This window comes from Somniosus microcephalus, chromosome 11, assembly GCF_052327205.1.
Source record: "Somniosus microcephalus isolate GS21.2 chromosome 11, FLI_Smic_1.0, whole genome shotgun sequence".
NCBI classification, from domain to species: Eukaryota; Metazoa; Chordata; class Chondrichthyes; order Squaliformes; family Somniosidae; genus Somniosus; species Somniosus microcephalus.
This window is the reverse complement of record NC_140997.1, coordinates 112,591,296-112,662,479: the sequence shown is the minus strand read 5'-3', so window position 1 is coordinate 112,662,479 and position 71,184 is coordinate 112,591,296.

Below are 71,184 nucleotides of genomic sequence, written 5' to 3'. Positions count from 1 at the left end.
GTTTAAATACTCACTGAGTCTCCGCTCTCACCGCTCCCGACACTGGCCTGTGAAAAAAAGCCTGCGAAAGTGAGTTTAAATACTCACTGAACCTCCGCTCTCACCCCTCACGACACTGGCCTGTGAAAGAAAGCCTGCGAAAGTGAGTTTAAATACTCACTGAGTCTCCGCTCTCACCGCTCCCGACACTGGCCTGTGAAAAAAAGCCTGCGAAAGTGAGTTTAAATACTCACTGAGTCTCCGCTCTCACTGCTCCCGACAATGGCCTGTGAAAGAAAGCCCGCAATAGTGAGTTTAAATACTCACTGAGTCTCCGCTCTCACCGCTCCCGACACTGGCCTGTGAAAGAAAGCCCGCGAAAGTGAGTTTAAATACTCACTGAGTCTCCGCTCTCACCGCTCCCTACAATGGCCTGTGAAAGAAAGCCTGCGAAAGTGAGTTTAAATACTCACTGAACCTCCGCTCTCACCGCTCCCGACACCAACCTGTGAAAGAAAGCCTGCGAAAGTGAGTTTAAATACTCAATGAGTCTCCGCTCTCACCGGTCCCGACACTGGCCTGTGAAAGAAAGCCTGCAAAAGTGAGTTTAAATACTCACTGAGTCACCGCTCTCACCGCTCCCGACACTGGCCTGTGAAAGAAAGCCTGCGAAAGTGAGTTTAAATACTCACTGAGTCTCCGCTCTCACCGGTCCCGACACTGGCCTGTGAAAGAAAGCCTGCGAAAGTGAGTTTAAATACTCACTGAGTCTCCTCTCTCACCGCTCCCGACACTGGCCTGTGAAAGAAAGCCCGCGAAAGTGAGTTTAAATACTTACTGAATCTCCGAGCTCACCGCTCCCGACACTGGCCTGTGAAAGAAAGCCTGCGAAAGTCTGTTTAAAAACTCACTGAACCTCCGCTCTTACCGCTACCGACACTGGCCTGTGAAAGAAAGCCTGCGAAAGTGAGTTTAAATGCTCACTGAACCTCCGCTCTCACCGCTCCTGACACTGGTCTGCGAAAGAAAGCCTGCGAAAGTGAGTTTAAATACTCACTGAGTCTCCGCTCTCACCGCTCCCGACACTGGCCTGTGAAAGAAAGATCGCGAAAGTGAGTTTAAATACTTACTGAATCTCCGAGCTCACCGCTCCCGACACTGGCCTGTCAAAGAAAGCCCGCGAAAGTGAGTTTAAATACTCACTGAACCTCCGCTCTCACCGCTCCCGACACTAGCCTCTGAAAGAAAGCCTGCGAACGTGAGTTTAAATACTCACTGAACCTCCGCTCTCACCGCTCCCTACAATGGCCTGTGAAAGAAAGCCTGCGAAAGTGAGTTTAAATACTCACTGAACCTCCGCTCTCGCTGCTCCCGACACTGGCCTGTGAAAGAAAGCTCGCGAAAGTGAGATAAATACTCACTGAGTCTCCGCTCTCACCGCTCCCGACACTGGCTTGTGAAAGTAAGCCCGCGAAAGTGAGTTTAAATACTCACTGAACCTCCGCTCTCACCGCTCCCGACACTGGCCTGTGAAAGAAAGCCAGCGAAAGTGAGTTTAAATACTCACTGAGTCTCCGCTCTCACCGCTCCCGACACTGGCCTGTGAAAGAAAGCCTGCGAAAGTGAGTTTAAATACTCACTGAACCTTCGCTCTCACCGCTCCCGACACTGGCCTGTGAAAGAAAGCCTGCGAAAGTGAGTTTAAATACACACTGAACCTCCGCTCCCACCGCTCCCGACAATGGCCTGTGAAAGAAAGCCTGCGAAAGTGAGTTTAAATACTCACTAAACCTCGGCTCTCACCGCTCCCGACACCAGCCTGTGAAAGAAAGCCCGCGAAAGTGAGTTTAAATACTCACTGAACCTCCGCTCTCACTGCTCCCGACACTGGCCTGTGAAAAAAAGCCTGCGAATGTGAGTTTAAATACTCACTGAACCTCCGCTCTCACCGCTCCCGACAATGGCCTGTGAAAGAAAGCCTGCGAAAGTGAGTTTAAATACTCACTGAACCTCCGCTCTCACCGCTCCCGACACTGGTCTGTGAAAGAAAGCCCACGAAAGTGAGTTTAAATACTCACTGAGTCTCCGCTCTCACCGCTCCCGACACTGGCCTGTGAAAAAAAGCCTGCGAAAGTGAGTTTAAATACTCACTGAACCTCCGCTCTCACCCCTCACGACACTGGCCTGTGAAAGAAAGCCCGCGAAAGTGAGTTTAAATACTCAGTGAACCTCCGCTCTCACTGCTCCCGACAATGGCCTGTGAAAGAAAGCCCGCAATAGTGAGTTTAAATACTCACTGAGTCTCCGCTCTCACCGCTCCCGACACTGGCCTGTGAAAGAAAGCCCGCGAAAGAGAGTTTAAATACTCACTGAGTCTCCGCTCTCACCGCACCCTACAATGGCCTGTGAAAGAAAGCCTGCGAAAGTGAGTTTAAATACTCACTGAACCTCCGCTCTCAACGCTCCCGACACCAACCTGTGAAAGAAAGCCTGCGAAAGTGAGTTTAAATGCTCACTGAACCTCCACTCTCACCGCTCCCGACACTGGTCTGTGAAAGAAAGCCTGCGAAAGTGAGTTTAAATACTCACTGAGTCTCCGCTCTCACCGCTCCCGACACTGGCCTGTGAAAAAAAGCCTGCGAAAGTGAGTTTAAATACTCACTGAACCTTCGCTCTCACCCCTCACGACACTGGCCTGTGAAAGAAAGACCGCGAAAGTGAGTTTAAATACTCACTGAACCTCCGCTCTCACTGCTCCCGACAATGGCCTGTGAAAGAAAGCCCGCAATAGTGAGTTTAAATACTCACTGAGTCTCCGCTCTCACCGCTCCCGACACTGGCCTGTGAAAGAAAGCCCGCGAAAGTGAGTTTAAATACTCACTGAGTCTCCGCTCTCACCGCTCCCTACAATGGCCTGTGAAAGAAAGCCTGCGAAAGTGAGTTTAAATACTCACTGAACCTCCGCTCTCACCGCTCCCGACACCAACCTGTGAAAGAAAGCCTGCGAAAGTGAGTTTAAATACTCACTGAGTCTCCGCTCTCACCGCTCCCGACACTGGCCTGTGAAAGAAAGCCTGCGAAAGTGAGTTTAAATACTCACTGAGTCACCGCTCTCACCGCTCCCGACACTGGCCTGTGAAAGAAAGCCTGCGAAAGTGAGTTTAAATACTCACTGAGTCTCCGCTCTCACCGGTCCCGACACTGGCCTGTGAAAGAAAGCCTGCGAAAGTGAGTTTAAATACTCACTGAGTCTCCTCTCTCACCGCTCCCGACACTGGCCTGTGAAAGAAAGCCCGCGAAAGTGAGTTTAAATACTTACTGAATCTCCGAGCTCACCGCTCCCGACACTGGCCTGTGAAAGAAAGCCTGCGAAAGTCTGTTTAAAAACTCACTGAACCTCCGCTCTTACCGCTACCGACACTGGCCTGTGAAAGAAAGCCTGCGAAAGTGAGTTTAAATGCTCACTGAACCTCCGCTCTCACCGCTCCTGACACTGGTCTGCGAAAGAAAGCCTGCGAAAGTGAGTTTAAATACTCACTGAGTCTCCGCTCTCACCGCTCCCGACACTGGCCTGTGAAAGAAAGATCGCGAAAGTGAGTTTAAATACTTACTGAATCTCCGAGCTCACCGCTCCCGACACTGGCCTGTCAAAGAAAGCCCGCGAAAGTGAGTTTAAATACTCACTGAACCTCCGCTCTCACCGCTCCCGACACTAGCCTCTGAAAGAAAGCCTGCGAACGTGAGTTTAAATACTCACTGAACCTCCGCTCTCACCGCTCCCTACAATGGCCTGTGAAAGAAAGCCTGCGAAAGTGAGTTTAAATACTCACTGAACCTCCGCTCTCGGTGCTCCCGACACTGGCCTGTGAAAGAAAGCTCGCGAAAGTGAGTTTAAATACTCAGTGAGTCTCCGCTCTCACCGCTCCCGACACTGGCTTGTGAAAGTAAGCCCGCAAAAGTGAGTTTAAATACTCACTGAACCTCAGCTCTCACCGCTCCCGACACTGGCCTGTGAAAGAAAGCCAGCGAAAGTGAGTTTAAATACTCACTGAGTCTCCGCTCTCACCGCTCCCGACACTGGCTTGTGAAAGTAAGCCCGCGAAAGTGAGTTTAAATACTCACTGAACCTCCGCTCTCACCGCTCCCGACACTGGCCTGTGAAAGAAAGCCAGCGAAAGTGAGTTTAAATAGTCACTGAGTCTCCGCTCTCACCGCTCCCGACACTGGCCTTTGAAAGAAAGCCTGCGAAAGTGAGTGTAAATACTCACTGAACCTTCGCTCTCACCGCTCCCGACAATGGCCTGTGAAAGAAAGCCTGCGAAAGTGAGTTTAAATACTCACTGAACCTCCGCTCTCACCGCTCCCGACACTGGTCTGTGAAAGAAAGCCCACGAAAGTGAGTTTAAATACTCACTGAGTCTCCGCTCTCAGCGCTCCCGACACTGGCCTGTGAAAAAAAGCCTGCGAAAGTGAGTTTAAATACTCACTGAACCTCCGCTCTCACCCCTCACGACACTGGCCTGTGAAAGAAAGCCCGCGAAAGTGAGTTTAAATACTCAGTGAACCTCCGCTCTCACTGCTCCCGACAATGGCCTGTGAAAGAAAGCCCGCAATAGTGAGTTTAAATACTCACTGAGTCTCCGCTCTCACCGCTCCCGACACTGGCCTGTGAAAGAAAGACCGCGAAAGAGAGTTTAAATACTCACTGAGTCTCCGCTCTCACCGCACCCTACAATGGCCTGTGAAAGAAAGCCTGCGAAAGTGAGTTTAAATACTCACTGAACCTCCGCTCTCACCGCTCCCGACACCAACCTGTGAAAGAAAGCCTGCGAAAGTGAGTTTAAATACTCACTGAACCTCCGCTCTCACCGCTCCCGACACCATCCTGTGAAAGAAAGCCTGCGAAAGTGAGTTTAAATACTCACTGACACTCCTCTCTCACTGCTCCCGACACTGGCCTGTGAAAGATAGCCCGCGAAAGTTAGTTTAAATACTCACTGAGTCTCCGCTCTCACCGGTCCCGACACTGGCCTGTGAAAGAAAGCCTGCGAAAGTGAGTTTAAATACTCACTGAGTCTCCGCTCTCACCGCTCCTGACACTGGCCTGTGAAAGAAAGCCCGCGAAAGTGAGTTTAAATACTCACTGAACCTCCGCTCTCACCGCTCCTGACACTGGCCTCTGAAAGAAAGCCTGCGAAAGTGTGTTTAAATACTCACTGAACCTCCGCTCTCGCCGCTCCCGACACTGGCCTGTAAAAGAAAGCCCGCGAAAGTGAGTTTAAATACTCACTGAACCTCCGCTCTCGCCGCTGCCGACACTGGCCAGTGAAAGAAAGCCTGAGAAAGTGAGTTTAAATACTCACCAAACCTCGGCTCTCACCGCTCCCGACACTGGCTTGTGAAAGAAAGCCTGCGAAAGTCTGTTTAAAAACTCACTGAACCTCCGCTCTCACCGCTCCCGACACTGGTCTGTGAAAGAAAGCCCACGAAAGTGAGTTTAAATACTCACTGAGTCTCCGCTCTCACCGCTCCCGACACTGGCCTGTGAAAAAAAGCCTGCGAAAGTGAGTTTAAATACTCACTGAACCTCCGCTCTCACCCCTCACGACACTGGCCTGTGAAAGAAAGCCCGCGAAAGTGAGTTTAAATACTCAGTGAACCTCCGCTCTCACTGCTCCCGACAATGGCCTGTGAAAGAAAGCCCGCAATAGTGAGTTTAAATACTCACTGAGTCTCCGCTCTCACCGCTCCCGACACTGGCCTGTGAAAGAAAGCCCGCGAAAGAGAGTTTAAATACTCACTGAGTCTCCGCTCTCACCGCACCCTACAATGGCCTGTGAAAGAAAGCCTGCGAAAGTGAGTTTAAATACTCACTGAACCTCCGCTCTCACCGCTCCCGACACCAACCTGTGAAAGAAAGCCTGCGAAAGTGAGTTTAAATGCTCACTGAACCTCCGCTCTCACCGCTCCCGACACTGGTCTGTGAAAGAAAGCCTGCGAAAGTGAGTTTAAATACTCACTGAGTCTCCGCTCTCACCGCTCCCGACACTGGCCTGTGAAAAAAAGCCTGCGAAAGTGAGTTTAAATACTCACTGAACCTTCGCTCTCACCCCTCACGACACTGGCCTGTGAAAGAAAGCCCGCGAAAGTGAGTTTAAATACTCACTGAACCTCCGCTCTCACTGCTCCCGACAATGGCCTGTGAAAGAAAGCCCGCAATAGTGAGTTTAAATACTCACTGAGTCTCCGCTCTCACCGCTCCCGACACTGGCCTGTGAAAGAAAGCCCGCGAAAGTGAGTTTAAATACTCACTGAGTCTCCGCTCTCACCGCTCCCTACAATGGCCTGTGAAAGAAAGCCTGCGAAAGTGAGTTTAAATACTCACTGAACCTCCGCTCTCACCGCTCCCGACACCAACCTGTGAAAGAAAGCCTGCGAAAGTGAGTTTAAATACTCACTGAGTCTCCGCTCTCACCGGTCCCGACACTGGCCTGTGAAAGAAAGCCTGCGAAAGTGAGTTTAAATACTCACTGAGTCACCGCTCTCACCGCTCCCGACACTGGCCTGTGAAAGAAAGCCTGCGAAAGTGAGTTTAAATACTCACTGAGTCTCCGCTCTCACCGGTCCCGACACTGGCCTGTGAAAGAAAGCCTGCGAAAGTGAGTTTAAATACTCACTGAGTCTCCTCTCTCACCGCTCCCGACACTGGCCTGTGAAAGAAAGCCCGCGAAAGTGAGTTTAAATACTTACTGAATCTCCGAGCTCACCGCTCCCGACACTGGCCTGTGAAAGAAAGCCTGCGAAAGTCTGTTTAAAAACTCACTGAACCTCCGCTCTTACCGCTACCGACACTGGCCTGTGAAAGAAAGCCTGCGAAAGTGAGTTTAAATGCTCACTGAACCTCCGCTCTCACCGCTCCTGACACTGGTCTGCGAAAGAAAGCCCGAGAAAGTGAGTTTAAATACTCACTGAGTCTCCGCTCTCACCGCTCCCGACACTGGCCTGTGAAAGAAAGATCGCGAAAGTGAGTTTAAATACTTACTGAATCTCCGAGCTCACCGCTCCCGACACTGGCCTGTCAAAGAAAGCCCGCGAAAGTGAGTTTAAATACTCACTGAACCTCCGCTCTCACCGCTCCCGACACTAGCCTCTGAAAGAAAGCCTGCGAACGTGAGTTTAAATACTCACTGAACCTCCGCTCTCACCGCTCCCGACACTGGCCTGTGAAAGAAAGCCAGCGAAAGTGAGTTTAAATACTCACTGAGTCTCCGCTCTCACCGCTCCCGACACTGGCTTGTGAAAGTAAGCCCGCGAAAGTGAGTTTAAATACTCACTGAACCTCCGCTCTCACCGCTCCCGACACTGGCCTGTGAAAGAAAGCCAGCGAAAGTGAGTTTAAATACTCACTGAGTCTCCGCTCTCACCGCTCCCGACACTGGCCTTTGAAAGAAAGCCTGCGAAAGTGAGTGTAAATACTCACTGAACCTTCGCTCTCACCGCTCCCGACAATGGCCTGTGAAAGAAAGCCTGCGAAAGTGAGTTTAAATACTCACTGAACCTCCGCTCTCACCGCTCCCGACACTGGTCTGTGAAAGAAAGCCCACGAAAGTGAGTTTAAATACTCACTGAGTCTCCGCTCTCAGCGCTCCCGACACTGGCCTGTGAAAAAAAGCCTGCGAAAGTGAGTTTAAATACTCACTGAACCTCCGCTCTCACCCCTCACGACACTGGCCTGTGAAAGAAAGCCCGCGAAAGTGAGTTTAAATACTCAGTGAACCTCCGCTCTCACTGCTCCCGACAATGGCCTGTGAAAGAAAGCCCGCAATAGTGAGTTTAAATACTCACTGAGTCTCCGCTCTCACCGCTCCCGACACTGGCCTGTGAAAGAAAGCCCGCGAAAGAGAGTTTAAATACTCACTGAGTCTCCGCTCTCACCGCACCCTACAATGGCCTGTGAAAGAAAGCCTGCGAAAGTGAGTTTAAATACTCACTGAACCTCCGCTCTCACCGCTCCCGACACCAACCTGTGAAAGAAAGCCTGCGAAAGTGAGTTTAAATACTCACTGAACCTCCGCTCTCACCGCTCCCGACACCATCCTGTGAAAGAAAGCCTGCGAAAGTGAGTTTAAATACTCACTGACACTCCTCTCTCACTGCTCCCGACACTGGCCTGTGAAAGATAGCCCGCGAAAGTTAGTTTAAATACTCACTGAGTCTCCGCTCTCACCGGTCCCGACACTGGCCTGTGAAAGAAAGCCTGCGAAAGTGAGTTTAAATACTCACTGAGTCTCCGCTCTCACCGCTCCTGACACTGGCCTGTGAAAGAAAGCCCGCGAAAGTGAGTTTAAATACTCACTGAACCTCCGCTCTCACCGCTCCTGACACTGGCCTCTGAAAGAAAGCCTGCGAAAGTGTGTTTAAATACTCACTGAACCTCCGCTCTCGCCGCTCCCGACACTGGCCTGTAAAAGAAAGCCCGCGAAAGTGTGTTTAAATACTCACTGAACCTCCGCTCTCGCCGCTGCCGACACTGGCCAGTGAAAGAAAGCCTGAGAAAGTGAGTTTAAATACTCACCAAACCTCGGCTCTCACCGCTCCCGACACTGGCTTGTGAAAGAAAGCCTGCGAAAGTCTGTTTAAAAATTCACTGAACCTCCGCTCTTACCGCTCCTGACACTGGCCAGTGAAAGAAAGCCTGCGAAAGTGAGTTTAAATACTCACTAAACCTCGGTTCTCACCGCTCCCGACACCAGCCTGTGAAAGAAAGCCCGCGAAAGTGAGTTTAAATGCTCACTGAACCTCCGCTCTCACTGCTCCCGACAATGGCCTGTGAAAGAAAGCCTGCGAAAGTGAGTTTAAATGCTCACTGAACCTCCGCTCTCACTGCTCCCGACACTGGTCTGTGAAAGAAAGCCTGCGAAAGTGAGTTCAAATACTCACTGAGTCTCCGCTCTCACCGCTCCCGACACTGGCCTGTGAAAAAAAGCCTGCGAAAGTGAGTTTAAATACTCACTGAACCTCCGTTCTCACCCCTCACGACACTGGCCTGTGAAAGAAAGCCCGCGAAAGTGAGTTTAAATACTCACTGAACCTCCGCTCTCACTGCTCCCGACAATGGCCTGTGAAAGAAAGCCCGCAATAGTGAGTTTAAATACTCACTGAGTCTCCGCTCTCACCGCTCCCGACACTGGCCTGTGAAAGAAAGCCCGCGAAAGTGAGTTTAAATACTCACTGAGTCTCCGCTCTCACCGCTCCCGACACTGGCCTGTGAAAGAAAGCCTGCGAAAGTGAGTTTAAATAGTCACTGAACCACCGCTCTCAATGCTCCCGACACTGGCCTGTGAAAAAAAGCCTGCGAAAGTGAGTTTAAATACTCACTGAACCTCCGCTCTCACCGCTCCCGATAATGGCCTGTGAAAGAAAGCCTGCGAAAGTGAGTTTAAATGCTCACTGAACCTCCGCTCTCACCGCTCCCGACACTGGTCTGTGAAAGAAAGCCTGCGAAAGTGAGTTTAAATACTCACTGAGTCTCCGCTCTCACCGCTCCCGACACTGGCCTGTGAAAAAAAGCCTGCGAAAGTGAGTTTAAATACTCACTGAACCTCCGCTCTCACCCCTCACGACACTGGCCTGTGAAAGAAAGCCCGCGAAAGTGTGTTTAAATACTCACTGAACCTCCGCTCTCACTGCTCCCGACAATGGCCTGTGAAAGAAAGCCCGCGAAAGTGAGTTTAAATACTCACTGAGTCTCCGCTCTCACCGCTCCCTACAATGGCCTGTGAAAGAAAGCCTGCGAAAGTGAGTTTAAATACTCACTGAGCCTTCGCTCTCACCGCTCCCGACACCAACCTGTGAAAGAAAGCCTGCGAAAGTGAGTTTAAATACTCACTGAACCTCCACTCTCACTGCTCCCGACAATGGCCTGTGAAAGAAAGCCTGCGAAAGTGAGTTTAAATACTCACTGAGTCTCCGCTCTCACGCTCACGACACTGGCCTGTGAAAGATAGCCCGCGAAAGTGAGTTTAAATACTCACTGAGTCTCCGCTCTCACCGGTCCCGACACTGGCCTGTGAAAGAAAGCCTGCGAAAGTGAGTTTAAATACTCACTGAGTCTCCGCTCTCACCGCTCCCGACACTGGCCTGTGAAAGAAAGCCTGCGAAAGTGAGTTTAAATACTCACTGAGTCTCCGCTCTCACCGGTCCCGACACTGGCCTGTGAAAGAAAGCCTGCGAAAGTGAGTTTAAATACTCACTGAGTCTCCGCTCTCACCGCTCCCGACACTGGCCTGTGAAAGAAAGCCCGCGAAAGTGAGTTTAAATACTTACTGAATCTCCGAGCTCACCGCTCCCGAAACTGGCCTGTCAAAGAAAGCCCGCGAAAGTGAGTTTAAATACTCACTGAACCTCCGCTCTCACCGCTCCCGACACTGGCCTCTGAAAGAAAGCCTGCGAAAGTGAGTTTAAATACTCACTGAACCTCCGCTCTCGCCGCTCCCGACACTGGCCTGTAAAAGAAAGCCCGCGATAGTGAGTTTAAATACTCACTGAACCTCCGCTCTCGCCGCTGCCGACACTGGCCAGTGAAAGAAAGCCTGCGAAAGTGAGTTTAAATACTCACTAAACCTCGGCTCTCACCGCTCCCGACACTGGCCTGTGAAAGAAAGCCTGCGAAAGTCTGTTTAAAAACTCACTGAACCTCCGCTCTTACCGCTACCGACACTGGCCTGTGAAAGAAAGCCTGCGAAAGTGAGTTTAAATGCTCACTGAACCTCCGCTCTCACCGCTCCTGACACTGGTCTGCGAAAGAAAGCCTGCGAAAGTGAGTTTAAATACTCACTGAGTCTACGCTCTCACCGCTCACGACACTGGCCTGTGAAAAAAAGTCTGCGAAAGTGAGTTTAAATATTCACTGAACCTTCACTCTCACCTCTCCCGACACTGGCCTGTGAAAGAAAGCCTGCGAAAGTGAGTTTAAATACTCACTGAACCTCCGCTCTCACTGCTCCCGACAATGGCCTGTGAAAGAAAGCCCGCAATAGTGAGTTTAAATACTCACTGAGTCTCCGCTCTCACCGCTCCCGACACTGGCCTGTGAAAGAAAGCCCGCGAAAGTGAGTTTAAATACTCACTGAGTCTCCGCTCTCACCGCTCCCGACACTGGCTTGTGAAAGTAAGCCCGCGAAAGTGCGTTTAAATACTCACTGAACCTCCGCTCTCACCGCTCCCGACACTGGCCTGTGAAAGAAAGCCTGCGAAAGTGAGTTTAAATACTCACTGAGTCTCCGCTCCCACCGCTCCCAACAATGGACTGTGAAAAAAAGCCTGCGAAAGTGCGTTTAAATACTCACTGAACCTTCACTCTCACCGCTCCCGACACTGGCCTGTGAAAGAAAGCCTGCGAAAGTGAGTTTAAATACTCACTGAACCACTGCTCTCACCGCTCCCGACACTGGCCTGTGAAAGAAAAACTGTGAAAGTGAGTTCAAATACTCACTGAACCTCCGCTCTCACCGCTCCCGACACCAGCCTGTGAAAGAAAGCCTGCGAAAGCGAGTTTAAATACTCACTGAGACTCCGCTCTCACCGCTCCTGACACCAGCCTGTGAAAGAAAGCCTGCGAAAGTGAGTTTAAATACTTACTGAACCTCCGCTCTCACCGCTCCCGACACTGGCCTGTGAAAGAAAGCCCGCAAAAGTGAGTTTAAATATTCACTGAGTCCCCGCTCTCACCGCTCCCGACACTGGCCTGAGAAAGAAAGCACGCGAAAGTGAGTTTAAATGCTCACTGAGTCTCCGCTCTCACCACTCCCGACACCAGCCTGTGAAAGAAAGCCCGCGAAAGAGAGTTTAAATACTCACTGAGTCTCCGCTCTCACCGCTCCCGACACTGGCCTGTGAAAAAAAGCCTGCGAAAGTGAGTTTAAATACTCACTGAACCTCCGCTCTCACCCCTCACGACACTGGCCTGTGAAAGAAAGCCCGCGATAGTGAGTTTAAATTCTCACTGAACCTCCGCTCTCACTGCTCCCGACAATGGCCTGTGAAAGAAAGCCCGCAATAGTGAGTTTAAATACTCACTGAGTCTCCGCTCTCACCGCTCCCGACACTGGCCTGTGTAAGAAAGCCTGCGAAAGTGAGTTTAAATACTCACTGAGTCTCCGCTCTCACCGCTCCCGACACTGGCTTGTGAAAGTAACCCCGCGAAAGTGAGTTTAAATACTCACTGAACCTCCGCTCTCACCGCTCCCGACACTGGCCTGTGAAAGAAAGCCAGCGAAAGTGAGTTTAAATACTCACTGAGTCTCCGCTCTCACCGCTCCCGACACTGGCCTGTGAAAGAAAGCCTGCGAAAGTGAGTTTAAATACTCAGAGTCTCCGCTCACACCGCTCCCGACACTGGCCTGTGAAAGAAAGCCTGCGAAAGTGAGTTTAAATACTCACTGAACCTCTGCTCTCACCGCTCCAGACACTAGCCTGTGAAAGAAAGACTGCGAAAGTGAGTTTAAATACTCACTGAACCTCCGCTCTCACTGCTCCCGACACTGGCCTGTGAAAAAAAGCCTGCGAAAGTGAGTTTAAATACTCACTGAACCTCCGCTCTCACCGCTCCCGATAATGGCCTGTGAAAGAAAGCCTGCGAAAGTGAGTTTAAATGCTCACTGAACCTCCGCTCTCACCGCAACCGACACTGGTCTGTGAAAGAAAGCCTGCGAATGTGAGTTTAAATACTCACTGAGTCTCCGCTCTCACCGCTCCCGACACTGGCCTGTGAAAAAAAGCCTGCGAAAGTGAGTTTAAATACTCACTGAATCTGCGCTCTCACCCCTCACGACACTGGCCTGTGAAAGAAAGCCTGCGAAAGTGAGTTTAAATACTCACTGAACCTCCGCTCTCACCGCTCCCGATAATGGCCTGTGAAAGAAAGCCTGCGAAAGTGAGTTTAAATACTCACTGAACCTCCGCTCTCACTGCTCCCGACAATGGCCTGTGAAAGAAAGCCCGCAATAGTGAGTTTAAATAGTCACTGAGTCTCCGCTCTCACCGCTCCCGACACTGGCCTGTGAAAGAAAGCCTGCGAAAGTGAGTTTAAATACTCACTGAACCTCCGCTCTCACCGCTCCCGACACCAACCTGTGAAAGAAAGCCTGCGAAAGTGAGTTTAAATACTCACTGAACCTCCACTCTCACTGCTCCCGACAATGGCCTGTGAAAGAAAGCCTGCGAAAGTGAGTTTAAATACTCACTGAGTCTCCGCTCTCACGCTCACGACACTGGCCTGTGAAAGATAGCCCGCGAAAGTGAGTTTAAATACTCACTGAGTCTCCGCTCTCACCGGTCCCGACACTGGCCTGTGAAAGAAAGCCTGCGAAAGTGAGTTTAAATACTCACTGAGTCTCCGCTCTCACCGCGCCCGACACTGGCCTGTGAAAGAAAGCCTGCGAAAGTGAGTTTAAATACTCACTGAGTCTCCGCTCTCACCGCTCCCGACACTGGCCTGTGAAAGAAAGCCCGCGAAAGTGAGTTTAAATACTGACTGAATCTCCGAGCTCACCGCTCCCGACACTGGCCTGTCAAAGAAAGCCCGCGAAAGTGAGTTTAAATACTCACTGAACCTCCGCTCTCACCGCTCCCGACTCTGGCCTCTGAAAGAAAGCCTGCGAAAGTGAGTTTAAATACTCACTGAACCTCCGCTCTCGCCGCTCCCGACACTGGCTTGTAAAAGAAAGCCCGCGAAAGTGAGTTTAAATACTCACTGAACCTCCGCTCTCGCCGCTGCCGACACTGGCCAGTGAAAGAAAGCCTGCGAAAGTGAGTTTAAATACTCACTAAACCTCGGCTCTCACCGCTCCCGACACTGGCCTGTGAAAGAAAGCCTGCGAAAGTCTGTTTAAAAACTCACTGAACCTTCGCTCTTACCGCTCCCGACACTGGCCTGTGAAAGAAAGCCTGCGAAAGTGAGTTTAAATGCTCACTGAACCTCCGCTCTCACCGCTCCCGACACTGGTCTGCGATAGAAAGGCTGCGAAAGTGAGTTTAAATACTCACTGAGTCTCCGCTCTCACTGCTCCCGACACTGGTCTGTGAAAAAAAGTCTGCGAAAGTGAGTTTAAATACTCACTGAACCTTCACTCTCACCGCTCCCGACACTGGCCTGTGAAAGAAAGCCCGCAATAGTGAGTTTAAATACTCACTGAGTCTCCGCTCTCACCGCTCCCGACACTGGCCTGTGAAAGAAAGCCCGCGAAAGTGAGTTTAAATACTCACTGAGTCTCCGCTCTCACCGCTCCCGACACTGGCTTGTGAAAGTAAGCCCGCGAAAGTGAGTTTAAATACTCACTGAGTCTCCGCTCCCACCGCTCCCAACAATGGACTGTGAAAAAAAGCCTGCGAAAGTGAGTTTAAATACTCACTGAACCTTCACTCTCACCGCTCCCGACACTGGCCTATGAAAGAAAGCCTGCGAAAGTGAGTTTAAATACTCACTGAGTCTCCGCTCACACCGCTCCCGACACTGGCCTGTGAAAGAAAGCCTGCGAAAGTGAGTTTAAATACTCACTGAACCACTGCTCTCACCGCTCCCGACACTAGCCTGTGAAAGAAAGCCTGCGAAAGTGAGTTTAAATACTCACTGAACCACTGCTCTCACCGCTCCCGACACTGGCCTGTGAAAGAAAGACTGTGAAAGTGAGTTTAAATACTCACTGAACCTGCGCTCTCACCGCTCCCGACACCAGCCTGTGAAAAAAATCCCGCGAAAGTGAGTTTAAATGCTCTCTGGGTCTCCGCTCTCACCGCTCCCGACATTGGCCTGAGAAAGAAAGCCCGCGAAAGTGAGTTTAAATACTCACTGAGTCTCCGCTCTCACCGCTCCCGACACTGGCCTGTGAAAGAAAGCCCGCGAAAGTGAATTTAAATGCTCACTGAGTCTCCGCTCTCACCGCTCCCGACACTGGCCTGTGAAAGAAAGCCTGCGAAAGTGAGTTTAAATACTCACTGAGTCTCCGCTCTCACCGCTCCCGACACCGGCCTGTGAAAGAAAGCCCGCGAAAGTGAGTTTAAATACTCACTGAACCTCCGCTCTCACCGCTCCCGACAATGGCCTGTGAAAGAAAGCCTGCGAAAGTGAGTTTAAATACTCACTGAGTCTCAGCTCAAACCGCTCCCGACACTGGCCTGTGAAAGAAAGCCTGCGAAAGTGAGTTTAAATACTCACTGAACCTCCGCTCCCACCGCTCCCGACAATGGCCTGTGAAAGAAAGCCTGCGAAAGTGAGTTTAAATACTCACTAAACCTCGGCTCTCACCGCTCCCGACACCAGCCTGTGAAAGAAAGCCCGCGAAAGTGAGTTTAAATACTCACTGAACCTCCGTTCTCACTGCTCCCGACACTGGCCTGTGAAAAAAAGCCTGCGAAAGTGAGTTTAAATACTCACTGAACCTCCGCTCTCACCGCTCCCGACAATGGCCTGTGAAAGAAAGCCTGCGAAAGTGAGTTTAAATACTCACTGAACCTCCGCTCTCACCGCTCCCGACAATGGCCTGTGAAAGAAAGCCTGCGAAAGTGAGTTTAAATGCTCACTGAACCTTCGTTCTCACCGCTCCCGACACTGGTCTGTGAAAGAAAGCCTGCGAAAGTGAGTTTAAATACTCACTGAGTCTCCGCTCTCACCGCTCCCGACACTGGCCTGCGAAAGAAAGCCCGCGAAAGAGAGTTTAAATACTCACTGAGTCTCCGCTCTCACCGCTCCCAACAATGTCCTGTGAAAAAAAGCCTGCAAAAGTGAGTTTAAATACTCACTGAACCTTCACTCTCACCGCTCCCGACACTGGCCTGTGAAAGAAAGCCTGCGAAAGTGAGTTTAAATACTCACTGAGTCTCCGCTCACACCGCTCCCAACACTGGCCTGTGAAAGAAAGCCTGCGAAAGTGAGTTTAAATGCTCACTGAACCTTCGTTCTCACCGCTCCCGACACTGGTCTGTGAAAGAAAGCCTGCGAAAGTGAGTTTAAATACTCACTGAGTCTCCGCTCTCACCGCTCCCGACACTGGCCTGCGAAAGAAAGCCCGCGAAAGAGAGTTTAAATACTCACTGAGTCTCCGCTCTCACCGCTCCCAACAATGTCCTGTGAAAAAAAGCCTGCAAAAGTGAGTTTAAATACTCACTGAACCTTCACTCTCACCGCTCCCGACACTGGCCTGTGAAAGAAAGCCTGCGAAAGTGAGTTTAAATACTCACTGAGTCTCCGCTCACACCGCTCCCAACACTGGCCTGTGAAAGAAAGCCTGCGAAAGTGAGTTTAAATACTTCCTGAACCTTCGCTCTCACCGCTCCCGACACCAGCCTGTGAAAGAAAGCCTGCGAAAGCGAGTTTAAATACTCACTGAGACTCCGCTCTCACCGCTCCTGACAACAGCCTGTGAAAGAAAGCCCGCGAAAGTGAGTTTAAATACTCACTGAGTCTCCGCTCTTACCACTCCCGACACCAGCCTGTGAAAGAAAGCCCGCGAAAGTGAGTTTAAATACTCACTGAGTCTCCGCTCTCACCGCTCCCGACACTGGCCTGTGAAAAAAAGCCTGCGAAAGTGAGTTTAAATACTCACTGAACCTCCAATCTCACCCCTCACGACACTGGCCTGTGAAAGAAAGCCCGCGAAAGTGAGTTTAAATTCTCACTGAACCTCCGCTCTCACTGCTCCCGACAATGGCCTGTGAAAGAAAGCCCGCAATAGTGAGTTTAAATACTCACTGAACCTCCGATCTCACCGCTCCCGACACTGGCCTGTGAAAGAAAGCCAGCGAAAGTGAGTTTAAATACTCACTGAGTCTCCGCTCTCACCGCTCCCGACACTGGCCTGTGAAAGAAAGCCCGCGAAAGTGAGTTTAAATACTCACTGAGTCTCCGCTCTCACCGCTCCCGACACTGGCCTGTGAAAGAAAGCCTGCGAAATTGAGTTTAAATACTCAGAGTCTCCGCTCACACCGCTCCCGACACTGGCCTGTGAAAGAAAGCCTGCGAAAGTGAGTTTAAATACTCACTGAACCTCTGCTCTCACCGCTCCAGACACTAGCCTGTGAAAGAAAGCCTGCGAAAGTGAGTTTAAATACTCACTGAACCTTCGCTCTCACCGCTCCCGACACTGGCCTGTGAAAGAAAGCCTGCGAAAGTGAGTTTAAATACTCACTGAACCTCCGCTCTCACTGCTCCCGACACTGGCCTGTGAAAAAAAGCCTGCGAAAGTGAGTTTAAATACTCACAGAACCTCCGCTCTCACCGCTCCCGACAATGGCCTGTGAAAGAAAGCCTGCGAAAGTGAGTTTAAATACTCACTGAACCTCCGCTCTCACCGCTCCCGACAATGGCCTGTGAAAGAAAGCCTGCGAAAGTGAGTTTAAATGCTCACTGAACCTTCGTTCTCACCGCTCCCGACACTGGTCTGTGAAAGAAAGCCTGCGAAAGTGAGTTTAAATACTCACTGAGTCTCCGCTCTCACCGCTCCCGACACTGGCCTGCGAAAGAAAGCCCGCGAAAGAGAGTTTAAATACTCACTGAGTCTCCGCTCTCACCGCTCCCAACAATGTCCTGTGAAAAAAAGCCTGCAAAAGTGAGTTTAAATACTCACTGAACCTTCACTCTCACCGCTCCCGACACTGGCCTGTGAAAGAAAGCCTGCGAAAGTGAGTTTAAATACTCACTGAGTCTCCGCTCACACCGCTCCCAACACTGGCCTGTGAAAGAAAGCCTGCGAAAGTGAGTTTAAATGCTCACTGAACCTTCGTTCTCACCGCTCCCGACACTGGTCTGTGAAAGAAAGCCTGCGAAAGTGAGTTTAAATACTCACTGAGTCTCCGCTCTCACCGCTCCCGACACTGGCCTGCGAAAGAAAGCCCGCGAAAGAGAGTTTAAATACTCACTGAGTCTCCGCTCTCACCGCTCCCAACAATGTCCTGTGAAAAAAAGCCTGCAAAAGTGAGTTTAAATACTCACTGAACCTTCACTCTCACCGCTCCCGACACTGGCCTGTGAAAGAAAGCCTGCGAAAGTGAGTTTAAATACTCACTGAGTCTCCGCTCACACCGCTCCCAACACTGGCCTGTGAAAGAAAGCCTGCGAAAGTGAGTTTAAATACTTCCTGAACCTTCGCTCTCACCGCTCCCGACACCAGCCTGTGAAAGAAAGCCTGCGAAAGCGAGTTTAAATACTCACTGAGACTCCGCTCTCACCGCTCCTGACAACAGCCTGTGAAAGAAAGCCCGCGAAAGTGAGTTTAAATACTCACTGAGTCTCCGCTCTTACCACTCCCGACACCAGCCTGTGAAAGAAAGCCCGCGAAAGTGAGTTTAAATACTCACTGAGTCTCCGCTCTCACCGCTCCCGACACTGGCCTGTGAAAAAAAGCCTGCGAAAGTGAGTTTAAATACTCACTGAACCTCCAATCTCACCCCTCACGACACTGGCCTGTGAAAGAAAGCCCGCGAAAGTGAGTTTAAATTCTCACTGAACCTCCGCTCTCACTGCTCCCGACAATGGCCTGTGAAAGAAAGCCCGCAATAGTGAGTTTAAATACTCACTGAACCTCCGATCTCACCGCTCCCGACACTGGCCTGTGAAAGAAAGCCAGCGAAAGTGAGTTTAAATACTCACTGAGTCTCCGCTCTCACCGCTCCCGACACTGGCCTGTGAAAGAAAGCCTGCGAAATTGAGTTTAAATACTCAGAGTCTCCGCTCACACCGCTCCCGACACTGGCCTGTGAAAGAAAGCCTGCGAAAGTGAGTTTAAATACTCACTGAACCTCTGCTCTCACCGCTCCAGACACTAGCCTGTGAAAGAAAGCCTGCGAAAGTGAGTTTAAATACTCACTGAACCTTCGCTCTCACCGCTCCCGACACTGGCCTGTGAAAGAAAGCCTGCGAAAGTGAGTTTAAATACTCACTGAACCTCCGCTCTCATTGCTCCCGACACTGGCCTGTGAAAAAAAGCCTGCGAAAGTGAGTTTAAATACTCACTGAACCTCCGCTCTCACCGCTCCCGATAATGGCCTGCGAAAGAAAGCCTGCGAAAGTGAGTTTAAATGCTCACTGAACCTCCGCTCTCACCGCAACCGACACTGGTCTGTGAAAGAAAGCCTGCGAAAGTGAGTTTAAATACTCACTGAGTCTCCGCTCTCACCGCTCCCGACACTGGCCTGTGAAAAAAAGCCTGCGAAAGTGAGTTTAAATACTCACTGAATCTGCGCTCTCACCGCTCCCGACAATGGCCTGTGAAAGAAAGCCCGCAATAGTGAGTTTAAATACTCACTGAATCTGCGCTCTCACCGCTCACGACACTGGCCTGTGAAAGAAAGCCCGCGAAAGTGAGTTTAAATACTCACTGAACCTCCGCTCTCACTGCTCCCGACAATGGCCTGTGAAAGAAAGCCCGCAATAGTGAGTTTAAATACTCACTGAGTCTCCGCTCTCACCGCTCCCGACACTGGCCTGTGAAAAAAAGCCTGCGAAAGTGAGTTTAAATACTTACTGAATCTGCGCTCTCACCCCTCACGACACTGGCCTGTGAAAGAAAGCCCGCGAAAGTGAGTTTAAATACTCACTGAACCTCCGCTCTCACTGCTCCCGACAATGGCCTGTGAAAGAAAGCCCGCAATAGCGAGTTTAAATACTCACTGAGTCTCCGCTCTCACCGCTCCCGACACTGGCCTGTGAAAGAAAGCCCGCGAAAGTGAGTTTAAATACTCACTGAGTCTCCGCTCTCACCGCTCCCTACAATGGCCTGTGAAAGAAAGCCTGCGAAAGTGAGTTTAAATACTCACTGAACCTCCGCTCTCACCGCTCCCGACACCAACCTGTGAAAGAAAGCCTGCGAAAGTGAGTTTAAATACTCACTGAACCTCCACTCTCACTGCTCCCGACAATGGCCTGTGAAAGAAAGCCTGCGAAAGTGAGTTTAAATACTCACTGAGTCTCCGCTCTCACCGGTCCCGACACTGGCCTGTGAAAGAAAGCCTGCGAAAGTGAGTTTAACTACTCACTGAGTCTCCGCTCTCACCGCTCCCGACACTGGCCTGTGAAAGAAAGCCTGCGAAAGTGAGTTTAAATACTGACTGAGTCTCCGCTCTCACCGGTCCCGACACTGGCCTGTGAAAGAAAGCCTGCGAAAGTGAGTTTAAATACTCACTGAGTCTCCGCTCTCACCGCTCCCGACACTGGCCTGTGAAAGAAAGCCCGCGAAAGTGAGTTTAAATACTCACTGAACCTCCGCTCTCACCGCTCCCGACTCTGGCCTCTGAAAGAAAGCCTGCGAAAGTGAGTTTAAATACTCACTGAACCTCCGCTCTCGCCGCTCCCGACACTGGCTTGTAAAAGAAAGCCCGCGAAAGTGTGTTTAAATACTCACTGAACCTCCGCTCTCGCCGCTGCCGACACTGGCCAGTGAAAGAAAGCCTGCGAATGTGATTTTAAATACTCACTAACCCTCGGCTCTCACCGCTCCCGACACTGGCCTGTGAAAGAAAGCTTGCGAAAGTCTGTTTAAAAACTCACTGAACCTTCGCTCTCACCGCTCCCGACACTGGCCTGTGAAAAAAATTCTGCGAAAGTGAGTTTAAATACTCACTGAACCTTCACTCTCACCGCTCCCGACACTGGCCTGTGAAAGAAAGCCCGCGAAAGTGAGTTTAAATACTCACTGAGTCTCCGCTCTCACCGCTCCCGACACTGGCCTGTGAAAGAAAGCCCGCGAAAGTGAGTTTAAATACTCACTGAGTCTCCGCTCTCACCGCTCCCGACACTGGCTTGTGAAAGAAAGCCCGCGAAAGTGAGTTTAAATACTCACTGAACCTCCGCTCTCACCGCTCCCGACACTGGCCTGTGAAAGAAAGCCTGCGAAATTGAATTTAAATACTCACTGAGTCTCCGCTCACACCGCTCCCGACACTGGCCTGTGAAAGAAAGCCTGCGAAAGTGAGTTTAAATACTCACTGAACATCTGCTCTCACCGCTCCCGACACTGGCCTGTGAAAGAAAGCCTGCGAAAGCGAGTTTAAATACTCACTGAGACTCCGCTCTCACCGCTCCTGACACCAGCCTGTGAAAGAAAGCCTGCGAAAGTGAGTTTAAATACTTACTGAACCTCCGCTCTCACCGCTCCCGACACTGGCCTGTGAAAAAAATCCCGCGAAAGTGAGTTTAAATACTCACTGAGTCTCCGCTCTCACCGCTCCCGACACTGGCCTGAGAAAGAAAGCCCGCGAAAGTGAGTTTAAATACTCACTGAACCTCCGCTCTCACCGCTCCCGACACTGGCCTGTGAAAGAAAGCCTGCGAAAGTGAGTTTAAATGCTCACTGAGTCTCCGCTCTCACCGCTCCCGACACTGGCCTGTGAAAGAAAGCCCGCGAAAGTGAGTTTAAATGCTCACTGAGTCTCCGCTCTCACCGCTCCCGACACTGGCCTGTGAAAGAAAGCCTGCGAAAGTGAGTTTAAATACTCACTGAGTCTCAGCTCACACCGCTCCCGACACTGGCCTGTGAAAGAAAGCCTGCGAAAGTGAGTTTAAATACTCACTGAACCTTCGCTCTCACCGCTCCCGACACTGGCCTGTGAAAGAAAGCCTGCGAAAGTGAGTTTAAATACTCACTGAACCTCCGCTCCCACCGCTCCCGACAATGGCCTGTGAAAGAAAGCCTGCGAAAGTGAGTTTAAATACTCACTAAACCTCGGCTCTCACCGCTCCCGACACCAGCCTGTGAAAGAAAGCCCGCAAAAGTGAGTTTAAATACTCACTGAGCCTCCGCTCTCACCGCTCCCGACAATGGCCTGTGAAAGAAAGCCTGCGAAAGTGAGTTTAAATACTCACTGAGTCTCAGCTCACACCGCTCCCGACACTGGCCTGTGAAAGAAAGCCTGCGAAAGTGAGTTTAAATACTCACTGAACCTTCGCTCTCACCGCTCCCGACACTGGCCTGTGAAAGAAAGCCTGCGAAAGTGAGTTTAAATACTCACTGAACCTCCGCTCCCACCGCTCCCGACAATGGCCTGTGAAAGAAAGCCTGCGAAAGTGAGTTTAAATACTCACTAAACCTCGGCTCTCACCGCTCCCGACACCAGCCTGTGAAAGAAAGCCCGCAAAAGTGAGTTTAAATACTCACTGAGCCTCCGCTCTCACTGCTCCCGACACTGGCCTGTGAAAAAAAGCCTGCGAAAGTGAGTTTAAATACTCACTGAACCTCCGCTCTCACCGCTCCCGACAATGGCCTGTGAAAGAAAGCCTGCGAAAGTGAGTTTAAATACTCACTGAACCTCCGCTCTCACCGCTCCCGACACTGGTCTGTGAAAGAACGCCTGCGAAAGTGAGTTTAAATACTCTCTGAGTCTCCGCTCTCACCGCTCCCGACAGTGGCCTGTGAAAAAAAGCCTGCGAAAGTGAGTTTAAATACTCACTGAACCTCCGCTCTCACTGCTCCCGACAATGGCCTGTGAAAGAAAGCCCGCAATAGTGAGTTTAAATACTCACTGAGTCTCCGCTCTCACCGCTCCCGACACTGGCCTGTGAAAGAAAGCCTGCGAAAGTGAGTTTAAATACTCACTGAGTCTCCGCTCACACCGCTCCCGACAATGGCCTGTGAAAGAAAGCCTGCGAAAGTGAGTTTAAATGCTCACTGAACCTCCGTTCTCACCGCTCCCGACACTGGTCTGTGAAAGAAAGCCTGCGAAAGTGAGTTTAAATACTCACTGAGTCTCCGCTCTCACCGCTCCCGACACTGGCCTGTGAAAAAAAGCCTGCGAAAGTGAGTTTAAATACTCACTGAACCTTCGCTCTCACTGCTCCCAACAATGTCCTGTGAAAAAAAGCCTGCAAAAGTGAGTTTAAATACTCACTGAACCTTCACTCTCACCGCTCCCGACACTGGCCTGTGAAAGAAAGCCTGCGAAAGTGAGTTTAAATACTCACTGAGTCTCCGCTCACACCGCTCCCAACACTGGCCTGTGAAAGAAAGCCTGCGAAAGTGAGTTTAAATACTCCCTGAACCTTCGCTCTCACCGCTCCCGACACCAGCCTGTGAAAGAAAGCCTGCGAAAGTGAGTTTAAATACTCACTGAACCTCTGCTCTCACCGCTCCCGACACCAGCCTGTGAAAGAAAGCCTGCGAAAGCGAGTTTAAATACTCACTGAGACTCCGCTCTCACCGCTCCTGACAACAGCCTGTGAAAGAAAGCCCGCGAAAGTGAGTTTAAATGCTCACTGAGTCTCCGCTCTCACCACTCCCGACACCAGCCTGTGAAAGAAAGCCCGCGAAAGTGAGTTTAAATACTCACTGAGTCTCCGCTCTCACCGCTCCCGACACTGGCCTGTGAAAAAAAGCCTGCGAAAGTGAGTTTAAATACTCACTGAACCTCCGATCTCACCCCTCACGACACTGGCCTGTGAAAGAAAGCCCGCGAAAGTGAGTTTAAATTCTCACTGAACCTCCGCTCTCACTGCTCCCGACAATGGCCTGTGAAAGAAAGCCCGCAATAGTGAGTTTAAATACTCACTGAGTCTCCGCTCTCACCGCTCCCGACACTGGCCTGCGAAAGAAAGCTCGCGAAAGTGAGTTTAAATGCACACTGAGTCTCCGCTCTCACCGCTCCCGACACTGGCTTGTGAAAGTAAGCCCGCGAAAGTGAGTTTAAATACTCACTGAACCTCCGATCTCACCGCTCCCGACACTGGCCTGTGAAAGAAAGCCAGCGAAAGTGAGTTTAAATACTCACTGAGTCTCCGCTCTCACCGCTCCCGACACTGGCCTGTGAAAGAAAGCCCGCGAAAGTGAGTTTAAATACTCACTGAGTCTCCGCTCTCACCGCTCCCGACACTGGCCTGTGAAAGAAAGCCTGCGAAATTGAGTTTAAATACTCAGAGTCTCCGCTCACACCGCTCCCGACACTGGCCTGTGAAAGAAAGCCTGCGAAAGTGAGTTTAAATACTCACTGAACCTCTGCTCTCACCGCTCCAGACACTAGCCTGTGAAAGAAAGCCCGCGAAAGTGAGTTTAAATACTCACTGAACCTTCGCTCTCACCGCTCCCGACACTGGCCTGTGAAAGAAAGCCTGCGAAAGTGAGTTTAAATACTCACTGAACCTCCGCTCTCACTGCTCCCGACACTGGCCTGTGAAAAAAAGCCTGCGAATGTGAGTTTAAATACTCACTGAACCTCCGCTCTCACCGCTCCCGATAATGGCCTGTGAAAGAAAGCCTGCGAAAGTGAGTTTAAATGCTCACTGAACCTCCGCTCTCACCGCAACCGACACTGGTCTGTGAAAGAAAGCCTGCGAAAGTGAGTTTAAATACTCACTGAACCTCCGCTCTCACCGCTCCCGACACTGGCCTGTGAAAGAAAGCCTGCGAAAGTGAGTTTAAATACTCACTGAATCTGCGCTCTCACCCCTCACGACACTGGCCTGTGAAAGAAAGCCCGCGAAAGTGAGTTTAAATACTCACTGAACCTCCGCTCTCACTGCTCCCGACAATGGCCTGTGAAAGAAAGCCCGCAATAGTGAGTTTAAATACTCACTGAGTCTCCGCTCTCACCGCTCCCGACACTGGCCTGTGAAAAAAAGCCTGCGAAAGTGAGTTTAAATACTTACTGAATCTGCGCTCTCACCCCTCACGACACTGGCCTGTGAAAGAAAGCCCGCGAAAGTGAGTTTAAATACTCACTGAACCTCCGCTCTCACTGCTCCCGACAATGGCCTGTGAAAGAAAGCCCGCAATAGCGAGTTTAAATACTCACTGAGTCTCCGCTCTCACCGCTCCCGACACTGGCCTGTGAAAGAAAGCCCGCGAAAGTGAGTTTAAATACTCACTGAGTCTCCGCTCTCACCGCTCCCTACAATGGCCTGTGAAAGAAAGCCTGCGAAAGTGAGTTTAAATACTCACTGAACCTCCGCTCTCACCGCTCCCGACACCAACCTGTGAAAGAAAGCCTGCGAAAGTGAGTTTAAATACTCACTGAACCTCCACTCTCACTGCTCCCGACAATGGCCTGTGAAAGAAAGCCTGCGAAAGTGAGTTTAAATACTCACTGAGTCTCCGCTCTCACGCTCACGACACTGGCCTGTGAAAGATAGCCCGCGAAAGTGAGTTTAAATACTCACTGAGTCTCCGCTCTCACCGGTCCCGACACTGGCCTGTGAAAGAAAGCCTGCGAAAGTGAGTTTAACTACTCACTGAGTCTCCGCTCTCACCGCTCCCGACACTGGCCTGTGAAAGAAAGCCCGCGAAAGTGAGTTTAAATACTTACTGATTCTCCGAGCTCACCGCTCCCGACACTGGCCTGTCAAAGAAAGCCCGCGAAAGTGAGTTTAAATACTCACTGAACCTCCGCTCTCACCGCTCCCGACTCTGGCCTCTGAAAGAAAGCCTGCGAAAGTGAGTTTAAATACTCACTGAACCTCCGCTCTCGCCGCTGCCGACACTGGCCAGTGAAAGAAAGCCTGCGAAAGTGAGTTTAAATACGCACTAACCCTCGGCTCTCACCGCTCCCGACACTGGCCTGTGAAAGAAAGCTTGCGAAAGTCTGTTTAAAAACTCACTGAACCTTCGCTCTCACCGCTCCCGACACTGGCCTGTGAAAAAAATTCTGCGAAAGTGAGTTTAAATACTCACTGAACCTTCACTCTCACCGCTCCCGACACTGGCCTGTGAAAGAAAGCCCGCAATAGTGAGTTTAAATACTCACTGAGTCTCCGCTCTCACCGCTCCCGACACTGGACTGTGAAAGAAAGCCCGCGAAAGTGAGTTTAAATACTCACTGAGTCTCCGCTCTCACCGCTCCCGACACTGGCTTGTGAAAGTAAGCCCGCGAAAGTGAGTTTAAATACTCACTGAACCTCCGCTCTCACCGCTCCCGACACTGGCCTGTGAAAGAAAGCCTGCGAAATTGAATTTAAATACTCACTGAGTCTCCGCTCACACCGCTCCCGACACTGGCCTGTGAAAGAAAGCCTGCGAAAGTGAGCTTAAATACTCACTGAACATCTGCTCTCACCGCTCCCGACACTAGCCTGTGAAAGAAAGCCTGCGAAAGTGAGTTTAAATACTCACTGAACCACTGCTCTCACCGCTCCCGACACTGGCATGTGAAAGAAAGACTGTGAAAGTGAGTTTAAATACTCACTGAACCTCCGCTCTCACCGCTCCCGACACCAGCCTGTGAAAGAAAGCCTGCGAAAGCGAGTTTAAATACTCACTGAGACTCCGCTCTCACCGCTCCTGACACCAGCCTGTGAAAGAAAGCCTGCGAAAGTGAGTTTAAATACTTACTGAACCTCCGCTCTCACCGCTCCCGACACTGGCCTGTGAAAAAAATCCCGCGAAAGTGAGTTTAAATACTCTCTGAGTCTCCGCTCTCACCGCTCCCGACACTGGCCTGAGAAAGAAAGCCCGCGAAAGTGAGTTTAAATACTCACTGAGTCTCCGCTCTCACCGCTCCCGACACTGGCCTGTGAAAGAAAGCCCGCGAAAGTGAGTTTAAATGCTCACTGAGTCTCCGCTCTCACCGCTCCCGACACTGGCCTGTGAAAGAAAGCCCGCGAAAGTGAGTTTAAATACTCACTGAACCTCCGCTCTCACCGCTCCCGACAATGGCCTGTGAAAGAAAGCCTGCGAAAGTGAGTTTAAATACTCACTGAGTCTCAGCTCTCACCGCTCCCGACACTGGCCTGTGAAAGAAAGCCTGCGAAAGTGAGTTTAAATACTCACTGAACCTTCGCTCTCACCGCTCCCGACACTGGCCTGTGAAAGAAAGCCTGCGAAAGTGAGTTTAAATACTCACTGAACCTCCACTCCCACCGCTCCCGACAATGGCCTGTGAAAGAAAGCCTGCGAAATTGAGTTTAAATACTCACTAAACCTCGGCTCTCACCGCTCCCGACACCAGCCTGTGAAAGAAAGCCCGCGAAAGTGAGTTTAAATACTCACTGAGCCTCCGCTCTCACTGCTCCCGACACTGGCCTGTTAAAAAAAGCCTGCGAAAGTGAGTTTAAATACTCACTGAACCTCCGCTCTCACCGCTCCCGACAATGGCCTGTGAAAGAAAGCCTGCGAAAGTGAGTTTAAATACTCACTGAACCTCCGCTCTCACCGCTCCCGACACTGGTCTGTGAAAGAACGCCTGCGAAAGTGAGTTTAAATACTCACTGAGTCTCCGCTCTCACCGCTCCCGACACTGGCCTGTGAAAAAAAGCCTGCGAAAGTGAGTTTAAATACTCACTGAACCTCAGCTCTCACTGCTCCCGACAATGGCCTGTGAAAGAAAGCCCGCAATAGTGAGTTTAAATACTCACTGAGTCTCCGCTCTCACCGCTCCCGACACTGGCCTGTGAAAGAAAGCCTGCGAAAGTGAGTTTAAATACTCACTGAGTCTCCGCTCACACCGCTCCCGACACTGGCCTGTGAAAGAAAGCCTGCGAAAGTGAGTTTAAATACTACCCTGAACCTTCGCTCTCACCGCTCCCGACACCAGCCTGTGAAAGAAAGCCTGCGAAAGTGAGTTTAAATACACACTGAACCTCTGCTCTCACCGCTCCCGACACTGGCCTGTGAAAGAAAGACTGCGAAAGTGAGTTTAAATACTCACTGAACCTCCGCTCTCACCGCTCCCGACACCAGCCTGTGAAAGAAAGCCTGCGAAAGCGAGTTTAAATACTCACTGAGACTCCGCTCTCACCGCTCCTGAGACCAGCCTGTGAAAGAAAGCCCGCGAAAGTGAGTTTAAATACTCACTGAGTCTCCGCTCTCACCGCTCCCGACACTGGCCTGTGAAAGAAAGCCTGCGAAAGTGAGTTTAAATACTCACTGAGCCTCCGCTCTCACCGCTCCCTACAATGTCCTGTGAAAAAAAGCCTGCAAAAGTGAGTTTAAATACTCACTGAACCTTCACTCTCACCGCTCCCGACACTGGCCTGTGAAAGAAAGCCTGCGAAAGTGAGTTTAAATACTCACTGAGTCTCCGCTCACACCGCTCCCAACACTGGCCTGTGAAAGAAAGCCTGCGAAAGTGAGTTTAAATACTCCCTGAACCTTCGCTCTCACCGCTCCCGACACCAGCCTGTGAAAGAAAGCCTGCGAAAGTGAGTTTAAATACTCACTGAACCTCTGCTCTCACCGCTCCCGACACCAGCCTGTGAAAGAAAGCCTGCGAAAGCGAGTTTAAATACTCACTGAGACTCCGCTCTCACCGCTCCTGACAACAGCCTGTGAAAGAAAGCCCGCGAAAGTGAGTTTAAATGCTCACTGAGTCTCCGCTCTCACCACTCCCGACACCAGCCTGTGAAAGAAAGCCCGCGAAAGTGAGTTTAAATACTCACTGAGTCTCCGCTCTCACCGCTCCCGACACTGGCCTGTGAAAAAAAGCCTGCGAAAGTGAGTTTAAATACTCACTGAACCTACGATCTCACCCCTCACGACACTGGCCTGTGAAAGAAAGCCCGCGAAAGTGAGTTTAAATTCTCACTGAACCTCCGCTCTCACCGCTCCCGACACTGGCCTGTGAAAGAAAGATTGCGAAAGTCTGTTTAAAAACTCACTGAACCTTCGCTCTCACCGCTCCCGACACTGGCCTGTGAAAAAAATTCTGCGAAAGTGAGTTTAAATACTCACTGAACCTTCACTCTCACCGCTCCCGACACTGGCCTGTGAAAGAAAGCCTGCGAAAGTGAGTTTAAATACTCACTGAGTCTCCGCTCTCACCGCTCCCGACACTGGCTTGTGAAAGTAAGCCCGCGAAATTGAGTTTAAATACTCACTGAACCTCCGCTCTCACCGCTCCCGACACTGGCCTGTGAAAGAAAGCCTGCGAAATTGAATTTAAATACTCACTGAGTCTCCGCTCACACCGCTCCCGACACTGGCCTGTGAAAGAAAGCCTGCGAAAGTGAGCTTAAATACTCACTGAACATCTGCTCTCACCGCTCCCGACACTAGCCTGTGAAAGAAAGCCTGCGAAAGTGAGTTTAAATACTCACTGAACCACTGCTCTCACCGCTCCCGACACTGGCATGTGAAAGAAAGACTGTGAAAGTGAGTTTAAATACTCACTGAACCTCCGCTCTCACCGCTCCCGACACCAGCCTGTGAAAGAAAGCCTGCGAAAGCGAGTTTAAATACTCACTGAGACTCCGCTCTCACCGCTCCTGACACTAGCCTGTGAAAGAAAGCCTGCGAAAGTGAGTTTAAATACTTACTGAACCTCCGCTCTCACCGCTCCCGACACTGGCCTGTGAAAAAAATCCCGCGAAAGTGAGTTTAAATACTCTCTGAGTCTCCGCTCTCACCGCTCCCGACACTGGCCTGAGAAAGAAAGCCCGCGAAAGTGAGTTTAAATACTCACTGAGTCTCCGCTCTCACCGCTCCCGACACTGGCCTGTGAAAGAAAGCCCGCGAAAGTGAGTTTAAATGCTCACTGAGTCTCCGCTCTCACCGCTCCCGACACTGGCCTGTGAAAGAAAGCCCGCGAAAGTGAGTTTAAATACTCACTGAACCTCCGCTCTCACCGCTCCCGACAATGGCCTGTGAAAGAAAGCCTGCGAAAGTGAGTTTAAATACTCACTGAGTCTCAGCTCACACCGCTCCCGACACTGGCCTGTGAAAGAAAGCCTGCGAAAGTGAGTTTAAATACTCACTGAACCTTCGCTCTCACCGCTCCCGACACTGGCCTGTGAAAGAAAGCCTGCGAAAGTGAGTTTAAATACTCACTGAACCTCCACTCCCACCGCTCCCGACAATGGCCTGTGAAAGAAAGCCTGCGAAAGTGAGTTTAAATACTCACTAAACCTCGGCTCTCACCGCTCCCGACACCAGCCTGTGAAAGAAAGCCCGCGAAAGTGAGTTTAAATACTCACTGAGCCTCCGCTCTCACTACTCCCGACACTGGCCTGTGAAAAAAAGCCTGCGAAAGTGAGTTTAAATACTCACTGAACCTCCGCTCTCACCGCTCCCGACAATGGCCTGTGAAAGAAAGCCTGCGAAAGTGAGTTTAAATACTCACTGAACCTCCGCTCTCACCGCTCCCGACACTGGTCTGTGAAAGAACGCCTGCGAAAGTGAGTTTAAATACTCACTGAGTCTCCGCTCTCACCGCTCCCGACACTGGCCTGTGAAAAAAAGCCTGCGAAAGTGAGTTGAAATACTCACTGAACCTCAGCTCTCACTGCTCCCGACAATGGCCTGTGAAAGAAAGCCCGCAATAGTGAGTTTAAATACTCACTGAGTCTCCGCTCTCACCGCTCCCGACACTGGCCTGTGAAAGAAAGCCTGCGAAAGTGAGTTTAAATACTCACTGAGTCTCCGCTCACACCGCTCCCGACACTGGCCTGTGAAAGAAAGCCTGCGAAAGTGAGTTTAAATACTACCCTGAACCTTCGCTCTCACCGCTCCCGACACCAGCCTGTGAAAGAAAGCCTGCGAAAGTGAGTTTAAATACTCACTGAACCTCTGCTCTCACCGCTCCCGACACTGGCCTGTGAAAGAAAGACTGCGAAAGTGAGTTTAAATACTCACTGAACCTCCGCTCTCACCGCTCCCGACACCAGCCTGTGAAAGAAAGCCTGCGAAAGCGAGTTTAAATACTCACTGAGACTCCGCTCTCACCGCTCCTGAGACCAGCCTGTGAAAGAAAGCCCGCGAAAGTGAGTTTAAATACTCACTGAGTCTCCGTTCTCACCGCTCCCGACACTGGCCTGTGAAAGAAAGCCCGCGAAAGTGAGTTTAAATACTCACTGAGTCTCCGCTCTCACCGCTCCCGACACTGGCCTGTGAAAGAAAGCCTGCGAAAGTGAGTTTAAATACTCACTGAACCTTCGCTCTCACCGCTCCCGACACTGGCCTGTGAAAGAAAGCCTGCGAAAGTGAGTTTAAATACTCACTGAGTCTCCGCTCTCACCGCTCCCAACACTGGCCTGTGAAAGAAAGCCTGCGAAAGTGAGTTTAAATACTCCCTGAACCTTCGCTCTCACCGCTCCCGACACCAGCCTGTGAAAGAAAGCCTGCGAAAGTGAGTTTAAATACTCACTGAACCTCTGCTGTCACCGCTCCCGACACCAGCCTGTGAAAGAAAGCCTGCGAAAGCGAGTTTAAATACTCACTGAGACTCCGCTCTCACCGCTCCTGACAACAGCCTGTGAAAGAAAGCCCGCGAAAGTGAGTTTAAATGCTCACTGAGTCTCCGCTCTCACCACTTCCGACACCAGCCTGTGAAAGAAAGCCCGCGAAAGTGAGTTTAAATACTCACTGAGTCTCCGCTCTCACCGCTCCCGACACTGGCCTGTGAAAAAAAGCCTGCGAAAGTGAGTTTAAATACTCACTGAACCTCCGATCTCACCCCTCACGACACTGGCCTGTGAAAGAAAGCCCGCGAAAGTGAGTTTAAATTCTCACTGAACCTCCGCTCTCACTGCTCCCGACAATGGCCTGTGAAAGAAAGCCCGCAATAGTGATTTTAAATACTCACTGAGTCTCCGCTCTCACCGCTCCCGACACTGGCCTGCGAAAGAAAGCTCGCGAAAGTGAGTTTAAATGCTCACTGAGTCTCCGCTCACACCGCTCCCAACACTGGCCTGTGAAAGAAAGCCTGCGAAAGTGAGTTTAAATACTCCCTGAACCTTCGCTCTCACCGCTCCCGACACCAGCCTGTGAAAGAAAGCCTGCGAAAGTGAGTTTAAATACTCACTGAACCTCTGCTCTCACCGCTCCCGACACCAGCCTGTGAAAGAAAGCCTGCGAAAGCGAGTTTAAATACTCACTGAGACTCCGCTCTCACCGCTCCTGACAACAGCCTGTGAAAGAAAGCCCGCGAAAGTGAGTTTAAATGCTCACTGAGTCTCCGCTCTCACCACTCCCGACACCAGCCTGTGAAAGAAAGCCCGCGAAAGTGAGTTTAAATACTCACTGAGTCTCCGCTCTCACCGCTCCCGACACTGGCCTGTGAAAAAAAGCCTGCGAAAGTGAGTTTAAATACTCATTGAACCTCCGATCTCACCCCTCACGACACTGGCCTGTGAAAGAAAGCCCGCGAAAGTGAGTTTAAATTCTCACTGAACCTCCGCTCTCACTGCTCCCGACAATGGCCTGTGAAAGAAAGCCCGCAATAGTGAGTTTAAATACTCACTGAGTCTCCGCTCTCACCGCTCCCGACACTGGCCTGCGAAAGAAAGCTCGCGAAAGTGAGTTTAAATGCTCACTGAGTCTCTGCTCTCACCGCTCCCGACACTGGCTTGTGAAAGTAAGCCCGCGAAAGTGAGTTTAAATACTCACTGAACCTCCGATCTCACCGCTCCCGACACTGGCCTGTGAAAGAAAGCCAGCAAAAGTGAGTTTAAATACTCACTGAGTCTCCGCTCTCACCGCTCCCGACACTGGCCTGTGAAAGAAAGCCCGCGAAAGTGAGTTTAAATACTCACTGAGTCTCCGCTCTCACCGCTCCCGACACTGGCCTGTGAAAGAAAGCCTGCGAAATTGAGTTTAAATACTCAGAGTCTCCGATCACACGGCTCCCGACACTGGCCTGTGAAAGAAAGCCTGCGAAAGTGAGTTTAAATACTCACTGAACCTTCGCTCTCACCGCTCCCGACACTGGCCTGTGAAAGAAAGCCTGCGAAAGTGAGTTTAAATACTCACTGAACCTCCGCTCTCACTGCTCCCGACACTGGCCTGTGAAAAAAAGCCTGCGAATGTGAGTTTAAATACTCACTGAACCTCCGCTCTCACCGCTCCCGATAATGGCCTGTGAAAGAAAGCCTGCGAAAGTGAGTTTAAATGCTCACTGAACCTCCGCTCTCACCGCAACCGACACTGGTCTGTGAAAGAAAGCCTGCGAAAGTGAGTTTAAATACTCACTGAGTCTCCGCTCTCACCGCTCCCGACACTGGCCTGTGAAAGAAAGCCCGCGAAAGTGAGTTTAAATACTCACTGAACCTACGCTCTCACTGCTCCCGACAATGGCCTGTGAAAGAAAGCCCGCAATAGTGAGTTTAAATACTCACTGAGTCTCCGCTCTCACCGCTCCCGACACTGGCCTGTGAAAAAAAGCCTGCGAAAGTGAGTTTAAATACTTACTGAATCTGCGCTCTCACCCCTCACGACACTGGCCTGTGAAAGAAAGCCCGCGAAAGTGAGTTTAAATACTCACTGAACCTCCGCTCTCACTGCTCCCGACAATGGCCTGTGAAAGAAAGCCCGCAATAGCGAGTTTAAATACTCACTGAGTCTCCGCTCTCACCGCTCCCGACACTGGCCTGTGAAAGAAAGCCCGCGAAAGTGAGTTTCAATACTCACTGAGTCTCCGCTCTCACCGCTCCCTACAATGGCCTGTGAAAGAAAGCCTGCGAAAGTGAGTTTAAATACTCACTGAACCTCCGCTCTCACCGCTCCCGACACCAACCTGTGAAAGAAAGCCTGCGAAAGTGAGTTTAAATACTCACTGAACCTCCACTCTCACTGCTCCCGACAATGGCCTGTGAAAGAAAGCCTGCGAAAGTGAGTTTAAATACTCACTGAGTCTCCGCTCTCACGCTTACGACACTGGCCTGTGAAAGATAGCCCGCGAAAGTGAGTTTAAATACTCACTGAGTCTCCGCTCTCACCGGTCCCGACACTGGCCTGTGAAAGAAAGCCTGCGAAAGTGAGTTTAACTACTCACTGAGTCTCCGCTCTCACCGGTCCCGACACTGGCCTGTGAAAGAAAGCCTGCGAAAGTGAGTTTAAATACTCACTGAGTCTCCGCTCTCACCGCACCCGACACTGGCCTGTGAAAGAAAGCCTGCGAAAGTGAGTTTAAATACTCACTGAGTCTCCGCTCTCACCGCTCCCGACACTGGCCTGTGAAAGAAAGCCCGCGAAAGTGAGTTTAAATACTTACTGATTCTCCGAGCTCACCGCTCCCGACACTGGCCTGTGAAAGAAAGCCTGCGAAAGTGAGTTTAAATACTCACTGAACCTCCGCTCTCACCGCTCCCGACTCTGGCCTCTGAAAGAAAGCCTGCGAAAGTGAGTTTAAATACTCACTGAACCTCCGCTCTCGCCGCTGCCGACACTGGCCAGTGAAAGAAAGCCTGCGAAAGTGAGTTTAAATACTCACTAACCCTCGGCTCTCACCGCTCCCGACACTGGCCTGTGAAAGAAAGCTTGCGAAAGTCTGTTTAAAAACTCACTGAACCTTCGCTCTCACCGCTCCCGACACTGGCCTGTGAAAGAAAGCCTGCGAAAGTGAGTTTAAATACTCACTGAGTCTCCGCTCTCACCGCTCCCGACACTGGCCTGTGAAAGAAAGCCCGCGAAAGTGAGTTTAAATACTCACTGAGTCTCCGCTCTCACCGCTCCCGACACTGGCCTGTGAAAGAAAGCCTGCGAAAGTGAGTTTAAATACTCACTGAGTCTCCGCTCTCACCGCTCCCGACACTGGCTTGTGAAAGTAAGCCTGCGAAAGTGAGCTTAAATACTCACTGAACATCTGCTCTCACCGCTCCCGACACTAGCCTGTGAAAGAAAGCCTGCGAAAGTGAGTTTAAATACTCACTGAACCACTGCTCTCACCGCTCCCGACACTGGCCTGTGAAAGAAAGCCTGCGAAAGCGAGTTTAAATACTCACTGAGACTCCGCTCTCACCGCTCCTGACACCAGCCTGTGAAAGAAAGCCTGCGAAAGTGAGTTTAAATACTTACTGAACCTCCGCTCTCACCGCTCCCGACACCAGCCTGTGAAAGAAAGCCTGCGAAAGTGAGTTTAAATACTCACTGAGTCTCCGCTCTCACCGCTCCCGACACTGGCCTGTGAGAGAAAGCCCGCGAAAGTGAGTTTAAATACTCACTGAACCTCGGCTCTCACCGCTCCCGACAATGGCCTGTGAAAGAAAGCCTGCGAAAGTGAGTTTAAATACTCACTGAACCTCCACTCCCACCGCTCCCGACAATGGCCTGTGAAAGAAAGCCTGCGAAAGTGAGTTTAAATACTCACTAAACCTCGGCTCTCACCGCTCCCGACACCAGCCTGTGAAAGAAAGCCCGCGAAAGTGAGTTTAAATACTCACTGAGCCTCCGCTCTCACTGCTCCCGACACTGGCCTGTGAAAAAAAGCCTGCGAAAGTGAGTTTAAATACTCACTGAACCTCCGCTCTCACCGCTCCCGACAATGGCCTGTGAAAGAAAGCCTGCGAAAGTGAGTTTAAATACTCACTGAACCTCCGCTCTCACCGCTCCCGACACTGGTCTGTGAAAGAACGCCTGCGAAAGTGAGTTTAAATACTCACTGAGTCTCCGCTCTCACTGCTCCCGACACTGGCCTGTGAAAAAAAGCCTGCGAAAGTGAGTTTAAATACTCACTGAACCTCAGCTCTCACTGCTCCCGACAATGGCCTGTGAAAGAAAGCCCGCAATAGTGAGTTTAAATACTCACTGAGTCTCCGCTCTCACCGCTCCCGACACTGGCCTGTGAAAGAAAGCCTGCGAAAGTGAGTTTAAATACTCACTGAGTCTCCGCTCACACCGCTCCCGACACTGGCCTGTGAAAGAAAGCCTGCGAAAGTGAGTTTAAATACTACCCTGAACCTTCGCTCTCACCACTCCCGACACCAGCCTGTGAAAGAAAGCCTGCGAAAGTGAGTTTAAATACTCATTGAACCTCTGCTCTCACCGCTCCCGACACTGGCCTGTGAAAGAAAGACTGCGAAAGTGAGTTTAAATACTCACTGAACCTCCGCTCTCACCGCTCCCGACACCAGCCTGTGAAAGAAAGCCTGCGAAAGCGAGTTTAAATACTCACTGAGACTCCGCTCTCACCGCTCCTGAGACCAGCCTGTGAAAGAAAGCCCGCGAAAGTGAGTTTAAATATTCACTGAGTCTCCGTTCTCACCGCTCCCGACACTGGCCTGTGAAAGAAAGCCTGCGAAAGTGAGTTTAAATACTCACTGAGTCTCCGCTCTCACCGCTCCCGACACTGGCCTGTGAAAGAAAGCCCGCGAAAGTGAGTTTAAATACTCACTGAGTCTCCGCTCTCACCGCTCCCGACACTGGCCTGCGAAAGAAAGCTCGCGAAAGTGAGTTTAAATACTCACTGTGTCTCCGCTCTCACCGCTCCCGACACTGGCCTGCGAAAGAAAGCTCGCGAAAGTGAGTTTAAATACTCACTGAGTCTCCGCTCTCACCGCTCCCGACACTGGCCTGTGAAAGAAAGCCTGCGAAAGTGAGTTTAAATACTCACTGAGCCTCCGCTCTCACCGCTCCCTACAATGGCCTGTGAAAGAAAGCCTGCGAAAGTGAGTTTAAATACTCACTGAACCTTCGCTCTTACCGCTCCCGACACTGGCCTGTGAAAGAAAGCTTGCGAAAGTCTGTTTAAAAACTCACTGAACCTTCGCTCTTACCGCTCCCGACACTGGCCTGTGAAAGAAAGCCTGCGAAAGTGAGTTTAAATGCTCACTGAACCTCCGCTCTCACCGCTCCCGACACTGGTCTGCGAAAGAAAGCCTGCGAAAGTGAGTTTAAATACTCACTGAGTCTCCGCTCTCACCGCTCCCGACACTGGCCTGTGAAAGAAAACCTGCGAAAGTGAGTTTAAATACTCACTGAACCTTCACTCTCACCGCTCCCAACACTGGCCTGTGAAAGAAAGCCCGCAATAGTGAGTTTAAATACTCACTGAGTCTCCGCTCTCACCGCTCCCGACACTGGCCTGTGAAAGAAAGCCCGCGAAAGTGAGTTTAAATACTCACTGAGTCTCCGCTCTCACCGCTCCCGACACTGGCTTGTGAAAGTAAGCCCGCGAAAGTGAGTTTAAATACTCACTGAACCTCCGCTCTCACCGCTCCCGACACTGGCCTGTGAAAGAAAGCCTGCGAAAGTGAATTTAAATACTCACTGAGTCTCCGCTCCCACCGCTCCCAACAATGGACTGTGAAAAAAAGCCTGCGAAAGTGAGTTTAAATACTCACTGAACCTTCACTCTCACCGCTCCCGACACTGGCCTGTGAAAGAAAGCCTGCGAAAGTGAGTTTAAATACTCACTGAACATCTGCTCTCACCGATCCCGACACTAGCCTGTGAAAGAAAGCCTGCGAATGTGAGTTTAAATATTCACTGAACCACTGCTCTCACCGCTCCCGACACTGGCCTGTGAAAGAAAGACTGTGAAAGTGAGTTTAAATACTCACTGAACATCTGCTCTCACCGCTCCCGACACCAGCCTGTGAAAGAAAGCCTGCGAAAGCGAGTTTAAATACTCACTGAGACTCCGCTCTCACCGCTCCTGACACCAGCCTGTGAAAGAAAGCCTGCGAAAGTGAGTTTAAATACTTACTGAACCTCCGCTCTCACCGCTCCCGACACTGGCCTGTGAAAAAAATCCCGCGAAAGTGAGTTTAAATACTCACTGAGTCTCCGCTCTCACCGCTCCCGACACTGGCCTGTGAAAGAAAGCCCGCGAAAGTGAGTTTAAATACTCACTGAACCTCCGCTCTCACCGCTCCCGACAATGGCCTGTGAAAGAAAGCCTGCGAAAGTGAGTTTAAATACTCACTGAGTCTCAGCTCACACCGCTCCCGACACTGGCCTGTGAAAGAAAGCCTGCGAAAGTGAGTTTAAATACTCACTGAACCTTCGCTCTCACCGCTCCCGACACTGGCCTGTGAAAGAAAGTCTGCGAAAGTGAGTTTAAATATTCACTGAACCTCCGCTCCCACCGCTTCCGACAATGGCCTGTGAAAGAAAGCCTGCGAAAGTGAGTTTAAATACTCACTAAACCTCGGCTCTCACCGCTCCCGACACCAGCCTGTGAAAGAAAGCCCGCGAAAGTGAGTTTAAATACTCACTGAACCTCCGCTCTCACTGCTCCCGACACTGGCCTGTGAAAAAAAGCCTGCGAAAGTGAGTTTAAATACTCACTGAACCTCCGCTCTCACCGCTCCCGACAATGGCCTGTGAAAGAAAGCCTGCGAAAGTGAGTTTAAATACTCACTGAACCTCCGCTCTCACCGCTCCCGACACTGGTCTGTGAAAGAAAGCCTGCGAAAGTGAGTTTAAATACTCACTGAGTCTCCGCTCTCACCGCTCCCGACACTGGCCTGTGAAAAAAAGCCTGCGAAAGTGAGTTTAAATACTCACTGAACCTCCGCTCTCACTGCTCCCGACAATGGCCTGTGAAAGAAAGGCCGCAATAGTGAGTTTAAATACTCACTGAGTCTCTGCTCTCACCGCTCCCGACACTGGCCTGTGAAAGAAAGCCTGCGAAAGCGAGTTTAAATACTCACTGAGACTCCGCTCTCACCGCTCCTGAGACCAGCCTGTGAAAGAAAGCCTGCGAAAGTGAGTTTAAATACTCACTGAACCTCTGCTCTCACCGCTCCCGACACTGGCCTGTGAAAGAAAGCCCGCGGAAGTGAGTTTAAATACTCACTGAGTCTCCGCTCTCACCGCTCCCGACACTGGCCTGTGAAAGAAAGCCCGTGAAAGTGAGTTTAAATACTCACTGAGTCTCCGCTCTCACCGCTCCCGACACTGGCTTGTGAAAGTAAGCCCGCGAAAGTGAGTTTAAATACTCACTGAACCTCCGCTCTCACCGCTCCCGACACTGGCCTGTGAAAGAAAGCCTGCGAAAGTGAATTTAAATACTCACTGAGTCTCCGCTCCCACCGCTCCCAACAATGGACTGTGAAAAAAAGCCTGCGAAAGTGAGTTTAAATACTCACTGAACCTTCACTCTCACCGCTCCCGACACTGGCCTGTGAAAGAAAGCCTGCGAAAGTGAGTTTAAATACTCACTGAACCTCCGCTCACACCGCTCCCGACACTGGCCTGTGAAAGAAAGCCTGCGAAAGTGAGTTTAAATACTCACTGAACATCTGCTCTCACCGCTCCCGACACTAGCCTTTGAAAGAAAGCCTGCGAAAGTGAGTTTAAATACTCACTGAACCACTGCTCTCACCGCTCCCGACACTGGCCTGTGAAAGAAAGACTGTGAAAGTGAGTTTCAATACTCACTGAACCTCCGCTCTCACCGCTCCCGACACCAGCCTGTGAAAGAAAGCCTGCGAAAGCGAGTTTAAATACTCACTGAGACTCCGCTCTCACCGCTCCTGACACCAGCCTGTGAAAGAAAGCCTGCGAAAGTGAGTTTAAATACTTACTGAACCTCCGCTCTCACCGCTCCCGACACTGGCCTGTGAAAAAAATCCCGCGAAAGTGAGTTTAAATACTCTCTGAGTCTCCGCTCTCACCGCTCCCGACACTGGCCTGAGAAAGAAAGACCGCGAAAGTGAGTTTAAATACTCACTGAGTCTCCGCTCTCACCGCTCCCGACACTGGCCTGTGAAAGAAAGCCCGCGAAAGTGAGTTTAAATGCTCACTGAGTCTCCGCTCTCACCGCTCCCGACACTGGCCTGTGAAAGAAAGCCCGCGAAAGTGAGTTTAAATACTCACTGAACCTCCACTCTCACCGCTCCCGACAATGGCCTGTGAAAGAAAGCCTGCGAAAGTGAGTTTAAATACTCACTGAGTCTCAGCTCACACCGCTCCCGACACTGGCCTGTGAAAGAAAGCCTGCGAAAGTGAGTTTAAATACTCACTGAACCTTCGCTCTCACCGCTCCCGACACTGGCCTGTGAAAGAAAGCCTGCGAAAGTGAGTTTAAATACTCACTGAACCTCCGCTCCCACCGCTCCCGACAATGGCCTGTGAAAGAAAGCCTGCGAAAGTGAGTTTAAATACTCACTAAACCTCGGCTCTCACCGCTCCCGACACCAGCCTGTGAAAGAAAAAGAAAGCCCGCGAAAGTGAGTTTAAATACTCACTGAACCTCCGCTCTCACTGCTCCCGACGCTGGCCTGTGAAAAAAAGCCTGCGAAAGTGAGTTTAAATACTCACTGAACCTCCGCTCTCACCGCTCCCGACAATGGCCTGTGAAAGAAAGCCTGCGAAAGTGAGTTTAAATACTCACTGAACCTCCGCTCTCACCGCTCCCGACACTGGTCTGTGAAAGAAAGCCTGCGAAAGTGAGTTTAAATACTCACTGAGTCTCCGCTCTCACCGCTCCCGACACTGGCCTGTGAAAGAAAGCCTGCGAAAGTGAGTTTAAATACTCACTGAGTCTCCGCTCACACCGCTCCCGACACTGGCCTGTGAAAGAAAGCCTGCGAAAGTGAGTTTAAATACTCCCTGAACCTTCGCTCTCACCGCTCCCGACACCAGCCTGTGAAAGAAAGCCTGCGAAAGTGAATTTAAATACTCACTGAACCTCTGCTCTCACCGCTCCCGACACTGGCCTGTGAAAGAAAGACTGCGAAAGTGAGTTTAAATACTCACTGAACCTCCGCTCTCACCGCTCCCGACACCAGCCTGTGAAAGAAAGCCTGCGAAAGCGAGTTTAAATACTAACTGAGACTCCGCTCTCACCGCTCCTGAGACCAGCCTGTGAAAGAAAGCCCGCGAAAGTGAGTTTAAATACTCACTGAGTCTCCGTTCTCACCGCTCCCGACACTGGCCTGTGAAAAAAAGTCTGCGAAAGTGAGTTTAAATACTCACTGAACCTTCACTCTCACCGCTCCCGACACTGGCCTGTGAAAGAAAGCCCGCAATAGTGAGTTTAAATACTCACTGAGTCTCCGCTCTCACCGCTCCCGACACTGGCCTGTGAAAGAAAGCCCGCGAAAGTGAGTTTAAATACTCACTGAGTCTCCGCTCTCACCGCTCCCGACACTGGCTTGTGAAAGTAAGCCCGCGAAAGTGAGTTTAAATACTCACTGAACCTCCGCTCTCACCGCTCCCGACACTGGCCTGTGAAAGAAAGCCTGCGAAAGTGAATTTAAATACTCACTGAGTCTCCGCTCCGACCGCTCCCAACAATGGACTGTGAAAAAAAGCCTGCGAAAGTGAGTTTAAATACTCACTGAACCTTCACTCTCACCGCTCCCGACACTGGCCTGTGAAAGAAAGCCTGCGAAAGTGAGTTTAAATACTCACTGAGTCTCCGCTCACACCGCTCCCGACACTGGCCTGTGAAAGAAAGCCTGCGAAAGTGAGTTTAAATACTCACTGAACATCTGCTCTCACCGCTCCCGACACTAGCCTGTGAAAGAAAGCTTGCGAAAGTGAGTTTAAATACTCACTGAACCACTGCTCTCACCGCTCCCGACACTGGCCTGTGAAAGAAAGACTGTGAAAGTGAGTTTAAATACTCACTGAACCTCCGCTCTCACCGCTCCCGACACCAGCCTGTGAAAGAAAGCCTGCGAAAGCGAGTTTAAATACTCACTGAGACTCCGCTCTCACCGCTCCTGACACCAGCCTGTGAAAGAAAGCCTGCGAAAGTGAGTTTAAATACTTCCTGAACCTTCGCTCTCACCGCTCCCGACACTGGCCTGTGAAAAAAATCCCGCGAAAGTGAGTTTAAATACTCTCTGAGTCTCCGCTCTCACCGCTCCCGACACTGGCCTGTGAAAGAAAGCCCGCGAAAGTGAGTTTAAATGCTCACTGAGTCTCCGCTCTCACCGCTCCCGACACTGGCCTGTGAAAGAAAGCCCGCGAAAGTGAGTTTAAATACTCACTGAACCTCCGCTCTCACCGCTCCCGACAATGGCCTGTGAAAGAAAGCCTGCGAAAGTGAGTTTAAATACTCACTGAGTCTCAGCTCACACCGCTCCCGACACTGGCCTGTGAAAGAAAGCCTTCGAAAGTGAGTTTAAATACTCACTGAACCTTCGCTCTCACCGCTCCCGACACTGGCCTGTGAAAGAAAGCCTGCGAAGGTGAGTTTAAATACTCACTGAACCTCCGCTCCCACCGCTCCCGACAATGGCCTGTGAAAGAAAGCCTGCGAAAGTGAGTTTAAATACTCACTAAACCTCGGCTCTCACCGCTCCCGACACCAGCCTGTGAAAGAAAGCCCGCGAAAGTGAGTTTAAATACTCACTGAACCTCCGCTCTCACTGCTCCCGACAATGGTCTGTGAAAGAAAGCCTGCGAAAGTGAGTTTAAATACTCACTGAGTCTCCGCTCTCACCGCTCCCGACACTGGCCTGTGAAAAAAAGACTGCGAAAGTGAGTTTAAATACTCACTGAACCTCCGCTCTCACTGCTCCCGACAATGGCCTGTGAAAGAAAGCCCGCAATAGTGAGTTTAAACACTCACTGAGTCTCCGCTCTCACCGCTCCCGACACTGGCCTGTCAAAGAAAGCCTGCGAAAGTGAGTTTAAATACTCACTGAGTCTCCGCTCACACCGCTCCCGACACTGGCCTGTGAAAGAAAGCCTGCGAAAGTGAGTTTAAATACTCCCTGAACCTTCGCTCTCACCGCTCCCGACACCAGCCTGTGAAAGAAAGCCTGCGAAAGTGAATTTAAATACTCACTGAACCTCTGCTCTCACCGCTCCCGACACTGGCCTGTGAAAGAAAGACTGCGAAAGTGAGTTTAAATACTCACTGAACCTCCGCTCTCACCGCTCCCGACACCTGCCTGTGAAAGAAAGCCTGCGAAAGCGAGTTTAAATACTCACTGAGACTCCGCTCTCACCGCTCCTGAGACCAGCCTGTGAAAGAAAGCCTGCGAAAGTGAGTTTAAATACTCACTGAACCTCTGCTCTCACCGCTCCCGACACTGGCCTGTGAAAGAAAGCCCGCGAAAGTGAGTTTAAATGCTCACTGAGTCTCCGCTCTCACCGCTCCCGACACTGGCCTGTGAAAGAAAGCCCGCGAAAGTGAGTTTAAATACTCACTGAGTCTCCGCTCTCACCGCTCCTGACACTGGCCTGTGAAAGAAAGCCTGCGAAAGTGAGTTTAAATACTCACGGAACCTCCGCTCTCACCGCTCCCTACAATGGCCTGTGAAAGAAAGCCTGCGAAAGTGAGTTTAAATACTCACTGAACCTCCGCTCTCACTGCTCCCGACACCAACCTGTGAAAGAAAGTCTGCGAAAGTGAGTTTAAATACTCACTGAACCTCCGCTCTCACCGCTCCCGACACTGGCCTGTGAAAAAAAGCCTGCGAAAGTGAGTTTAAATACTCACTGAGTCTCCGCTCTCACGCTCACGACACTGGCCTGTGAAAGATAGCCCGCGAAAGTGAGTTTAAATACTCACTGAGTCTCCGCTCTCACCGGTCCCGGCACTGGCCTGTGAAAGAAAGCCTGCGAAAGTGAGTTTAAATACTCACTAAACCTCGGCTCTCACCGCTCCCGACACCAGCCTGTGAAAGAAAGCCCGCGAAAGTGAGTTTAAATACTCACTGAACCTCCGCTCTCACTGCTCCCGACACTGGCCTGTGAAAAAAAGCCTGCGAAAGTGAGTTTAAATACTCACTGAACCTTCGCTCTCACCGCTCCCGACAATGGCCTGTGAAAGAAAGCCTGCGAAAGTGAGTTTAAATACTCACTGAACCTCCACTCTCACCGCTCCCGACACTGGTCTGTGAAAGAAAGCCTGCGAAAGTGAGTTTAAATACTCACTGAGTCTCCGCTCTCACCGCTCCCGACACTGGCCTGTGAAAGAAAGCCTGCGAAAGTGAGTTTAAATACTCACTGAGTCTCCGCTCACACCGCTCCCGACACTGGCCTGTGAAAGAAAGCCTGCGAAAGTGAGTTTACATACTCCCTGAACCTTCGCTCTCACCGCTCCCGACACCAGCCTGTGAAAGAAAGCCTGCGAAAGTGAGTTTAAATACTCACTGAACCTCTGCTCTCACCGCTCCCGACACTGGCCTGTGAAAGAAAGACTGCGAAAGTGAGTTTAAATACTCACTGAACCTCCGCTCTCACCGCTCCCGACACCAGCCTGTGAAAGAAAGCCTGCGAAAGCGAGTTTAAATACGCACTGAGACTCCGCTCTCACCGCTCCTGAGACCAGCCTGTGAAAGAAAGCCTGCGAAAGTGAGTTTAAATACTCACTGAACCTCTGCTCTCACCGCTCCCGACACTGGCCTGTGAAAGAAAGCCCGCGAAAGTGAGTTTAAATGCTCACTGAGTCTCCGTTCTCACCGCTCCCGACACTGGCCTGTGAAAGAAAGCCCGCGAAAGTGAGTTTAAATACTCACTGAGTCTCCGCTCTCACCGCTCCCGACACTGGCCTGTGAAAGAAAGCCTGCGAAAGTGAGTTTAAATACTCACTGAGTCTCCGCTCTCACCGCTCCCGACACTGGCCTGTGAAAGAAAGCCTGCGAAAGTGAGTTTAAATACTCACTGAGCCTCCGCTCTCACCGCTCCCTACAATGGCCTGAGAAAGAAAGCCTGCGAAAGTGAGTTTAAATACTCACTGAGACTCCGCTCTCACCGCTCCCGACACTGGCCTGTAAAAGAAAGCCCGCGAAAGTGTGTTTAAATACTCACTGAACCTCCGCTCTCGCCGCTGCCGACACTGGCCTGTAAAAGAAAGCCTGCGAAAGTGAGTTTAAATACTCACTGAACCTCCGCTCTCGCCGCTCCTGACAATGGCCTGTAAAAGAAAGCCCGCGAAAGTGTGTTTAAATACTCACTGAACCTCCGCTCTCGCCGCTGCCGACACTGGCCAGTGAAAGAAAGCCTGCGAAAGTGAGTTTAAATACTCACTAAACCTCGGCTCTCACCGTTCCCGACACTGGCCTGTGAAAGAAAGCTTGCGAAAGTCTGTTTAAAAACTCACTGAACCTTCGCTCTTACTGCTCCCGACACTGGCCTGTGAAAGAAAGCCTGCGAAAGTGAGTGTAAATGCTCACTGAACCTCCGCTCTCACCGCTCCCGACACTGGTCTGCGAAAGAAAGCCTGCGAAAGTGAGTTTAAATACTCACTGAGTCTCCGCTCTCACCGCTCCCGACACTGGCCTGTGAAAAAAAGTCTGCGAAAGTGAGTTTAAATACTCACTGAGTCTCCGCTCTCACCGCTCCCGACACTGGCTTGTGAAAGTAAGCCCGCGAAAGTGAGTTTAAATACTCACTGAGTCTCCGCTCTCACCGCTCCCGACACTGGCCTGTGAAAGAAAGCCCGCGAAAGTGAGTTTAAATACTCACTGAGTCTCCGCTCTCACCGCTCCCGACACTGGCTTGTGAAAGTAAGCCCGCGAAAGTGAGTTTAAATACTCACTGAACCTCCGCTCTCACCGCTCCCGACACTGGCCTGTGAAAGAAAGCCTGCGAAAGTGAGTTTAAATACTCACTGAGTCTCCGCTCACACCGCTCCCGACACTGGCCTGTGAAAGAAAGCCTGCGAAAGTGAGTTTAAATACTCACTGAACATCTGCTCTCACCGCTCCCGACACTAGCCTGTGAAAGAAAGGTTGCGAAAGTGAGTTTAAATACTCACTGAACCACTGCTCTCACCGCTCCCGACACTGGCCTGTGAAAGAAAGACTGTGAAAGTGAGTTTAAATACTCACTGAACCTCCGCTCTCACCGCTCCCGACACCAGCCTGTGAAAGAAAGCCTGCGAAAGCGAGTTTAAATACTCACTGAGACTCCGCTCTCACCGCTCCTGACACCAGCCTGTGAAAGAAAGCCTGCGAAAGTGAGTTTAAATACTTCCTGAACCTCCGCTCTCACCGCTCCCGACACTGGCCTGTGAAAAAAATCCCGCGAAAGTGAGTTTAAATACTCTCTGAGTCTCCGCTCTCACCGCTCCCGACACTGGCCTGAGAAAGAAAGCCCGCGAAAGTGAGTTTAAATACTCACTGAGTCTCCGCTCTCACCGCTCCCGACACTGGCCTGTGAAAGAAAGCCCGCGAAAGTGAGTTTAAATACTCACTGAACCTCCGCTCTCACCGCTCCCGACAATGGCCTGTGAAAGAAAGCCTGCGAAATTGAGTTTTAATACTCACTGAGTCTCAGCTCACACCGCTCCCGACACTGGCCTGTGAAAGAAAGCCTGCGAAAGTGAGTTTAAATACTCACTGAACCTTCGCTCTCACCGCTCCCGACACTGGCCTGTGAAAGAAAGCCTGCGAAGGTGAGTTTAAATACTCACTGAACCTCCGCTCCCACCGCTCCCGACAATGGCCTGTGAAAGAAAGCCTGCGAAAGTGAGTTTAAATACTCACTAAACCTCGGCTCTCACCGCTCCCGACACCAGCCTGTGAAAGAAAGCCCGCGAAAGTGAGTTTAAATACTCACTGAACCTCCGCTCTCACTGCTCCCGACAATGGTCTGTGAAAGAAAGCCTGCGAAAGTGAGTTTAAATACTCACTGAGTCTCCGCTCTCACCGCTCCCGACACTGGCCTGTGAAAAAAAGACTGCGAAAGTGAGTTTAAATACTCACTGAACCTCCGCTCTCACTGCTCCCGACAATGGCCTGTGAAAGAAAGCCCGCAATAGTGAGTTTAAACACTCACTGAGTCTCCGCTCTCACCGCTCCCGACACTGGCCTGTCAAAGAAAGCCTGCGAAAGTGAGTTTAAATACTCACTGAGTCTCCGCTCACACCGCTCCCGACACTGGCCTGTGAAAGAAAGCCTGCGAAAGTGAGTTTAAATACTCCCTGAACCTTCGCTCTCACCGCTCCCGACACCAGCCTGTGAAAGAAAGCCTGCGAAAGTGAGTTTAAATACTCACTGAACCTCTGCTCTAACCGCTCCCGACACTGGCCTGTGAAAGAAAGACTGCGAAAGTGAGTTTAAATACTCACTGAACCTCCGCTCTCACCGCTCCCGACACCTGCCTGTGAAAGAAAGCCTGCGAAAGCGAGTTTAAATACTCACTGAGACTCCGCTCTCACCGCTCCTGAGACCAGCCTGTGAAAGAAAGCCTGCGAAAGTGAGTTTAAATACTCACTGAACCTCTGCTCTCACCGCTCCCGACACTGGCCTGTGAAAGAAAGCCCGCGAAAGTGAGTTTAAATGCTCACTGAGTCTCCGCTCTCACCGCTCCCGACACTGGCCTGTGAAAGAAAGCCCGCGAAAGTGAGTTTAAATACTCACTGAGTCTCCGCTCTCACCGCTCCCGACACTGGCCTGTGAAAGAAAGCCTGCGAAAGTGAGTTTAAATACTCACTGAACCTCCGCTCTCACCGCTCCCTACAATGGCCTGTGAAAGAAAGCCTGCGAAAGTGAGTTTAAATACTCACTGAACCTCCGCGCTCACTGCTCCCGACACCAACCTGTGAAAGAAAGTCTGCGAAAGTGAGTTTAAATACTCACTGAACCTCCGCTCTCACCGCTCCCGACACTGGCCTGTGAAAAAAAGCCTGCGAAAGTGAGTTTAAATACTCACTGAGTCTCCGCTCTCACGCTCACGACACTGGCCTGTGAAAGATAGCCCGCGAAAGTGAGTTTAAATACTCACTGAGTCTCCGCTCTCACCGGTCCCGGCACTGGCCTGTGAAAGAAAGCCTGCGAAAGTGAGTTTAAATCCTCACTGAGTCTCCGCTCTCACCGCTCCCGACACTGGCCTGTGAAAGAAAGACCGCGAAAGTGAGTTTAAATACTTACTGAATCTCCGAGCTCACCGCTCCCGACACTGGCCTGTCAAAGAAAGCCCGCGAAAGTGAGTTTAAATACTCACTGAACCTCCGCTCTCACCGCTCCCGACACTGGCCTCTGAAAGAAAGCCTGCGAAAGTGAGTTTAAATACTCACTGAACCTCCGCTCTCACCGCTCCCGACACTGGCCTGTGAAAGAAAGCCTGCGAAAGTGAGTTTAAATACTCACTGAACCTCCGCTCTCACTGCTCCCGACACCAACCTGTGAAAGAAAGCCTGCGAAAGTGAGTTTAAATACTCACTGAACCTCCGCTCTCACCGCTCCCGACACTGGCCTGTGAAAAAAAGCCTGCGAAAGTGAGTTTAAATACTCACTGAGTCTCCGCTCTCACGCTCACGACACTGGCCTGTGAAAGATAGCCCGCGAAAGTGAGTTTAAATACTCACTGAGTCTCCGCTCTCACCGGTCCCTGCACTGGCCTGTGAAAGAAAGCCTGCGAAAGTGAGTTTAAATCCTCACTGAGTCTCCGCTCTCACCGCTCCCGACACTGGCCTGTGAAAGAAAGACCGCGAAAGTGAGTTTAAATACTTACTGAATCTACGAGCTCACCGCTCCCGACACTGGCCTGTCAAAGAAAGCCCGCGAAAGTGAGTTTAAATACTCACTGAACCTCCGCTCTCACCGCTCCCGACACTGGCCTCTGAAAGAAAGCCTGCGAAAGTGAGTTTAAATACTCACTGAACCTCCGCTCTCGCCGCTCCCGACACTGGCCTGTAAAAGAAAGCCTGCGAAAGTGAGTTTAAATACTCACTGAACCTCCGCTCTCGCCGCTGCCGACACTGGCCAGTGAAAGAAAGCCTGCGAAAGTGAGTTTAAATACTCACTAAACCTCGGCTCTCACCGCTCCCGACACTGGCCTGTGAAAGAAAGCCTGCGAAAGTCTGTTTAAAAACTCACTGAACCTCCGCTCTTACCGCTCCCGACATTGGCCTGTGAAAGAAAGCCTGCGAAAGTGAGTTTAAATACTCACTGAACCTTCGCTCTCACCGCTCCCGACACTGGCCTGTGAAAGAAAGCCTGCGAAAGTGAGTTTAAATACTCACTGAACCTCCGCTCCCACCGCTCCCGACAATGGCCTGTGAAAGAAAGCCTGCGAAAGTGAGTTTAAATACTCACTAAACCTCGGCTCTCACCGCTCCCGACACCAGCCTGTGAAAGAAAAAGAAAGCCCGCGAAAGTGAGTTTAAATACTCACTGAACCTCCGCTCTCACTGCTCCCGACACTGGCCTGTGAAGAAAAGCCTGCGAAAGTGAGTTTAAATACTCACTGAACCTCCGCTCTCACCGCTCCCGACAATGGCCTGTGAAAGAAAGCCTGCGAAAGTGAGTTTAAATACTCACTGAACCTCCGCTCTCACCGCTCCCGACACTGGCCTGTGAAAGAAAGCCTGCGAAAGTGAGTTTAAATACTCACTGAACCTCCGCTCTCACTGCTCCCGACACCAACCTGTGAAAGAAAGCCTGCGAAAGTGAGTTTAAATACTCACTGAACCTCCGCTCTCACTGCTCCCGACACCAACCTGTGAAAGAAAGCCTGCGAAAGTGAGTTTAAATACTCACTGAGTCTCCGCTCTCACCGCTCCCGACACTGGCCTGTGAAAGAAAGCCCGCAATAGTGAGTTTAAATACTCACTGAGTCTCCGCTCTCACCGCTCCCGACACTGGCCTGTGAAAGAAAGCCTGCGAAAGTGAGTTTAAATACTCACTGAGTCTCCGCTCACACCGCTCCCGACACTGGCCTGTGAAAGAAAGCCTGCGAAAGTGAGTTTACATACTCCCTGAACCTTCGCTCTCACCGCTCCCGACACCAGCCTGTGAAAGAAAGCCTGCGAAAGTGAGTTTAAATACTCACTGAACCTCTGCTCTCACCGCTCCCGACACTGGCCTGTGAAAGAAAGACTGCGAAAGTGAGTTTAAATACTCACTGAACCTCCGCTCTCACCGCTCCCGACACCAGCCTGTGAAAGAAAGCCTGCGAAAGCGAGTTTAAATACGCACTGAGACTCCGCTCTCACCGCTCCTGAGACCAGCCTGTGAAAGAAAGCCTGCGAAAGTGAGTTTAAATACTCACTGAACCTCTGCTCTCACCGCTCCCGACACTGGCCTGTGAAAGAAAGCCCGCGAAAGTGAGTTTAAATGCTCACTGAGTCTCCGTTCTCACCGCTCCCGACACTGGCCTGTGAAAGAAAGCACGCGAAAGTTAGTTTAAATACTCACTGAGTCTCCGCTCTCACCGCTCCCGACACTGGCCTGTGAAAGAAAGCCTGCGAAAGTGAGTTTAAATACTCACTGAGTCTCCGCTCTCACCGCTCCCGACACTGGCCTGTGAAAGAAAGCCTGCGAAAGTGAGTTTAAATACTCACTGAGACTCCGCTCTCACCGCTCCCGACACTGGCCTGTAAAAGAAAGCCCGCGAAAGTGTGTTTAAATACTCACTGAACCTCCGCTCTCGCCGCTGCCGACACTGGCCTGTAAAAGAAAGCCTGCGAAAGTGAGTTTAAATACTCACTGAACCTCCGCTCTCGCCGCTCCCGACAATGGCCTGTAAAAGAAAGCCCGCGAAAGTGTGTTTAAATACTCACTGAACCTCCGCTCTCGCCGCTGCCGACACTGGCCAGTGAAAGAAAGCCTGCGAAAGTGAGTTTAAATACTCACTAAACCTCGGCTCTCACCGCTCCCGACACTGGCCTGTGAAAGAAAGCTTGCGAAAGTCTGTTTAAAAACTCACTGAACCTTCGCTCTCACCGCTCCCGACACTGGCCTGTGAAAGAAAGCCTGCGAAAGTGAGTTTAAATGCTCACTGAACCTCCGCTCTCACCGCTCCCGACACTGGTCTGCGAAAGAAAGCCTGCGAAAGTGAGTTTAAATACTCACTGAGTCTCCGCTCTCACCGCTCCCGACACTGGCCTGTGAAAAAAAGTCTGCGAAAGTGAGTTTAAATACTCACTGAACCTTCACTCTCACCGCTCCCGACATTGGCCTGTGAAAGAAAGCCCGCAATAGTGAGTTTAAATACTCACTGAGTCTCCGCTCTCACCGCTCCCGACACTGGCCTGTGAAAGAAAGCCCGCGAAAGTGAGTTTAAATACTCACTGAGTCTCCGCTCTCACCGCTCCCGACACTGGCTTGTGAAAGTAAGCCCGCGAAAGTGTGTTTAAATACTCACTGACCCTCCGCTCTCACCGCTCCCGACACTGGCCTGTGAAAGAAAGCCTGCGAAAGTGAATTTAAATACTCACTGAGTCTCCGCTCCGACCGCTCCCAACAATGGACTGTGAAAAAAAGCCTGCGAAAGTGAGTTTAAATACTCACTGAACCTTCACTCTCACCGCTCCCGACACTGGCCTGTGAAAGAAAGCCTGCGAAAGTGAGTTTAAATACTCACTGAGTCTCCGCTCACACCGCTCCCGACACTGGCCTGTGAAAGAAAGCCTGCGAAAGTGAGTTTAAATACTCACTGAACATCTGCTCTCACCGCTCCCGACACTAGCCTGTGAAAGAAAGCTTGCGAAAGTGAGTTTAAATACTCACTGAACCACTGCTCTCACCGCTCCCGACACTGGCCTGTGAAAGAAAGACTGTGAAAGTGAGTTTAAATACTCACTGAACCTCCGCTCTCACCGCTCCCGACACCAGCCTGTGAAAGAAAGCCTGCGAAAGCGAGTTTAAATACTCACTGAGACTCCGCTCTCACCGCTCCTGACACCAGCCTGTGAAAGAAAGCCTGCGAAAGTGAGTTTAAATACTTCCTGAACCTCCGCTCTCACCGCTCCCGACACTGGCCTGTGAAAAAAATCCCGCGAAAGTGAGTTTAAATACTCTCTGAGTCTCCGCTCTCACCGCTCCCGACACTGGCCTGTGAAAGAAAGCCCGCGAAAGTGAGTTTAAATGCTCACTGAGTCTCCGCTCTCACCGCTCCCGACACTGGCCTGTGAAAGAAAGCCCGCGAAAGTGAGTTTAAATACTCACTGAACCTCCGCTCTCACCGCTCCCGACAATGGCCTGTGAAAGAAAGCCTGCGAAAGTGAGTTTAAATACTCACTGAACCTCCGCTCTCACCGCTCCCGACACCATCCTGTGAAAGGAAGCCTGCGAAAGTGAGTTTAAATACTCACTGAGTCTCAGCTCACACCGCTCCCGACACTGGCCTGTGAAAGAAAGCCTTCGAAAGTGAGTTTAAATACTCAGTGAACCTTCGCTCTCACCGCTCCCGACACTGGCCTGTGAAAGAAAGCCTGCGAAGGTGAGTTTAAATACTCACTGAACCTCCGCTCCCACCGCTCCCGACAATGGCCTGTGAAAGAAAGCCTGCGAAAGTGAGTTTAAATACTCACTAAACCTCGGCTCTCACCGCTCCCGACACCAGCCTGTGAAAGAAAGCCCGCGAAAGTGAGTTTAAATACTCAGTGAACCTCTGCTATCACCGCTCCCGACACTAGCCTGTGAAAGAAAGCCTTCGAAAGTGAGTTTAAATACTCACTGAACCTCCGCTCTCACTGCTCCCGACAATGGTCTGTGAAAGAAAGCCTGCGAAAGTGAGTTTAAATACTCACTGAACCTCCGCTCTCACTGCTCCCGACAATGGCCTGTGAAAGAAAGCCCGCAATAGTGAGTTTAAACACTCACTGAGTCTCCGCTCTCACCGCTCCCGACACTGGCCTGTCAAAGAAAGCCTGCGAAAGTGAGTTTAAATACTCACTGAGTCTCCGCTCACACCGCTCCCGACACTGGCCTGTGAAAGAAAGCCTGCGAAAGTGAGTTTAAATACTCCCTGAACCTTCGCTCTCACCGCTCCCGACACCAGCCTGTGAAAGAAAGCCTGCGAAAGTGAGTTTAAATACTCACTGAACCTCTGCTCTCACCGCTCCCGACACTGGCCTGTGAAAGAAAGACTGCGAAAGTGAGTTTAAATACTCACTGAACCTCCGCTCTCACCGCTCCCGACACCTGCCTGTGAAAGAAAGCCTGCGAAAGCGAGTTTAAATACTCACTGAGACTTCGCTCTCACCGCTGCTGAGACCAGCCTGTGAAAGAAAGCCTGCGAAAGTGAGTTTAAATACTCACTGAACCTCTGCTCTCACCGCTCCCGACACTGGCCTGTGAAAGAAAGCCCGCGAAAGTGAGTTTAAATGCTCACTGAGTCTCCGCTCTCACCGCTCCCGACACTGGCCTGTGAAAGAAAGCCCGCGAAAGTGAGTTTAAATACTCACTGAGTCTCCGCTCTCACCGCTCCTGACACTGGCCTGTGAAAGAAAGCCTGCGAAAGTGAGTTTAAATACTCACTGAACCTCCGCTCTCACCGCTCCCTACAATGGCCTGTGAAAGAAAGCCTGCGAAAGTGAGTTTAAATACTCACTGAACCTCCGCTCTCACTGCTCCCGACACCAACCTGTGAAAGAAAGTCTGCGAAAGTGAGTTTAAATACTCACTGAACCTCCGCTCTCACCGCTCCCGACACTGGCCTGTGAAAAAAAGCCTGCGAAAGTGAGTTTAAATACTCACTGAGTCTCCGCTCTCACGCTCACGACACTGGCCTGTGAAAGATAGCCCGCGAAAGTGAGTTTAAATACTCACTGAGTCTCCGCTCTCACCGGTCCCGGCACTGGCCTGTGAAAGAAGGCCTGCGAAAGTGAGTTTAAATACTCACTAAACCTCGGCTCTCACCGCTCCCGACACCAGCCTGTGAAAGAAAGCCCGCGAAAGTGAGTTTAAATACTCACTGAACCTCCGCTCTCACTGCTCCCGACACTGGCCTGTGAAAAAAAGCCTGCGAAAGTGAGTTTAAATACTCACTGAACCTCCGCTCTCACCGCTCCCGACAATGGCCTGTGAAAGAAAGCCTGCGAAAGTGAGTTTAAATACTCACTGAACCTCCGCTCTCACCGCTCCCGACACTGGTCTGTGAAAGAAAGCCTGCGAAAGTGAGTTTAAATACTCACTGAGTCTCCGCTCTCACCGCTCCCGACACTGGCCTGTGAAAGAAAGCCTGCGAATGTGAGTTTAAATACTCACTGAGTCTCCGCTCTCACCGCTCCCGACACTGGCCTGTGAAAGAAAGCCCGCAATAGTGAGTTTAAATACTCACTGAGTCTCCGCTCTCACCGCTCCCGACACTGGCCTGTGAAAGAAAGCCTGCGAAAGTGAGTTTAAATACTCACTGAGTCTCCGCTCACACCGCTCCCGACACTGGCCTGTGAAAGAAAGCCTGCGAAAGTGAGTTTACATACTCCCTGAACCTTCGCTCTCACCGCTCCCGACATCAGCCTGTGAAAGAAAGCCTGCGAAAGTGAGTTTAAATACTCACTGAACCTCTGCTCTCACCGCTCCCGACACTGGCCTGTGAAAGAAAGACTGCGAAAGTGAGTTTAAATACTCACTGAACCTCCGCTCTCACCGCTCCCGACACCAGCCTGTGAAAGAAAGCCTGCGAAAGCGAGTTTAAATACGCACTGAGACTCCGCTCTCACCGCTCCTGAGACCAGCCTCTGAAAGAAAGCCTGCGAAAGTGAGTTTAAATACTCACTGAACCTCTGCTCTCACCGCTCCCGACACTGGCCTGTGAAAGAAAGCCCGCGAAAGTGAGTTTAAATGCTCACTGAGTCTCCGTTCTCACCGCTCCCGACACTGGCCTGTGAAAGAAAGCCCGCGAAAGTGAGTTTAAATACTCACTGAGTCTCCGCTCTCACCGCTCCCGACACTGGCCTGTGAAAGAAAGCCTGCGAAAGTGAGTTTAAATACTCACTGAGTCTCCGCTCTCACCGCTCCCGACACTGGCCTGTGAAAGAAAGCCTGCGAAAGTGAGTTTAAATACTCACTGAGCCTCCGCTCTCACCGCTCCCTACAATGGCCTGTAAAAGAAAGCCCGCGAAAGTGTGTTTAAATACTCACTGAACCTCCGCTCTCGCCGCTGCCGACACTGGCCTGTAAAAGAAAGCCTGCGAAAGTGAGTTTAAATACTCACTGAACCTCCGCTCTCGCCGCTCCTGACAATGGCCTGTAAAAGAAAGCCCGCGAAAGTGTGTTTAAATACTCACTGAACCTCCGCTCTCGCCGCTGCCGACACTGGCCAGTGAAAGAAAGCCTGCGAAAGTGAGTTTAAATACTCACTAAACCTCGGCTCTCACCGCTCCCGACACTGGCCTGTGAAAGAAAGCTTGCGAAAGTCTGTTTAAAAACTCACTGAACCTTCGCTCTTACCGCTCCCGACACTGGCCTGTGAAAGAAAGCCTGCGAAAGTGAGTTTAAATGCTCACTGAACCTCCGCTCTCACCGCTCCCGACACTGGTCTGTGAAAAAAAGACTGCGAAAGTGAGTTTAAATACTCACTGAACCTCCGCTCTCACTGCTCCCGACAATGGCCTGTGAAAGAAAGCCCGCAATAGTGAGTTTAAACACTCACTGAGTCTCCGCTCTCACCGCTCCCGACACTGGCCTGTCAAAGAAAGCCTGCGAAAGTGAGTTTAAATACTCACTGAGTCTCCGCTCACACCGCTCCCGACACTGGCCTGTGAAAGAAAGCCTGCGAAAGTGAGTTTAAATACTCCCTGAACCTTCGCTCTCACCGCTCCCGACACCAGCCTGTGAAAGAAAGCCTGCGAAAGTGAGTTTAAATACTCACTGAACCTCTGCTCTCACCGCTCCCGACACTGGCCTGTGAAAGAAAGACTGCGAAAGTGAGTTTAAATACTCACTGAACCTCCGCTCTCACCGCTCCCGACACCTGCCTGTGAAAGAAAGCCTGCGAAAGCGAGTTTAAATACTCACTGAGACTCCGCTCTCACCGCTGCTGAGACCAGCCTGTGAAAGAAAGCCTGCGAAAGTGAGTTTAAATACTCACTGAACCTCTGCTCTCACCGCTCCCGACACTGGCCTGTGAAAGAAAGCCCGCGAAAGTGAGTTTAAATGCTCACTGAGTCTCCGCTCTCACCGCTCCCGACACTGGCCTGTGAAAGAAAGCCCGCGAAAGTGAGTTTAAATACTCACTGAGTCTCCGCTCTCACCGCTCCTGACACTGGCCTGTGAAAGAAAGCCTGCGAAAGTGAGTTTAAATACTCACTGAACCTCCGCTCTCACCGCTCCCTACAATGGCCTGTGAAAGAAAGCCTGCGAAAGTGAGTTTAAATACTCACTGAACCTCCGCTCTCACTGCTCCCGACACCAACCTGTGAAAGAAAGTCTGCGAAAGTGAGTTTAAATACTCACTGAACCTCCGCTCTCACCGCTCCCGACACTGGCCTGTGAAAAAAAGCCTGCGAAAGTGAGTTTAAATACTCACTGAGTCTCCGCTCTCACGCTCACGACACTGGCCTGTGAAAGATAGCCCGCGAAAGTGAGTTTAAATACTCACTGAGTCTCCGCTCTCACCGGTCCCGGCACTGGCCTGTGAAAGAAGGCCTGCGAAAGTGAGTTTAAATACTCACTAAACCTCGGCTCTCACCGCTCCCGACACCAGCCTGTGAAAGAAAGCCCGCGAAAGTGAGTTTAAATACTCACTGAACCTCCGCTCTCACTGCTCCCGACACTGGCCTGTGAAAAAAAGCCTGCGAAAGTGAGTTTAAATACTCACTGAACCTCCGCTCTCACCGCTCCCGACAATGGCCTGTGAAAGAAAGCCTGCGAAAGTGAGTTTAAATACTCACTGAACCTCCGCTCTCACCGCTCCCGACACTGGTCTGTGAAAGAAAGCCTGCGAAAGTGAGTTTAAATACTCACTGAGTCTCCGCTCTCACCGCTCCCGACACTGGCCTGTGAAAGAAAGCCCGCAATAGTGAGTTTAAATACTCACTGAGTCTCCGCTCTCACCGCTCCCGACACTGGCCTGTGAAAGAAAGCCTGCGAAAGTGAGTTTAAATACTCACTGAGTCTCCGCTCACACCGCTCCCGACACTGGCCTGTGAAAGAAAGCCTGCGAAAGTGAGTTTACATACTCCCTGAACCTTCGCTCTCACCGCTCCCGACACCAGCCTGTGAAAGAAAGCCTGCGAAAGTGAGTTTAAATACTCACTGAACCTCTGCTCTCACCGCTCCCGACACTGGCCTGTGAAAGAAAGACTGCGAAAGTGAGTTTAAATACTCACTGAACCTCCGCTCTCACCGCTCCCGACACCAGCCTGTGAAAGAAAGCCTGCGAAAGCGAGTTTAAATACGCACTGAGACTCCGCTCTCACCGCTCCTGAGACCAGCCTCTGAAAGAAAGCCTGCGAAAGTGAGTTTAAATACTCACTGAACCTCTGCTCTCACCGCTCCCGACACTGGCCTGTGAAAGAAAGCCCGCGAAAGTGAGTTTAAATGCTCACTGAGTCTCCGTTCTCACCGCTCCCGACACTGGCCTGTGAAAGAAAGCCCGCGAAAGTGAGTTTAAATACTCACTGAGTCTCCGCTCTCACCGCTCCCGACACTGGCCTGTGAAAGAAAGCCTGCGAAAGTGAGTTTAAATACTCACTGGGTCTCCGCTCTCACCGCTCCCGACACTGGCCTGTGAAAGAAAGCCTGCGAAAGTGAGTTTAAATACTCACTGAGCCTCCGCTCTCACCGCTCCCTACAATGGCCTGAGAAAGAAAGCCTGCGAAAGTGAGTTTAAATACTCACTGAGACTCCGCTCTCACCGCTCCCGACACTGGCCTGTAAAAGAAAGCCCGCGAAAGTGTGTTTAAATACTCACTGAACCTCCGCTCTCGCCGCTGCCGACACTGGCCTGTAAAAGAAAGCCTGCGAAAGTGAGTTTAAATACTCACTGAACCTCCGCTCTCGCCGCTCCTGACAATGGCCTGTAAAAGAAAGCCCGCGAAAGTGTGTTTAAATACTCACTGAACCTCCGCTCTCGCCGCTGCCGACACTGGCCAGTGAAAGAAAGCCTGCGAAAGTGAGTTTAAATACTCACTAAACCTCGGCTCTCACCGCTCCCGACACTGGCCTGTGAAAGAAAGCCCGCAATAGTGAGTTTAAATACTCACTGAGTCTCCGCTCTCACCGCTCCCGACACTGGCCTGTGAAAGAAAGCCCGCGAAAGTGAGTTTAAATACTCACTGAGTCTCCGCTCTCACCGCTCCCGACACTGGCTTGTGAAAGTAAGCCCGCGAAAGTGAGTTTAAATACTCACTGAACCTCCGCTCTCACCGCTCCCGACACTGGCCTGTGAAAGAAAGCCTGCGAAAGTGAATTTAAATACTCACTGAGTCTCCGCTCCGACCGCTCCCAACAATGGACTGTGAAAAAAAGCCTGCGAAAGTGAGTTTAAATACTCACTGAACCTTCACTCTCACCGCTCCCGACACTGGCCTGTGAAAGAAAGCCTGCGAAAGTGAGTTTAAATACTCACTGAGTCTCCGCTCACACCGCTCCCGACACTGGCCTGTGAAAGAAAGCCTGCGAAAGTGAGTTTAAATACTCACTGAACATCTGCTCTCACCGCTCCCGACACTAGCCTGTGAAAGAAAGCTTGCGAAAGTGAGTTTAAATACTCACTGAACCACTGCTCTCACCGCTCCCGACACTGGCCTGTGAAAGAAAGACTGTGAAAGTGAGTTTAAATACTCACTGAACCTCCGCTCTCACCGCTCCCGACACCAGCCTGTGAAAGAAAGCCTGCGAAAGCGAGTTTAAATACTCACTGAGACTCCGCTTTCACCGCTCCTTACACCAGCCTGTGAAAGAAAGCCTGCGAAAGTGAGTTTAAATACTTCCTGAACCTCCGCTCTCACCGCTCCCGACACTGGCCTGTGAAAAAAATCCCGCGAAAGTGAGTTTAAATACTCTCTGAGTCTCCGCTCTCACCGCTCCCGACACTGGCCTGAGAAAGAAAGCCCGCGAAAGTGAGTTTAAATACTCACTGAGTCTCCGCTCTCACCGCTCCCGACACTGGCCTGTGAAAGAAAGCCCGCGAAAGTGAGTTTAAATGCTCACTGAGTCTCCGCTCTCACCGCTCCCGACACTGGCCTGTGAAAGTAAGCCCGCGAAAGTGAGTTTAAATACTCACTAAACCTCGGCTCTCACCGCTCCCGACACCAGCCTGTGAAAGAAAGCCCGCGAAAGTGAGTTTAAATACTCACTGAACCTCCGCTCTCACTGCTCCCGACAATGGTCTGTGAAAGAAAGCCTGCGAAAGTGAGTTTAAATACTCACTGAGTCTCCGCTCTCACCGCTCCCGACACTGGCCTGTGAAAAAAAGACCGCGAAAGTGAGTTTAAATACTCACTGAACCTCCGCTCTCACTGCTCCCGACAATGGCCTGTGAAAGAAAGCCCGCAATAGTGAGTTTAAACACTCACTGAGTCTCCGCTCTCACCGCTCCCGACACTGGCCTGTCAAAGAAAGCCTGCGAAAGTGAGTTTAAATACTCACTGAGTCTCCGCTCACACCGCTCCCGACACTGGCCTGTGAAAGAAAGCCTGCGAAAGTGAGTTTAAATACTCCCTGAACCTTCGCTCTCACCGCTCCCGACACCAGCCTGTGAAAGAAAGCCTGCGAAAGTGAGTTTAAATACTCACTGAACCTCTGCTCTAACCGCTCCCGACACTGGCCTGTGAAAGAAAGACTGCGAAAGTGAGTTTAAATACTCACTGAACCTCCGCTCTCACCGCTCCCGACACCTGCCTGTGAAAGAAAGCCTGCGAAAGCGAGTTTAAATACTCACTGAGACTCCGCTCTCACCGCTCCTGAGACCAGCCTGTGAAAGAAAGCCTGCGAAAGTGAGTTTAAATACTCACTGAACCTCTGCTCTCACCGCTCCCGACACTGGCCTGTGAAAGAAAGCCCGCGAAAGTGAGTTTAAATGCTCACTGAGTCTCCGCTCTCACCGCTCCCGACACTGGCCTGTGAAAGAAAGCCCGCGAAAGTGAGTTTAAATACTCACTGAGTCTCTGCTCTCACCGCTCCCGACACTGGCCTGTGAAAGAAAGCCTGCGAAAGTGAGTTTAAATACTCACTGAACCTCCGCTCTCACCGCTCCCTACAATGGCCTGTGAAAGAAAGCCTGCGAAAGTGAGTTTAAATACTCACTGAACCTCCGCTCTCACTGCTCCCGACACCAACCTGTGAAAGAAAGTCTGCGAAAGTGAGTTTAAATACTCACTGAACCTCCGCTCTCACCGCTCCCGACACTGGCCTGTGAAAAAAAGCCTGCGAAAGTGAGTTTAAATACTCACTGAGTCTCCGCTCTCACGCTCACGACACTGGCCTGTGAAAGATAGCCCGCGAAAGTGAGTTTAAATACTCACTGAGTCTCCGCTCTCACCGGTCCCGGCACTGGCCTGTGAAAGAAAGCCTGCGAAAGTGAGTTTAAATCCTCACAGAGTCTCCGCTCTCACCGCTCCCGACACTGGCCTGTGAAAGAAAGACCGCGAAAGTGAGTTTAAATACTTACTGAATCTCCGAGCTCACCGCTCCCGACACTGGCCTGTCAAAGAAAGCCCGCGAAAGTGAGTTTAAATACTCACTGAACCTCCGCTCTCACCGCTCCCGACACTGGCCTCTGAAAGAAAGCCTGCGAAAGTGAGTTTAAATACTCACTGAACCTCCGCTCTCACCGCTCCCGACACTGGCCTGTGAAAGAAAGCCTGCGAAAGTGAGTTTAAATACTCACTGAACCTCCGCTCTCACTGCTCCCGACACCAACCTGTGAAAGAAAGCCTGCGAAAGTGAGTTTAAATACTCACTGAACCTCCGCTCTCACCGCTCCCGACACTGGCCTGTGAAAAAAAGCCTGCGAAAGTGAGTTTAAATACTCACTGAGTCTCCGCTCTCACGCTCACGACACTGGCCTGTGAAAGATAGCCCGCGAAAGTGAGTTTAAATACTCACTGAACCTCCGCTCTCACCGCTCCCGACACCAGCCTGTGAAAGAAAGCCTGCGGAAGTGTGTTTAAATACTCACTGAACCTCCGCTCTCACCGCTCCCGACACCAGCCTGTGAAAGAAAGCCTGCGAAAGTGAGTTTAAATGCTCACTGAACCTCCGCTCTCACTGCTCCCGACACCAGCCTGTGAAAGAAAGCCTGCGAAAGTGAGTTTAAATAATTACTGAACCTCTGCTCTCACTGCTGCCGACAATGGCCTGTGAAAGAAAGCCTGCGAAAGTGAGTTTAAATGCTCACTGAACCTCCGCTCTCACTGCTCCCGACACCAGCCTGTGAAAGAAAGCCTGCGAAAGTGAGTTTAAATACTCACTGAACCTCTGCTCTCACTGCTGCCGACAATGGCCTGTGAAAGAAAGCATGCGAAAGTGAGTTTAAATACTCACTGAGTCTCCGCTCTCACGCTCCCGACACTGGCCTGTGAAAGATAGCCCTCGAAAGTGAGTTTAAAAACTCACTGAGTCTCCACTCTCACCGCTATCGACACTGGCCTGTGAAAGAAAGCCTGCGAAAGTGAGTTTAAATACTCACTGAGTCTCCGCTCTCACCGCTCCCGACACTGGCCTGTGAAAGAAAGCCCGCGAAAGTGAGTTTAAATACTTACTGAATCTCCGTGCTCACCGCTCCCGACACTGGCCTGTGAAAGAAAGCCCGCGAAAATGTGTTTAAATACTCACTGAACCTCCGCTCTCACCGCTCCCGACACTGGCCTCTGAGAGAAAGCCTGCGAAAGTGAGTTTAAAGACTCACTGAACCTCCGCTCTCACCGCTCCCTACAATGGCCTGTGAAAGAAAGCCTGCGAAAGTGAGTTTAAATACTTACTGAACCTGCGCTCTCACCGCTCCCGAAACTGGCCTGAGAAAGAAAGCCCGCGAAAGTGAGTTTAAATACCCACTGAGTCTCCGCTCTCACCGCTACCGACACTGGCCTGTAAAAGAAAGCCCGCGAAAGTGAGTTTAAATACTCACTGAACCTCCGCTCTCACCGCTCCCTACAATGGCCTGTGAAAGAAAGCCTGCGAAAGAGAGTTTAAATACTCACTGAACCTCCGCTCTCACCGCTCTCGACTCCAGCATGTGAAAGAAAGCCTGCGAAAGTGAGTTTAAATACTCACTGAACCTCCGCTCTCACCGCTCCCGACACCATCCTGTGAAAGGAAGCCTGCGAAAGTGAGTTTAAATATTCACTGAACCTCTGCTCTCACTGCTGCCGACAATGGCCTGTGAAAGAAAGCCCGCGAAAGTGAGTTTAAATACTCACTGAGTCTCCGCTCTCACGCTCCCGACACTGGCCTGTGAAAGATAGCCCTCGAAAGTGAGTTTAAAAACTCACTGAGTCTCCACTCTCACCGCTATCGACACTGGCCTGTGAAAGAAAGCCTGCGAAAGTGAGTTTAAATACTCACTGAGTCTCCGCTCTCACCGCTCCCGACACTGGCCTGTGAAAGAAAGCCCGCGAAAGTGAGTTTAAATACTTACTGAATCTCCGTGCTCACCGCTCCCGACACTGGCCTGTGAAAGAAAGCCCGCGAAAATGAGTTTAAATACTCACTGAACCTCCGCTCTCACCGCTCCCGACACTGGCCTCTGAGAGAAAGCCTGCGAAAGTGAGTTTAAAGACTCACTGAACCTCCGCTCTCACCGCTCCCGACACTGGCCTCTGAGAGAAAGCCTGCGAAAGTGAGTTTAAATACTCACTGAACCTCCGCTCTCACCGCTCCCGACACCAACCTGTGAATGAAAACCTGCGAAAGTGAGTTTAAATACTCACTGAACCTCCGGTCTCACCGCTCCCGACACCATCCTGTGAAAGAAAGCCTGCGAAAGTGAGTTTAAATACTCACTGAACCTCCGCTCTCACTGCTCCCGACAATGGCCTGTGAAAGAAAGCCTGTGAAAGTCAGTTTAAATACTCACTGAGTCTCCGCTCTCACCCCTCCCGACACTGGCCTGTGAAAGATAGCCCGCGAAAGTGAGTGTAAATACTCACTGAGTCTCCGCTCTCACCGCTCCCGACACTGGCCTGTGAAAGAAAGCCTGCGAGAGTGAGTTTAAATACTCACTGAACCTCCGCTCTCACCGCTCCCGACAATGGCCTGTGAAAGAAAGCCTGTGAAAGTGAGTTTAAATACTCACTGAGTCTCCGCTCTCACCGCTCCCGACACTGGCCTGTAAAAGATAGCCCGCGAAAGTGAGTTTAAATACTCAGTGAGTCTACGCTCTCACCGCTCCCGACACTGGCCTGTGAAAGAAAGCCCGCGAAAGTGAGTTTAAATACTTAATGAATCTCCGAGCTCACCGCTCCTGACAGTGGTCTGTGAAAGAAAGCCCGCGAAAGTGAGTTTAGATACTCACTGAACCTCCGCTCTCGACACTGTCCTCTGAAAGAAAGCCTGCGAAAGTGAGTTTAAATACTCACTGAACCTCCGCTCTCACCGCTCCCTACAATGGCCTGTGAAAGAAAGCCTGCGAAAGTGAGTTTAAATACTCACTGAGTCTCAGCTCTCACCGCCCCCGACACTGGCTTGTGAAAGTAAGCCCGCGAAAGTGTGTTTAAATACTCAATGAACCTCCGCTCTCACCGCTCCCGACACTGGCCTGTGAAAGAAAGCCAGCGAAAGTGAGTTTAAATACTCACTGAGTCTCCGCTCTCACCGCTCCCGACACTGGCCTGTGAAAGAAAGCCTGCGAAAGTGATTTTAAATACTCACTGAGTCTCCGCTCACACCGCTCCCGACACTGGCCTGTGAAAGAAAGCCTGCGAAAGTGAGTTTAAATACTCACTGAACCTTCGCTCTCACCGCTCCCGAGACCAGCCTGTGAAAGAAAGCCTGCGAAAGTGAGTTTAAATACTCACTGAACATCTGCTCTCACCGCTCCCGACACTAGCCTGTGAAAGAAAGCCTGCGAAAGTGAGTTTAAATACTCACTGAACCTCTGCTCTCACCGCTCCCGACACTGGCCTGTGAAAGAAAGACTGCGAAAGTGAATTTAAATACTCACTGAACCTCCGCTCTCACCGCTCCCGACACCAGCCTGTGAAAGAAAGCCTGCGAAAGCGAGTTTAAATACTCACTGAGACTCCGCTCTCACCGCTCCTGACACCAGCCTGTGAAAGAAAGCCTGCGAAAGTGAGTTTAAATACTCACTGAACCTCCGCTCTCACCGCTCCCGACACTGGCCTGTGAAAGAAAGACTGCGAAAGTGAATTTAAATACTCACTGAACCTCAGCTCTCACCGCTCCCGACACTGGCCTGTGAAAGAAAGACTGCGAAAGTGAATTTAAATACTCACTGAACCTCCGCTCTCACCGCTCCCGACACCAGCCTGTGAAAGAAAGCCTGCGAAAGCGAGTTTAAATACTCACTGAGACTCCGCTCTCACCGCTCCTGACACCAGCCTGTGAAAGAAAGCCTGCGAAAGTGAGTTTAAATACTCACTGAACCTCCGCTCTCACCGCTCCCGACACTGGCCTGTGAATGAAAGCCCGCGAAAGTGAGTTTAAATACTCACTGAGTCTCCGCTCTCACCGCTCCCGACACTGGCCTGAGAAAGAAAGCCCGCGAAAGTGAGTTTAAATACTCACTGAACCTCCGCTCTCACCGCTCCCGACACTGGCCTGTGAATGAAAGCCCGCGAAAGTGAGTTTAAATACTCACTGAGTCTCCGCTCTCACCGCTCCCGACACTGGCCTGAGAAAGAAAGCCTGCGAAAGTGAGTTTAAATACTCACTGAGTCTCCGCTCTCAACGCTCCCGACACTGGCCTGTGAAAGAAAGCCCACGAAAGTGAGCTTAAATACTCACTGAGTCTCCGCTCTCACCGCTCCCGACACTGGCCTGTGAAAGAAAGACCGCAAAAGTGAGTTTAAATACTCACTGAACCTCCGCTCTCACCGCTCCCTACAATGGCCTGTGAAAGAAAGCCTGCGAAAGTGAGTTTAAATACTCACTGAACCTCCGCTCTCACCGCTCCCGACACCATCCTGTGAAAGAAAGCCTGCGAAAGTGAGTTTAAATGCTCACTGAACCTCCGCTCTCACTGCTCCCGACACCAGCCTGTGAAAGAAAGCCTGCAAAAGAGAGTTTAAATACTCACTGAACCTCCGCTCTCACCGCTCCCGACACCAGCCTGTGAAAGAAAGCCTGCGAAAATGAGTTTAAATACTCACTGAACCTCCGCTCTCACTGCTCCCGACACTGGCCTGTGAAAGAAAGCCCGCGAAAGTGAGTTTAAATACTCACTGAGTCTCCGCTCTCACCGCTCCCGACACTGGCCTGTGAAAGAAAGCCCGCAAAAGTGAGTTTAAATACTCACTGAGTCTCCGCTCTCACCGCTCCCGACACTGGCTTGTGAAAGTAAGCCTGCGAAAGTGAGTTTAAATACTCACTGAACCTCCGCTCTCACCGCTCCCGACACTGGCCTGTGAAAGAAAGCCCGCGAAAGTGAGTTTAAATACTCACTGAGTCTCCGCTCTCACCGCTCCCGACACTGGCCTGTGAAAGAAAGCCTGCGAAAGTGAGTTTAAATACTCACTGATCTCCGCTCTCACCGCTGCCGACACTGGCCTGTGAAAGTAAGCCTGCGAAAGTGAGTTTAAATACTCACTGAACCTCCGCTCTCACCGCTCCCGACACTGGCCTGTGAAAGAAAGCCCGCGAAAGTGAGTTTAAATACTCACTGAACCTCTGCTCTCACCGCTCCCGACACTGGCCTTTGAAAGAAAGCCCGCGAAAGTGAGTTTAAATACTTACTGAATCTCCGAGCTCACCACTCCCGACACTGGCCTGTGAAAGAAAGTCCGCGAAAATGACTTTAAATACTCACTGAACCTCCGCTCTCACCGCTCCCTACAATGGCCTGTGAAAGAAAGCCTGCGAAAGTGAGTTTAAATACTCACTGAACCTCCGCTCTCACCGCTCCCGACACCAACCTGTGAAAGAAAGCCTGCGAAAGTGAGTTTAAATACTCACTGAACCTCCGCTCTCACCGCTCCCGACACCATCCTGTGAAAAAAAGCCTGCGAAAGTGTGTTTAAATACTCACTGAACCTCCGCTCTCACCGCTCCCGACACCAACCTGTGAAAGAAAGACTGTGAAAGTGAGTTTAAATACTCACTGAGTCTCCGCTCTCACCGCTCCCGACACTGGCCTGTGAAAGAAAGCCTGCGAGAGTGAGTTTAAATACTCACTGAACCTCCGCTCTCACTGCTCCCGACAATGGCCTGTGAAAGAAAGCCTGCGAAAGTGAGTTTAAGTACTCACTGAGTCTCCGCTCTCACCGCTCCCGACACTGGCTTGTGCAAGATAGCACGCGAAAGTGAGTTTAAATACTCACTGAGTCTCCGCTCTCACCGCTCCCGACACTGGCCTGTGAAAGAAAGCCCGCGAAAGTGAGTTTAAATACTTATTGAATCTCCGAGCTCACCGCTCCCGACACTGGCCTGTGAAAGAAAGCCCGCGAAAGTGAGTTTAGATACTCACTGAACCTCCGCTCTCACCGCTCCCGACACTGTCCTCTGAAAGAAAGTCTGCGAAAGTAAGTTTAAATACTCACTGAACCTCCGCTCTCACCGCTCCCTACAATGGCCTGTGAAAGAAAGCCCGCGAAAGTGAGTTTAAATACTCACTGAACCTCCGCTCTCAGCGCTCCCGACACTGGCCTGAGAAAGAAAGCCCGCGAAAGTGAGTTTAAATACTCACTGAACCTCCGCTCTCACCGCTCCCGACACCAGCCTGTGAAAGAAAGCCTGCGGAAGTGAGTTTAAATACTCACTGAACCTCCGCTCTCACCGCTCCCGACACCAGCCTGTGAAAGAAAGCCTGCGAAAGTGAGTTTAAATGCTCACTGAACCTCCGCTCTCACTGCTCCCGACACCAGCCTGTGAAAGAAAGCCTGCGAAAGTGAGTTTAAATACTCACTGAACCTGCGCTCTCACCGCTCCCGACACTGGCCTGAGAAAGAAAGCACTCGAAAGTGAGTTTAAATACTCACTGAGTCTCCGCTCTCACCGCTCCCGACACTGGCCTGTGAAAGAAAGCCTGCGAAAGTGAGTTTAAATACTCACTGAGTCTCCGCTCTCACCGCTCCCGACACTGGCCTGTGAAAGAAAGCCCGCGAAAGTGAGTTTAAATACTCACTGAGTCTCCGCTCTCACCGCTCCCGACACTGGCCTGTGAAAGAAAGCCTGCGAAAGTGAGTTTAAATACTCACTGAACCTTCGCTCTCACCGCTCCCTTCAATGGCCTGTGAAAGAAAGCCTGCGAAAGTGAGTTTAAATACTCACTGAACCTCCGCTCTCACAGCTCTCGACTCCAGCCTGTGAAAGAAAGCCTGCGAAAGTGAGTTTAAATACTCACTGAACCTCCGCACTCACCGCTCCCGACACCATCCTGTGAAAGGAAGCCTGCGAAAGTGAGTTTAAATACGCACTGAACCTCCGCTCTCACTGCTGCCAACAATGGCCTGTGAAAGAAAGCCTGCGAAAGTGAGTTTAAATACTCACTGAGTCTCCGCTCTCACGCTCCCGACACTGGCCTGTGAAAGATAGCCCTCGAAAGTGAGTTTAAAAACTCACTGAGTCTCCACTCTCACCGCTCTCGACACTGGCCTGTGAAAGAAAGCCTGCGAAAGTGAGTTTAAATACTCACTGAGTCTCCGCTCTCACCGCTCCCGACACTGGCCTGTGAAAGAAAGCCCGCGAAAGTGAGTTTAAATAATTACTGAATCTCCGAGCTCACCGCTCCCGACACTGGCCTGTGAAAGAAAGCCCGCGAAAATGAGTTTAAATACTCACTGAACCTCCGCTCTCACCGCTCCCGACACTGGCCTCTGAGAGAAAGCCTGCGAAAGTGTGTTTAAAGACTCACTGAACCTCCGCTCTCACCGCTCCCTACAATGGCCTGTGAAAGAAAGCCTGCGAAAGTGAGTTTAAATACTCACTGAACCTCCGCGCTCACCGCTCCCGACACCAACCTGTGAAAGAAAGCCTGCGAAAGTGAGTTTAAATACTCACTGAACCTCCGCTCTCACTGCTCCCGACAATGGCCTGTGAAAGAAAGCCTGTGAAAGTGAGTTTAAGTACTCACTGAGTCTCCGCTCTCACCGCTCCCGACACTGGCCTGTGAAAGATAGCCCGCGAAAGTGAGTTTAAATACTCACTGAGTCTCCGCTCTCACCGCTCCCGACACTGGCCTGTGAAAGAAAGCCCGCGAAAGTGAGTTTAAATACTTACTGAATCTCCGAGCTCACCGCTCCCGACACTGGCCTGTGAAAGAAAGCCTGCGAAAGTGAGTTTAGATCCTCACTGAACCTCCGCTCTCACCGCTCCCGACACTGTCCTCTGAAAGAAAGCCTGCGAAAGTGAGTTTAAATACTTACTGAACCTCCGCTCTCACCGCTCCCTACAATGGCCTGTGAAAGAAAGCCTGCGAAAGTGAGTTTAAATGCTCACTGAACCTCCGCTCTCACTGCTCCCGATACCAGCCTGTGAAAGAAAGCCCGCGAAAGTGAGTTTAAATACTCACTGAGTCTCCACTCTCACCGCTCCCGACACTGGCCTGTAAAAGAAAGCCCGCGAAAGTGAGTTTAAATACTCACTGAGTCTCCACTCTCACCGCTCCCGACACTGGCCTGTAAAAGAAAGCCTGCGAAAGTGAGTTTAAATACTCACTGAGTCTCCGCTCTCACCGCTCCCGACACTGGCCTGAGAAAGAAAGCCCGCGAAAGTGAGTTTAAATACTCACTGAGTCTCCACTCTCACCGCTCCCGACACTGGCCTGTAAAAGAAAGCCTGCGAAAGTGAGTTTAAATACTCACTGAGTCTCCGCTCTCACCGCTCCCGAAACTGGCCTGTGAAAGAAAGCCCGCGAAAGTGTGTTTAAATACTCACTGAGTCTCCGCTCTCACCGCTCCCGACACTGGCCTGTGAAAGAAAGCCTGCGAAAGTGAGTTTAAATACTCACTGAACCTCCGCTCTCACCGCTCCCTACAATGGCCTGTGAAAGAAAGCCTGCGAAAGTGAGTTTAAATACTCACTGAACCTCCGCTCTCACCGCTCTCGACTCCAGCCTGTGAAAGAAAGCCTGCGAAAGTGAGTTTAAATACTCACTGAACCTCCGCTCTCACCGCTCCCGACACCATCCTGTGAAAGGAAGCCTGCGAAAGTGAGTTTAAATACTCACTGAACCTCCGCTCTCACCGCTCCCGACACCATCCTGTGAAAGGAAGCCTGCGAAAGTGAGTTTAAATACACACTGAACCTCCGCTCTCACTGCTGCCGACAATGGCCTGTGAAAGAAAGCCTGCGAAAGTGAGTTTAAATACTCACTGAGTCTCCGCTCTCACGCTCCCGACACTGGCCTGTGAAAGATAGCCCTCGAAAGTGAGTTTGAATACTCACTGAGTCTCCGCTCTCACTGCTCCCGACACTGGCCTATGAAAGAAAGCCCGCGAAAATGAGTTTAAATACTCACTGAACCTCCGCTCTCACCGCTCCCCACAATGGCTTGTGAAAGAAAGCCTGCGAAAGTGAGTTTAAATACTCACTGAACCTCCGCTCTCACCGCTCCCGACACCAACCTGTGAAAGAAAGCCTGCGAAAGTGAGTTTAAATACTCACTGAACCTCCGCTCTCACCGCTCCCGACACTGGCCTGTGAAAGATAGCCCGTGAAAGTGAGTTTAAATACTCACTGAGTCTCCGCTCTCACCGCTCCCGACACAGGCCTGTGAAAGAAAGCCTGCGAGATTGAGTTTAAATACTCACTGAACCTCCGCTCTCACTGCTCCCGACAATGGCCTGTGAAAGAAAGCCTGCAAAAGTGAGTTTAAATAGTCACTGAGACTCCGCCCTAACCACTCCCGACACTGGCCTGTGAAAGAAAGCCTGCAAAAGTGAGTTTAAATACTCGCTGAGTCTCCGCTCTCACCGCTCCCATCACCAGCCTGTGAAAGAAAGCCTGTGAAAGTGAGTTTAAATACTCACTGAACCTCCGCTCTCACCGCTCCCGACACTGGCCTGTGAAAGAAAGCCCGCGAAAGTGAGTTTAAATACTCACTGAACCTCCGCTCTCACCGCTCCCGACAATGGCCTGTGAAAAAAAGCCTGTGAATGTGAGTTTAAATACTCACTGAACCTCCGCTCTCACTGCTCCCGACACTGGCCTGTGAAAGAAAGCCTGCGAAAGTGAGTTTAGATAATCACTGAACCTCCGCTCTCACTGCTCCTGACACTGGCCTGTGAAAGAAAGCCCGTGAAAGTGAGTTTAAATACTCACTGAACCTCTGCTCTCACCGCTCCCGACACTGGCCTGTGAAAGAAAGCCCACGAAAGTGAGTTGAAATACTCACTGAGTCTCCGCTCTCACCGCTCCCGACAATGGCCTGTGAATGAAAGCCCGCGAAAGTGAGTTTAAATACTCACTGAACCTCTGCTCTCACCGCTCCCGGCACCGGCCTGTGAAAGAAAGCCTTTCGAAAGTGAGTTTAAATACTCACTGAGTCTCCGCTCTCACCGCTCCCGACACTGGCCTGTGAAAGAAAGCCTGCGAAAGTGAGTTTAAATACTCACGAACCTCCGCTCTCAGCGCTCCCGACAATGGCCTGTGAAAGAAAGCCTGCGAAAGTGAGTTTAAATATTCACTGAATCTCCGCTCTCACCGCTCCCGACAATGGCCTGTGAAAGAAAGCCTGCTAAACTGAGTTTAAATACTCACTGAACCTGCGCTCTCACCGCTCCCGACACTGGCCTGTGAAAGAAAGTCCGTGAAAGTGAGTTTAAATACTCACTGAGTCTCCGCTCCCGACATTGGACTGTGAAAAAAAGCCTGCGAAAGTGAGTTTAAATACTCACTGAGTCTCCGCTCTCAACGCTCCCGACAATGGCCTGTGAAAGAAAGCTTAAAAACTCACTGTGTTTCCGCTCTCACCGCTCCCGACACTGGCCTGTGAAAGAAAGCCTGCGAAAGTGCGTTTAAATACTCACCGAGTCTCCGCTCTCACCGCTCCTGTAAGATTCGCAATTTTCAGCAAAATCACGCAAGAAAACTGGATAAAATAAGACTTTTTATTGACCAAAGTAAGCTTGCACAGAAAAACCTTTGATAAAAAGGGCATACAAAATGGCCGCCAGGCCCCGTGATCAGTTTATGAACCATTTTATTTCTGTTACTGCAAGCCAGACAGGCTTGTGGATTGAAGACAGTGAGCCCACGAAAGCCAGTATCTGGGAACCGAAACTCAGAGCAACAGCATACATATTCAATGGATTATAAGTACAGGATGGGGCCCATCAAGATATGGGCGGACAATGTAAAAACACTTATACCCATTTATCGTACAAAGGAAAAACCGTTTAGCAGCCATCAAGGAAAATGTCCGGACCGATCAATATGCGAACCGAGCCGCGGTGACAATGCAAAGGACATTAACAGACATTATCGGCCAGGAAGGCCAGTTTAAGTTATCACCGGCTCCGTTACAAGACAAAGCGCCCCTGCAGAGATTTCTGCCCGCCAAAATTAATACAAAGACAGGACTATGATTTGGCGGGAGATAAGACTGTCCCAAAAGAGTATAACTATGGATTGAAAGTCCATCTAAAAAACTTCGGACTTCGGGTTACTTGAACAACTTCACTTGACTGGACGGCGGCTGCTTCTTCTTCTTGGACGACTTCAACTTCTTCGGACGGGGCCAGGATCGGCGCCTCTTCCACTTCAGCAGATGCAGAATCGATGAAAACGTTTTCGTCTTTTTAAAGACGGACGGTTTCGGAAAAAGGACAACGTGGCCGGTGTTCAGCCAAACAAGGCTCGGCCACGACGAGAAGACGACAAGGGTGGCCCGGGTACTGGGGTCGGGAGATCATCGACGACCCAGGCCGACGGAGAAGAAACCC